This window comes from Salvia miltiorrhiza, chromosome 8 (genome assembly GCF_028751815.1).
Source record: "Salvia miltiorrhiza cultivar Shanhuang (shh) chromosome 8, IMPLAD_Smil_shh, whole genome shotgun sequence".
Lineage (NCBI taxonomy): Eukaryota > Viridiplantae > Streptophyta > Magnoliopsida > Lamiales > Lamiaceae > Salvia > Salvia miltiorrhiza.
Genome location: NC_080394.1, coordinates 34,921,875 through 34,992,756, shown reverse-complemented (window position 1 = coordinate 34,992,756; position 70,882 = coordinate 34,921,875). Strand labels below are relative to the sequence as shown.

The 70,882-nt window shown below is 39.9% G+C and overlaps 4 protein-coding genes, 3 long non-coding RNA genes and 1 other non-coding gene across 14 annotated transcripts; 6 read left to right on the top strand and 2 right to left on the bottom strand.

The window, feature by feature from the left end:
• Positions 1–15,612: 15,612 nt before the first annotated feature.
• LOC130997918 (uncharacterized) lies at positions 15,613–18,518 on the top strand. The gene is made up of 3 exons (XR_009093254.1): positions 15,613–15,658; positions 17,653–17,717; positions 18,304–18,518. It is a non-coding gene; the product is annotated as an uncharacterized LOC130997918 (long non-coding RNA).
• Positions 18,519–25,072: 6,554 nt separating this feature from the next.
• Positions 25,073–28,304, top strand: LOC130997917 (uncharacterized). Its single transcript, XR_009093253.1, has 3 exons — positions 25,073–25,446; positions 27,440–27,504; positions 28,091–28,304. It is a non-coding gene; the product is annotated as an uncharacterized LOC130997917 (long non-coding RNA).
• Positions 28,305–35,143: 6,839 nt separating this feature from the next.
• On the top strand, positions 35,144–39,493 carry LOC130997911 (probable 3-deoxy-D-manno-octulosonic acid transferase, mitochondrial). 6 transcript variants are annotated; one of them, XM_057923339.1, is made up of 12 exons: positions 35,144–35,832; positions 35,923–36,016; positions 36,170–36,212; positions 36,359–36,484; positions 36,760–36,879; positions 36,956–37,034; positions 37,222–37,338; positions 37,490–37,587; positions 38,209–38,338; positions 38,643–38,762; positions 38,837–38,918; positions 39,097–39,311. In XM_057923339.1, exons 1-11 carry the CDS (start codon positions 35,634–35,636, stop codon positions 38,878–38,880), a joined length of 1,170 nt encoding a protein of 389 aa, XP_057779322.1. In that variant the 5' UTR covers positions 35,144–35,633; the 3' UTR covers positions 38,881–38,918; positions 39,097–39,311. The 6 variants fall into 6 exon arrangements, with proteins under 6 accessions (XP_057779322.1, XP_057779323.1, XP_057779318.1 ...); XM_057923340.1 differs by having other exon boundaries at positions 35,151–35,832; positions 38,209–38,299; XM_057923335.1 differs by having other exon boundaries at positions 35,155–35,832; positions 38,848–38,918; positions 39,097–39,493.
• A 3,392-nt stretch (positions 39,494–42,885) lies between these two features.
• LOC130997910 (leucine-rich repeat receptor-like protein kinase PXC1) lies at positions 42,886–45,607 on the top strand. The gene is made up of 2 exons (XM_057923334.1): positions 42,886–44,719; positions 44,800–45,607. Exons 1-2 carry the CDS (start codon positions 43,360–43,362, stop codon positions 45,435–45,437), a joined length of 1,998 nt encoding a protein of 665 aa, XP_057779317.1. The 5' UTR covers positions 42,886–43,359; the 3' UTR covers positions 45,438–45,607.
• Positions 45,608–54,522: 8,915 nt separating this feature from the next.
• LOC130997909 (pyruvate kinase 1, cytosolic-like) lies at positions 54,523–60,859 on the top strand. Of its 2 annotated transcripts, XM_057923333.1 has the most exons (16): positions 54,523–54,777; positions 54,864–54,960; positions 55,043–55,140; positions 55,411–55,566; positions 56,361–56,438; positions 56,583–56,714; positions 57,218–57,298; positions 57,387–57,458; positions 57,587–57,676; positions 58,718–58,862; positions 59,067–59,155; positions 59,621–59,716; positions 59,839–59,906; positions 59,989–60,088; positions 60,195–60,254; positions 60,394–60,859. In XM_057923333.1, exons 1-16 carry the CDS (start codon positions 54,709–54,711, stop codon positions 60,544–60,546), a joined length of 1,584 nt encoding a protein of 527 aa, XP_057779316.1. In that variant the 5' UTR covers positions 54,523–54,708; the 3' UTR covers positions 60,547–60,859. The 2 variants fall into 2 exon arrangements, 1 of the variants encoding a protein (XP_057779316.1); XR_009093251.1 differs by lacking the exons at positions 60,195–60,254; positions 60,394–60,859 and having other exon boundaries at positions 54,572–54,777; positions 59,827–59,906; positions 59,989–60,020.
• Positions 60,860–61,397: 538 nt separating this feature from the next.
• On the top strand, positions 61,398–61,470 carry TRNAR-UCU (transfer RNA arginine (anticodon UCU)). The gene has a single exon. It is a non-coding gene; the product is annotated as a tRNA-Arg (tRNA).
• A 247-nt stretch (positions 61,471–61,717) lies between these two features.
• On the bottom strand, positions 61,718–63,667 carry LOC130997908 (trihelix transcription factor ENAP1). Its single transcript, XM_057923331.1, has one exon. The coding sequence runs from the start codon at positions 62,965–62,967 to the stop codon at positions 61,861–61,863; it is 1,107 nt and encodes a 368-aa protein (XP_057779314.1). The 5' UTR covers positions 62,968–63,667; the 3' UTR covers positions 61,718–61,860.
• Positions 63,668–66,007: 2,340 nt separating this feature from the next.
• Positions 66,008–68,818, bottom strand: LOC130997907 (uncharacterized). The gene is made up of 2 exons (XR_009093250.1): positions 68,595–68,818; positions 66,008–66,964 (listed from the first exon to the last, which is right to left on the bottom strand). It is a non-coding gene; the product is annotated as an uncharacterized LOC130997907 (long non-coding RNA).
• Between the last annotated feature and the right edge of the window lie 2,064 nt (positions 68,819–70,882).

The following is a 70,882-nucleotide window of genomic DNA, read 5'->3' as shown; positions in this document are numbered from 1 at the left end:
TCTGGCAGATGCGCGATCTCTCTGCTCTGGCAGAGGCGCGATCCCTCTGCTCTGGCAGAGGCATTATCTCTCTGCTCTGGCAGCGGCATGATCTCTCTGCTCTGGCAGAGGCGCGATCCCTCTGCTCTGGCAGGGGCATGATTTCTCTGCTCTGGCAGAGGCGCGATCCCTCTGCTCTGGCAGCGGCATGATTTCTCTGCCCTGGCAGAGGCGTGATCCCTCTGCTCTGGCAGCAGCGCCATAGTAAACATTTCAACACGAAAGTATACAAACTGGATTATAAACTTACGAAAACCTAGTCAACATGGGTGACTAGGTCAAACGAAGGTTACAGTAGGTGGATTCCAAAGAAGTCAGAACTGATGAGGACTAGAATACTCATCAGCGCTGTGCTTGGCAACACAAGAACATTTTACTTGATTACTATTATTGTTATTATTATCAAAGGAACTAACGAGCGCAGGTCTAATTAAAAAGACTTGCTAACAAATGAATACGAAGAGTCAATCAGCCTTGACCAAAGTGCAGAGCTGCGCAGCTAGAGCGGCGCAGACTAGAGCAGAGCAGCGCAGCATAGCTGCGCAGCCAGACCAGAGCAGCGCAGCGTAGCTACGCAGCCAGACCAGAGCAGCGCAGCAGAGCTGCGCAGCCAGACCAGAGCAGCGTAGCGTAGCTGCACCGCCAGAGCAGAGCAGCGCAGCAGAGCTGCGCAGCCAGACCAGAGCAGCATAGACCAGAGTAGCGCAGCAGCGCTGCGCAGCCGGAGCAGCGTAGAACAGCAGCGCAGCCGCCTCTTTTCCTCACTAACGCAGCGCCGCCTTGCTAGAGCCAGAGTTATCCGCTTCACCAACGAAGGACAACGCAGATGGGTCAAATCAAGACTAAAGTGTATTAAGGCTTTAAAGGGCCTAAATTCAATTATTAGTGTTCATGGGCCTAAGGCCTTTAGGGCTCACTCTCACACCTATAAATAGAAGGTTAGCAAGCATTAAAGGCATCATAGTTTATTTCTGAGCAACACTTGTAAAATGTAATTATCTTGAAGTATAGTGAAAAAACCAACGAAGAACTCCCGTGGACGTAGATCATTTATGATCGAACCACGTACATCTTGTCTCGTTTATCGTTTTATAATTAGGGTAAAAGTTTCTTGTTTCACCAACTGGCGCCGTCTGTGGGAAATTGAGCTAAGGCGTGAGTTTTGAGGAACATTCTTCTTGATTTTCAGAATTTCCAGATTCGAATTTACTGTTCATCGGGGTTACTGTTCATCAAAAGAAAAAAAAACACAAGTTCTGGGGAAAATCTACTGATTCCGATCCTCAAAATTTCCTTCGGGAACAAATCTTTGGCTGATGTTCGTCAGCCCAGCTCGATCTCTCGCTCATCTTCAAAGATCCCAGTCCAGATTTACGGCCCCTGTTTCTCATAGCCCCCATTCCAATTCTGGAGTCTCGAATCACTGAAGATGTCTCCAGCAATCGAAGCCCCCAACATAGATCGTCGATCTCTCGCTCATAGATCCAGATTGGATCCCCTTTCCGAGGTCAACCACCGCGATTCACGGCCCAAGGGCGCTTGCTGCTTTTTTCTCTCTGAGAGGTAGCTCCGTTGAGCCGACTCGCCTAATCGGCACACGTCGCCGATCCACCGCCTTTTTCTCGCTGAAATCGGAAAGTGACTCATCGACCATGGGCAGGGGAAGATCCCCAATTTCTTAACCAATATATATTTCTTAGCAATTTCGTGTAAATTCGAGTGAATCTTGATGATTCTTGTATTTCTTTGTGTTTCGCAGAAAATTACTGACAATTTTTATGTCTGGATCCGGCAAATACTAGATTCAAATCCAACCTATTGAGCTCTGATTTGGGGTCGTCACCATCTCCAAGCTGCTTTAGTTCTGATATGGGTCGATTTCCATCTGATTCAAATACTAGATTCAAATGCGGCGCAACTCCGTCGATTTTCCCTCTGATTTTCTAAAAAACGGTTCAGCGGCGCAGCCAACGCTGCTTCTTGCCCTCGTCGCGGTTCAGCGGCGCAGCCAACGCTACCGCCTGCCCTCGCCGCGGTTCAGCGGCGCAGCCAACGCTGCCTCTTGACCTCGCCGCGGTTCAGGGGCGCAGCCAACGCTGCCTCTTGCACTCGCCGCGGTTCAGCGGCGCAGCCAACGCTGCCTCTTACCCTCGCCGCGGTTCAGCGGCGCAGCCAATGCTGCCTCTTGCCCTCGCCGCGGTTCAGCGGCGCAGCCAGCGCTGCCTCTTTCCCTCGCCGCTGTTCAGCAGAGCAGCACAGCTGCCTCTCTCTCTCGTCGCGGTTCAACAGCGCAGCACCTCAGCTACGCAGCCAACTTTGGCTCATCCATGAAAATCACCCGAAATATCCACCGCCTTTCTCTCGTGGAAATCAGAAAATGACTCGTCGACCATGGGCAGGGGAAGATCCCCAATTCTCTTACTCAATATATATTTGTTAGCAATTTCATACAAATCTTGATAAAGCTTAATATTTCTTTGTACTTCTCTGTGTTTCAAAGCAGATCACCAGTATTTTTCTACGATCGAAGTCCGGCGAGCATCGTCGCCGCTCTTGAGTTTCCATTGCGAGAAATTTCAAATTCCTCCAATTGGAATCCTGCATCGAAGCTTGGGTTCGTCCTTCTCCTCTGGTAGCTGCGCAGCCAGCCTTGGCTACCTCTCTCATTTGTTCTTGCTCAGCTGCGCAGCCAGCTCGGGCACGCTCTTATCCTCTATGGTTACTCAGCTGCGCAACCAGCTCGGGCACGCTCTCATCCTCTACGGTTACTCAGCTGCGCAGCCAGCTCTGGCACGCTCATTTTATTTCTAATTATGTTCTGATCTTGCTCTGCTTCTTATGATTTGCTTGAGACTGCCGCTGTTGGGACTAATCGACATATGAGCATTTGTATTTCTTGTTCTTTGCCTTCTTGATCATGTTTCGAAAGCAGTCTACTATGATTGATTGTTTCTAGGGAAAATCCAGATGCTATATGTATATGACAATTTTTCTTGATGTCTTTTGAATTCACATGTTGAATAAACTACCATTTCTAATCTTGGATTCGCATGTTGGTGCTCGGCAGCCAGCCTCTCTCCTCTGTTGCTGCTCGGCAGCCAGCCAGCGCCACCTCTCAACGGCGCCGCCTCTCTCCTCTGTTGCTGCTCGGCAGCCAGCCAGCGCCGCCTCTCAACGGCGCCGCTTGTCTCCCTTGTCGCTACTCGGCAGCATAGCCAGCGCCGCCTCTCTCCTCTGTTGCTGCTCGGCAGCCAGCCAGCGCCGCCTCCGAACAGCGCCGCCTCATAGCCAGTGTCGCCTCGCGGCCTTGTCGAAGCTCGGCAGCGTAGTCGGCGCCGCCCTCGCCCTTGTCGCTACTCGGCAGCATAGCCAGCGCCGCCTATCGCTCTTGTCGTTGCTCGGTAGCGCAGCCAGCCCCCAACCGAGGGGACATGCCAATACCAGTTCGAGTATTTCGGAGAATCGACAGGAAGACCTCCATTTATCAGAGCTTTCTCAATTACTTTCGTGAAGGACTTAGTCCTCTATTTCAGTCTCCTAACTTTGCTTGTGATCTCGTTTGAATTCTTGTGCAAGGACATGATAATACCAGCTCAAGCACTCCAGAGCATTGATAGAGAAGCCAGAGCTTTGCAATGCATCGATCTCTGCCAGAATCGCAGTGTCGAGGGAAGGGCCCTAAAGCTCAGCTTTGTCATTACCGGGAAGGGAATGCGTCCTTAAAAATTGCTATGTTCACTCGGATATTTGCTGTGTTCCAGCTCGGCGTGCTGTCTGTCGCTGCATTGGGGAATTTTCAACATTGTTCGGGTTTGCCCGCACAACGGATCTTCCAGCCTTGCTCGGGATTACCAGCTTTGCTCGGGATTTCTCAACACAATAGAGGTATCCCGCTTTGTATTCTATCCGAGGGATAGTTCACCAGCTGCACCGCTGCGCTGATGTAGCGCAGGGAGGACGAGGGATAGTTCATCAGCTGCGCCGCTGTGCTAATGCAGCACTTCTGCTCAGCCCCATAAGTTTTATTAAATTCTTGATACGAAGAAACTTTCTGGTATGACAAGAAGATTAAGCACTACTGCTCAGCCCGAGAAGAAGTTTCTTTCGATTATGATTTTCCGAGGGATTGAGCTTGATTACATTACTTGACATCTATGCTTTAATATTTGAATTTGTAGTTCAAATATCAAATTTGTTGTTCCTTTTATGGTACCTGCATTGGGAATATATACACGTATATGTACAGAATTTTGAACTCAATATTGCTATGATCTTCTGCTGATTTTGGGACCAATATTGCTAGACTTTACTACGATTTGGCAGTAATCTCGGGAGTCGGGACGGATGCTATAACTTTGCTATGATCTTAGGATTGATTCGGTTCTAATTCTTGCAAACTCAGTCCTTTCTAGTTCTATTGTCACGATCAATCTGTTTGGGAGTCATTTGGAGATTAATTAAATTAGTTATGTCCGGAGTATCTGCCTTCTTCGTTAACGAGTTTACAGCCCTGGGAAGGGCTCTCATATGTTACTAATACTTTTGCTTAAGAATTCCTACGGCGCAGGTTAAACATATTTTGGGGAAAACATTTGAACAAATGTGATTACACGCTATATTACAACACGGGAAACCCACTAAATAGTGATGATTCAGGTACTTCGCAGAACTAAAGTTTCTCATACATGATCTTAGTTATCGAAGCACGTGAGCATGATTGGGATTTGAAAAATATTCTACTTGAACACTTGGGCATACTAGTGATTTATATAATCTTTGAGGGGACTTGGGAATTTGATACTAAGTACACGAAGCTGCACACCTTCTGCATATGTGCCTAGGGCTAGAATATACATTGACTAAGTACATGAAGCTGCATACTTTCTGCATATATATGCCAAGGCTTGAAACATAATTTGAATAACTTACTTCGGGACTATAGTCACGTCAGCGCTGCCACTAGCATCACAAGTAAAGACACCAAGCACAAATATACACATAACATGTTTAGTTGAATCATGCACATGTTACTAAAGGGGGGAGTGGAGTATATGCCACCATGTGTGTTTTCTCGAAAAACTTAGCAAGATATTTGAGCCTTAACGGCAACTCAGCCGCGTAGCGGATATTAAAACCTTAAATGGTAACTTAACCACGATCCAGAACTGTAAGCCTCAGAATATATCTGAGCTTTCTCAGCACAATTAGGACAGGCTATCTTAGCCTGCGCAGCTATCAACCTCAGAACGTATCTGAGCTTTCTCAGCGCAGCCAGGACAGGCTATCTCAGCCTGCGCAGCTATCAACCTCAGAATGTATCTGAGCTTTCTCAGCACAATTAGGACAGGCTATCTCAGCCTGCGCAGCTATCAACCTCAGAACGTATCTGAGCTTTCTCAGCGCAGCCAGGACAGGCTATCTCAGCCTGCGCAGCTATCAACCTCAGAATGTATCTGAGCTTTCTCAGCACAATTAGGATAGGCTATCTCAGCCTGCGCAGCTATCAACCTCAGAATGTATCTGAGCTTTCTCAGCGCAGCCAGTGCGGCTATCCCAGTGCAGCCAGTGTGGCTATCTTAGTACAGTCAGAGTGATCATATCAGCACAGCCAGTGCGGCTATCTCAGTGCAGCCAGTGTGGCTATCTCAGTACAACCAGTGTGGTTATCTCAGCGCAGTCAGTGCGATTGTATCAGCGCAACCAGTACGACTATCTCAGCACAGTCAGAGCAGCTATTTCAAGTACAGGGAAAATAGTTATCTCAGTTATCTCGGTCGGCGCAGAATGTCCGAGTCATTATCAGTTCACAATGTCTATGCTCCGCGCAAAAATATTGTAAGCCGCGAAAGTTAGATAGGGTTCGTTGATTGTCTATGCTCCGCGCAAAAATATCGTAAGCCGCGAAAGTTAGACAGGGGCATTAATTGCACAATTCGAGGCATTAATTGCAAATTCAAGGCATTAATTGCACAAATTCAAGGCATTAATTGCACAAACTCGGGGCATTAATTGCAAATTCGGGGCATTAATTGCAAAACTTCGGGGCATTAATTGCAAAACTTCGGGGCATTAATTGCACAATTCAAGGCATTAATTGCACGACGAAGGCCTCAATGTCTATGCTCCGCGAAGAAACAACGTAAGCCGCGAAAGTTAGACTGGGGATAAAGCCTTAAGTGACAACTCAGTCGCTCTGCGGACATTTGAGCCTTAAATTAGTCATCGTTGATGACGTCCAAATAATCCAAAGGAAAAATTACTCTCTTTTATCTTGGTTCATTTGCAGCGCTGAAATACTTTGTCTTTACTATTTTTACAAAGATTGTCAAGTTCTTATCTAACGAGTGCAGGAAATCATGTATGCCTAATCGACAGGGAACGAGCCTTAAATGGCAACTTAACCGCTCTCTTGGGTTACTCCTCGGCATCGGCCTTTCAGCTCTACTCGGGTTCATTCTCAGCTCTTCCAGGTCTTCGACAATCGTGCTTGACTTCTAAAGTACGCGCACGACACTAGGGGGGAGCAGGGGGTGTATACCCCCGTCACCTCTTATATCCTATTTTTAGGAATAAAAAAATTCAAAACCTAAGGAACATGGGCATTAATTGCAAAAACTTCAAATCTTAGAGCCGCCTAAGTCGCGAGCTCCCAGAGCTGCCTTAGTTGCGAGCTGTAACAATCAAAAAAGGGCTCAACGAGCACGTTCGAAAGGGAATTGCTTCACTCTTATTATTCTTGTTGTTATCCTAAATATTTTGACAGAGTTGGGATATTTTTGTGTTGACAAATTGGCAGGGATATAATATTCTATCATTGATTATTTTGCAAGCTTACAAGTATTCGATTCGGGATAAGTTACAGGGCTGAAGGGCTAAAAAACACTTGGACCCTACTCTGGTGAGCAGCACAGCGCCGACTCTATATCACGCACCACTGGTTGAACAGAGAAGACGCAGTTTAACCAGACTAGGGGGGAGTAGCCGATGAGGACTAGAATACTCATCAGCGCTGTGCTTGGCAACACAAGAACATTTTACTTGATTACTATTATTGTTATTATTATCAAAGGAACTAACGAGCGCATGTCTAATTAAAAAGACTTGCTAACAAATGAATACGAAGAGTCAATCAGCCTTGACCAAAGTGCAGAGCTGCGCAGACTAGAGCAGAGCAGCGCAGCATAGCTGCGCAGCCAGACCAGAGCAGCGCAGCAGAGCTGCGCAGCCAGACCAGAGCAGCATAAATCAGAGCAGCGCAGCGTAGCTGCACCGCCAGAGCAGAGCAGCGCAGCAGAGCTGCGCAGCCAGACCAGAGCAGCGCAGCAGCGCTGCGCAGCCGGAGCAGCGTAGAACAGCAGCGCAGCCGCCTCTTTTCCTCACTAACGCAGCGCCGCCTTGCTAGAGCCAGAGTTATCCGCTTCACCAACGAAGGACAACGCAGATGGGTCAAATCAAGACTAAAGTGTATTAAGGCTTTAAAGGGCCTAAATCCAATTATTAGTGTTCATGGGCCTAAGGCCTTTAGGGCTCACTCTCACACCTATAAATAGAAGGTTAGCAAGCATTAAAGGCATCATAGTTTATTTCTGAGCAACACTTGTAAAATGTAATTATCTTGAAGTATAGTGAAAAAACCAACGAAGAACTCCTGTGGACGTAGATCATTTATGATCGAACCACGTACATCATGTCTCGTTTATAGTTTTATAATTAGGGTAAAAGTTTCTTGTTTCACCAGGAACCGTTAGGGTTTCAAGGAATATCCCAACAAACCCTAACCCTAGTCACCCCTCCGCAGCTTCATGACCTATATATACTACTTCACTAACACAATCAAGGCACGCCGTCATGAACATTCATACTGATACTTACGATCACGCACTCTCGCTATCTCCGGCCCCCCCTGCTCTACCGTTCCGTCTCCACGCTCTCAACTTTCAAAGGAGTCGAGTGTTTGACTAGCCCCGCTAGTTCAGACGTTGGTCGCCCCTTATTCAACATCGTTCGTCAGCTTTGATTCAACTCCCGGGACACCCCGATCTCCTGGATATTCCATTTATTATTGTTTTCCTTTATCATCTACTTATTCTCGTTACATTATTTACGTTACTATTTTATATCATATCGCTGACTTGAGCGTCGGAGGCCCTTCCATCGACACCCCCACTGGTGCTCTTCAGAGGGCTCTAACGTTATTTGTGGTCTCAGGTTGCTAGTGCCCATCGATCCGGACGTGACCGACGTCGCTTCCGTAATTGTCGAATTCATCCCCAACAATTTGGCGCCCACCGTGGGGCCCTAGCAATCAAAAGCTACACCATGAGTGCTCCGAACGACGCTCACGATCCGAACAACATCACAGATCAACTGGGTTCAACCCAATCGGAGTTGCTTGCCCAAGTGGAAGTGAATGCCCGGATTTCCGCTTTGGCCGACCAAATTGTGCAAGAACGGGAGAGTAGGCTCTTGTTGGAAAAGCAAAATGCGGAGCTACTCGCCCGGTTGAATGCTTTTAGCCAGATCCAGACGCTTCCTCAGATCCAAACGTACCGGGCGGACAACAGATTCCGAGTTCCCATCAACTCCATGATGGACATAGAGGATGTCCCTCTCACACCTCATGGAACTGAGATCAACCCAGATGACCCTTCATCATCGGTAAGGAACAATAGATCGGAGACTACCTATGCTAACCCCGATACCCTTCTTGTGAATGCAGGTGAAACACGCACCCTAGATCGGACGCCCGGAACAATAGGGACAAACGCAACAGGGGCCCTCACCCAGGCCAACCTAACGACCGGGGGAATAGGTCAGTCAACCTTGACGGGTCGGACCGGCATCGCCCCTGAAGATGACTTCCTGCGTGACGCCCCAACGGGCCAACCAGATGGGCCAAGGCGAGCAGGCCCAGTGGGCCAGAATGGCAGAAATCATGATCAACCACCTCTGGTCGAGCAGGGCCGACATGGCATGCGGGGCATCCAACAGAGTATGGACCCCGTCCTGGCCAGAAGATTGGCAGACATGGAAGCCATCATCCAACGAATCCCAGGAGTCCCGGCCCCGATCAAGAAGAGTGCAGAGAGTTGCTACGCTGACTCTCCGTTCGTGGATGAGATAGCCTTGGTGGAAATGCCCAGAAAGTTTAACTTTCCACATATGAAGATGTTCGACGGCGCATCCGATCCAAACGACCACATAGCTCAATACCGCCAGAGAATGTTCACCGTGGCTATCCCTCGTGACATGAGGGAGGCATGCATGTGTAAGGGGTTCGGTTCTAGTCTAATAGGACCGGCCCTCCACTGGTATACGAATCTCCCAAATAACTCTATAAGCTCTTTTGCCCAACTAACTGATATTTTTGTCCAACAGTATGCAAGTAGCAGGAAATTGGAGAAGATCTCGGAGGACTTGTACGCCATTGTCCAAAGGTATGGAGAACCACTTCGAGACTACATTGGACGTTTCAACAAGGAGAAGGTGTCAATCACCAACTGTAGCGAACAAACCGCTGTCACCGCTTTTCGCATGGGACTATTGCCCGGCTCGGATCTTTATAAAACTCTCACCAAGTATCCGTGCAAGACCATGGAGGACGTGTTGATTCAGGTGTGGGCACAGATTAAGTGGGAGGAAGACCAATACAATATGCAGAGGGCCTTTCCACCTAGTAGACCCGAAAGAGACCACCGGGTGGACAGGAGGTCGGGTCGTGACAGACGTGCTGAAACGTATCCACCTTATCGACAAAGCAGAGGAAGGGATGAGTACGATAGGGCACCCGACACACGCCCCCGCGAGAAAGCAAAGATTCCAGAATATGCCCTATCCATCTCCCCCGCCGAAGCAGTTGAAGCACTAAGGAATCTGGGCAACAAGGTCAAATGGCCAGAGAGGATGAGGGCCCTAGCCGACCAGAGGAACAGGTCCAATTGGTGTGAGTTCCATGCAGACCATGGGCATCGGACAGAGGATTACATCGCCCTCAGATTGGAAGTGGCCCACCTACTAAATCAAGGCCACCTCACCGATTACCTAACCGAAAATGGCAAGCTTACCCTACAACAAGGATGGGATAGACAAGAGAAATCACACTCGCCAGAGGAATGGCTCCACACCCAGGGGGAAAAACTTTAAATGTAAAAGGCGCAAGCCCATATCACCCCGCATATATTGCATTTAGCCTTAAGTTTAAACAACTAAGTCTAAATGGGGGGAAAAAACTTTAAATGTAAAAGGCGCAAGCCCATATCACCCCGCATACATTGCATTTAGCCTTAAGTTTAAACAACTAAGTCTAAATGGGGTGAAAAACTTTAAATGTAAAAGGCGCAAGCCCATATCACCCCGCATATATTGCATTTAGCCTTAAGTTTAAACAACTAAGTCTAAATGGGGGGAAGAAAACTTCATGTAAAAGATGCAAGCTCGTCCCGCCCCGAACGTCCTGAATTTAGACTTAAGTTTCAACAACTAAGTCTAAATGGGGGGAAGAACTTACATATACAAGGCACAAGCCCGTTTCACGCAAAACCTGAGATAAAGACCCGTCGTGTCCATCAGCACAAAGCGCGCCTCTCCCAAACTGAAATTTTTTTCGCATCGCCAGAGAAAGGGCTCTCGCCAGAGAAATGGCCCTCGCCAGATAAATGGCCTTCGCCAGAGAAATGGCCCTCGCCAGAGAAATGGCCCTCGCTAGAGAAATGGCCTTCGCCAGAGAAACGACTCTCGCCAGATAAATGGCCTTCGCCAGAGAAACGGCTCTTAAGAATGGCTCTCGCCAGAGAAATGGCTTTCGCCAGAGAAATGGCCCTCGCCAGAGAAATAGCCTTCACCAGAGAAGCGGCTCTCGCCAGAGAAATGGCCTTCGCCAGAGGAATGGCTCTTGTCAGAGAAATGGCCTTCGCCGGAAAGATCACCAAAAGAGCGGGGAAATCTCCCGTCTAGAGGCAAATATACTCTTATGCCCTCGACCACACGAGGCGCATGTTTTAGCAACGAATTTACTATTTTACCCCCCCAGCATGGGTTTATAAATAGCCATGTACGCGTAATCTGAAACCTACGCTATCTTTGCCTGCAACACTACAGTAATTTACTCTCGTGCTCTCAACAATCCAATTACCCTCTCTCACCTTTCCAATCAAACACTAGGTATAATTCGCGGTTCAACAACAATTCACCGATTGATTCTATATCTATTCATTTATGACTCATCACCACCGTAACGTCCAACACCATTAGATACATTTTGGGCCTCTGAAAGTGTTGCAGGTCTAGGACGCCCAATGTTATGTCACCCCGACCGTTTAATTCCACATTTTTCCGGCTCACCCGTTTCACGCGAACTGCCGGGAATCAAAGAAAAGGGCAACGCCCTGCTCACTATGCGCACCCTATACAAGTTAAATTGCACTCCCTAGTTGAAAAAATTCCAACTATGGAGTGGGGGACAAACTGTAGTGGATAAAATCCGACTGACCAGCCAAGCCCTGCCCGGCAGTGCTCGACTGCCCAGCTCGTATCTGCCTTGGCAACTCTGACTCTGCCCAGAGTGATCCCTCTGCTCTGGCAGCGGCATGATCTCTATGCTCTGGCAGAGGCGCGATCCCTCTGCTCTGGCAGCGGCATGATTTCTCTGCTCTGGCAGAGGCGCGATCCCTCTGCTCTGGCAGAGGCGCGATCCCTCTGCTCTGGCAGCGGCATGATCTCTCTGCTCTGGCAGAGGCGCGATCCCTCTGCTCTGGCAGCGGCATGATCTCTCTGCTCTGGCAGAGGCGCGATCCCTCTGCTCTGGCAGCGGCATGATCTCTCTGCTCTGGCAGAGGCGCAATCCCTCTGCTCTGGCAGCGGCATGATTTCTCTGCACTGGCAGAGGCGCGATCCCTCTGCTCTGGCAGCGGCATGATTTCTCTGCCCTGGCAGAGGCGCGATCCCTCTGCTCTGGCAGCAGCGCCATAGTAAACATTTCAACACGAAAGTATACAAACTGGATTATAAACTTACGAAAACCTAGTCAACATGGGTGACTAGGTCAAACGAAGGTTACAGCAGGTGGATTCCGAAGAAGTCGAAACCGTTAGGGTTTCAAGGAATATCCCAACAAACCCTAACCCTAGTCACCCCTCCGCAGCTTCATGACCTATATATACTACTTCACTAACACAATCAAGGCACGCCGCCATTAACATTCATACTGATACTTACGATCACGCACTCTCGCTATCTCCGGCCCCCCTGCTCTACCGTTCCGTCTCCACGCTCTCAACTTTCAAAGGTGTCGAGTGTTTGACTAGCCCCGCTAGTTCAGACGTTGGTCGCCCCTTATTCAACATCGTTCGTCAGCTTTGATTCAACTCCTGGGACACCCCGATCTCCCGGATATTCCATTTATTATTATTTTCCTTTATCATCTACTTATTCTCGTTACATTATTTACGTTACTATTTTATATCATATCGCTGACTTGAGCGTCGGAGGCCCTTCCATCGACGCCCCCACCGGTGCTCTTCGGAGGGCTCTAACGTTATTTGTGGTCTCAGGTTACTAGTGCCCATCGATCCAGACGTGACCGACGTCGCTTCCGTAATTGTCGGATTTATCCCCAACAAGTACCAATTCTCAGAAATATTAGCATTCAAAGAGGTGTAGACAACAGTATTACAGGTTTCATTTTGTTCTCTCTTGTCCAACAATCTGCTAAAATCAAATCTGCCAATGTTACTAACATTTTTCTGATAACAATCAAACATCTGTGTCGCAGATTTTACAGCACAATCACTTATGTATTTGACACAATGAGGTTTGATATGTCCAGGAGCAGAGCAATAATGACAAACATAGGTTTTTTTCTTTTTGCTTTTCTTATGAGGATCCTTTATGTTGTCAACATTCACACTGACATTTCTTTCTTTAACAAAAACAGTAGTATTACGATGTTCCTTGCTTTGCTCCTCAGCACAGAAACCAATACCAAAGTTACTATGCTGACCTTGAGACAAAACTTCATTTAAACATGAGGTGCCTTTGTTAAAACGTTTAAACACTCTTTCAGAATCACAAACTTTACCTCGGAGTATATCAAGTTCAACATCACGTTGAGAGAGCAGCCTTTCAAGCCTCGTAACTTGCCCTTTGAGATTTTGGTTTTCATCAACCAACATACATATGTCATTTCTCATCTCCCGACATTGAGAATCAACAATCTCATAGAGATCCTTAAAATTCTCCATCTCTTTCAGTGGATCACTTTCCTGTTCTTCCAAAGCTGCAACACAACAAAAATCCGGTATACTAGAATTGAAATCATCAAGAATAGTCATTTCATATCAGTTAGTTGTGTTAGTGGGGATCTTCATCCCATCAATCTCCTGAACATCACTATCCATGTCAAAAACATCATTATCAATAATCACATCAAACTGATCATTTTTAGAGGAGATGTTCACATCAGTGTTGGCAACATCAACATCAACATTCATATTGTCAGACTCATCAATTAGATCAACATCACAGTCAGATCTAGAAATATTGTCATCAACACTCAGAGTTTCAGATTCAGACAAACTATCTGAATAGATTATTTCATCATCAAGATCTTCAAGGGCTCCAATCATGTCTTCTTCCTGCAAATCCTCTTCATCAATTGTAGCAACAAGCAAAACCTTTTCTTCTTCAGAATCCGAGTCATCACTAAGAGTTGCAGTAAGACCAGAATGTCTTTTTCTTGCAATTGTGGGACACTCATTTGCATAGTGACCCATCCCTTGACAGCCCCTGCATTGAATGTGATCAAAACTTCTTACCTCAGATGTTGTTCCAAGACAGGGTGTGAGAAATACTGTGTGATTGTAGAAATTTATCATATAGTAATTTTTCAGTGGGTCGTGGTTTTTTCTCCGGATTTGGAGTTTCCACGTTAAATTCTTGTGTTGTTAAATTGTGTCTAGTTTTTATTCTTATTTCTTGCTTCTACCAAGTTTGGATGGGGAACTGATTTCCCAACAATTGGTATCAGAGCCTGGCTGAGGTCTCTTGATATTCCAAGTATGCTCTGTGGTTGCAGCATTGTCTGATCTTCCACATCAGAAAGGATTTCTTGAGAAAGATCCGGGTGGGGTGTCTCTTGCGAGACGGCTGTTCATTTTGGTGGAGAAGCGGTACGTCAAGTCAACTTCAAGTCCAAATGAAGTTCGACGTGGAGAAATTCGATGGAATAATAAATTTTGGCTTGTGGCAAGTGCAAGTCAAGGATGTGCTGATACAATCTGGGTTACACAAGGCCCTGAAAGGAAGTCCGGGTGCAGTCAAAAAGCCCGGTGCAGATGATGACGCAAACAACAAGTCCGGTATGAGTGATGAAGATTGGGAGGATCTGGATCTGAAGGCGGCAAGCACAATTCGTCTCTGCTTGGCCAAGAATGTACTTGCAAATGTACATGGGATTTCGAGTGCGAAGGAGCTTTGGGAAAAGCTGGAAGCTCTGTACCAAGCAAAAGGCATCTCGAATCGGTTGTATTTGAAGGAACAATTTCATACCTTACGGATGGATGAAGGTGTGAAGATTTCAGATCACTTGAGTATTCTCAATGGCATTATCTCTGAACTGGAGAGTATTGGAGCGAAAATTGAAGATGAGGATAAGGCGTTGAGACTCATCTTGTCTCTTCCACGTTCCTATGAACACATGATGTCATATCCCAGTTTTTAATCACTGATTAAAGACTTAATAATTAGGGTTCGGCATCCATTAATAATAAAACTGATTTGATTTATCTGATGTGATTTAATTGTTATTTATATGAGCCACATGGATTTTTTTTTTAGTGGGCATAAAGTCATGAAATTCCCTTTAAATGGAATATTAAGTTTTATAAAGTGTTTTACCTCAATGATTTTAATTGTGATTTTTTTTTTAAATGAAATCATGAGTTTATTTAAAATTGACTTCATATCTTAACCACTTGTTTTCTTAATTTGTTCATTCCACGTCCACCCACTTGATTCATTTTATTTAATTATTTCCATCATTTCCAAGCTTTACAACCTTTTACTCACAACCAAATCTCATTCATATCTTCCTAATTAGACCAACAACTAGTACAAAGAAAAGAAAATGTGGAACCCTACCACTACACTTCTTTCTTCTGCTCCACCTAATTTTATACCTTCCTGACTAAGCACTACACTTCTTTCTTCTGCTCCACCTAACTTTATACCTTTCTGACTAAGCACTGCCCCTACTTTAGTTAATAAATTCCAAAGTATTCTGCCATCCTTTAACTTTATACCTTTCTGACTAAGCACTGCCCCTACTTTAGTTAATAAATTCCAAAGTATTCTGGCATCCTTCATCTTCAAAGTCTTAGCTTTCTCATTAAGCTAATCCCTACTTTCTCTCCCTAACATCACTTTCCCTATCCCCATTCACAGTTGTTCCAAAAACAAGGAAAGAGATTCCAAGTCCAGTTCCAAAATTTCAAATCAAGAAGGTAGGTAATTAAATGTCTTACTCTTCATTAATCTTCCAGTTCCAATTCCAAAATTTCATTCTTACTTTTTGATCAACAAATTGCAGAATCGAACTATTGCCAACACCACCCCTCATATCGAGGTTACTCCAATTTCTCCCCACTTCATCTTGTTAATTTCGATTCAAGCATCAAAGAACAGAAGAATACGCACGCACACATGTTAATATATTTTCTAAGCTATTACATTTACAAGGTTTGATTTTTGCTAAGAAAATGATAAATGAATGATGAAAGAACAGATTTCTAAACAAAACCCTAGCTTTGCTATACTTGTGAATCTGGACTGAATTTGGGGGTTCTTGTACTCTTCTTGTGTGTTGTCCGAAAATGGGGAGAGAGGTGAGAGCAGCCGGCGGCTGCTCACGGCCGAAGGCGACACGGCGGCGGTAACCGCCTAGCCCTTGTCCTGCCAAAACGAGAGAGAAGAGGGTAGAGAGAGAGATGGTTAGGGCTTCTGTGAAAAAAAAGAGAAGAGAAGGGAGAACAGGGGAGGGAAAGAGAGATAAAGGAGAGAGAACTTATCCTTCCGGAGGCGGCATCGGCAGCGGCGACACGGCGGCGGGAGCACCGAGCTGTTCCTGGTCGGCCGGAAAAGAGGAAAAGAGGGGGAGCTCAGATCTGGAGCCTACCTTCCCAGCGAGGCAAGGCTCGGCCTCCACTGCGATTCCAGCCAGACGAACGACGGAGGAGGCGACGGACGGCGGCCGAGCTCCTTCACGGCGAGGCGGCGGCTGTGGTCATCAAGGCGGCGCATGCATCGATTACCGGCGAGGGAGAAAGAACAGAGAGATAGGGGCGGACGAAAGAGAACAGAGAGAATGAGAGAGGGAAGGGAGACGCTCGGCGAGGCGGCGCGCCGGAGGCGGCGCCGCACTCTACTGAGCAGAGGGGCGAGAGAGCCGAGAGAGAAAAGGGGGAGGGTTGATGTTGTGTGTTATGTGTGTGTTTGTGTGTTATGTGTGTATATGTATGTTAGGGATAGGGTTTTAAATTGGGCTTAAGCCCTCTAATATGAATGGGCCGGTTTTTATTTAATAAAATGTACTGGGCCCATTTTATTTTAAAAGCTGATGGGTATTTTTTTTTTATTTAATTGATTGGGCCCAATTTTAATTAATTTTGGACTGTTAATTGAATAATAAAGCCTACGAAATTTTGGCTTTATTTCTTTTAAAAATGTTTGAATTTTCACTAAATTATTTTAGTGAATTTAAATCTCTTGATTTAATTTTTAATATTGAAAGATGGGACTATTTATTCTAAATGAAGTCCATTCTATTATTTAAATTATTAATGGACTTTAAAGCAAATATTTTGGGATTAAGCCCCATTTATTATATGATAAAATTATTTTCAAAGCTTACGAGTATGGATTTTTTTTAAATGGTTAAAATGTTTTATTTCATCTCAATGGATTTTAAAATGTTTTATTATTTATAAATGAATAATGGAATTTCTTATTTATTTACATAAAAAAAAATGAAATGTATAGAATATTATAAATATGGTTTCTTTTAAAAGAAAAAGGATTAAATTATTTTATGAGTAATTCCATTATAATGGAATTAAAATGTCCTATTAGAATGGCTTCATGTTTTAAAAAAAAATATTGAGACTATTTATGTGGAATTGTGTTATAGAATGATTAAGTATATGATTTACTTTATCAAATGAGCTTGGGATTTAATTGAGATATTAAATTGCTAAGCATATGTTTATAAATGATTTATTTATTTAAGTGATGAAAATGTGCGAAGTATGAGAAAGCATGATTTATAATGATTAAATTTTTAGGGTAATAATATATAGCTTGTTCTTAATTGATGGAGTACTTGACTAAATGACGGGTGTAGAAGGAAGTTATGGATTATGTACATGTTGATGTTCGACAATTTGGGTTCGAACCTATATGATAGTTACATGATAAGTGATTACATTTTATTGATTGAATGAAACGATATTAATATGGATGCTGCTAGAACCCTAAAACTTTAAAAGATACCCTAGGCACGTAGAATTAGACTTTGTCTTATGATAATTTCTTCACGAACTTATCGACTCTTCATCAATGAAGGTCCGGGCGACAGAAAGTGAAGCAGAAGAAGAAACGACTCCACGCCAGCTTTAAGAACAATTGAGGTGGGCATTATTTTATTATTACGTATATAGAGATCCCCTGCGTGACGTAGGCCTCATATGCGAATATATATGCATGATATGTTTTGACTATTTATTCAGTTCTTATAAAATGCTTATATGTTCAATGCCCTTTATGAAAATGAAAATGTTATGAAAATGAAATGTTTATGAAATGATTGACTGCCAAAATGTTTATGTTTTTATATGTATCCTATCTGTGTTGGTTCGCCAACTTTAAAGGAAATCCAATTGGGATCCTATGCTAGACAAAGGTCGCTAGCTAGGGTTAACGTGTACACTCATGGAGACCACGAGTCGCTTGCGACCGGTCTTGGCGTCCGTGGTAAGGAGGCCTCCTTCCCGGCGCGTGATAGAAAGGGCAGATATGGATCATATAGACTGAAAATGGGATGCATCCACCTTTATGAAAATGAACGAAATGTTTTAGTAAGCGCAGGTCATTTATGAAAACCCCTGTGTGTTACTGTTATGGCAGTTCAATTTATATATGTATGCATGTTGTATTTTCGGCTTATGTCACTGAGTATTTTTATACTCAGCCCTGCATGTATTTCTAAATGTGCAGGTTGAGCAGGCGATGGAATGGATCGGTGTTGAGCGGATTTCCCTTTTGATGTTTATGTAATGAAACCTTGAGTATGCATCTCCATATGCATAACTCACACGTTTTTCCGCTGCAAACACTCTGAATTTGTTATCGTATTGTGGAACTTATTACTCCTTCATTTTGTTTAACTTTCATTTGGGGTTTAGTCGTTATGGCTGGCTCGTTTGTTAATTACCCAAGTGGTTATATATATATATATATATATATATATATATATATATACCACTAGTTTGTTGTTATTAATGTTGGTTATTTAGTAAATCCCTTTTAATTTCCATTTCTTATTGTTCACCCAAGTCATAACCCCGGTTAACCCGTCATTGGGATAGTGGGTTGTGACAGAGTGGTATCAGAGCAGTTCGTTTGCTCTGGCCCTAGAAACCATTTTCTAAAAGGCCAAGTCTAGTTGATTCACTTGACATATGTGGGATCATACGACACCGCTCAACACTCCATTGCATCGTGCTCAATCAAGGAAAAAGGTAACTGCAGTTACAATGTTTTAAAGATGTTATTATTCTAAACTGTTTCATGAAAATGTTTATGTAAAGAGCATGCTATGATGAAATGTTAAATGTTTTGCCTTTCATGGCATATCATTGCTGTTATGATGTTATGATAAGAGAAGAATGATAGAGAATTGACACATGCTTTCCCCAGAAAACATAGATTGTTATAAGTTGCATGATCACTATTCTAAAAGAACATAGACTGCTGGATTAGTAGGATATCTCTACAATCTAGATTCTTAAAGTGATGATGTAGAAGAATGAAAGAGAACTTAGAGCATTTCAGCTTCCACAATGAAACAATGGTTCTTTTGAACTACAAAGAGGAATGAAAAGACATGTACGCGTTGAAGGAAAAGCACGGGATGATGATACAAGACGAATTCAAGGCAAACGCTGCATCAAGGGTTTGAGCATAGTCTCTACGTTCAAATGTTCACACGCGATGGAACACCGAATCGACTTTTAGTACACGATAGATTTTACGAACAGTATGCTTTGCCTATATATATGTATATATTTGTGTACATGTTATACGTGGGGGTTTGGGTTCAATAGGACATAGAACTTTAAATTAAGCTTTTGGTTTGCCAGTACGAACTTGAGTTTTATTATTATGAATAGTTGTCCACGGCTTTCTAAGTTCGGGATGATGTCTCCCGTGTGACTGGAAGGTGATGATGTTGGACCTAGCCAGTCCACATGATCCAAATATCAGTAGACGTATTTTGGGTTGAAAACCCATGTGTTTCAACTTTCGGTTGAAAAGCCAGATGAGTTTTTACTCTAGATCATTTTGTTCGACCTAGTAATTACTCCTTTCTACCATCTGGTTATTCGTTTGAGTTTCTCAACAAATTTTTCTGCACCACTTTGTTTTGATATCGTTCAAGAATTGAGCCTTACAATTGTTGAGTTGTCCTAGTACCCTCTTGTGATCAATAAGGATTTAGATGTTTTGTTATGATGCTTTCATGATTAAATCAAGAGGAATATGTTATGAATTGAGGTAATGAATATACTGAGGATCTTTTATCTTTGAAGCACAGAATGCCTCCCAGAAGAGCCCCAAGAAACAATGTGGGAACCGCAAACGAACCCCCACGAAGGGTTGAGGAACTTTTTCTTAAACAGAGCCCGCCAACATTCAACGGGACCGGCAACCCGACTGATGCCGAAATCTGGATTAGAGCAATGGAAAGGATTTTCGACTTTCTTTACTGTTCTGACCAAGAGAGACTCTCTTGTGTTGCATTCCAACTAACTGGGTCGGCAGATTTTTGGTGGGAAACCAAGAAGAGGGCAATGACCCTCGAACAATTGGAAAACCTGACTTGGGAAGACTTCAAGACGGAGATCTACGATAAATACATTCCCAAGAGCTACAGAAAGAAGAAAGAGACGGAGTTTTTCAATCTGAAACAAAACAAGATGTCCGTGATGGAATACGATCGCGCTTTCTGCGACATGTCTCGCTATGCCCCTCATCTGATCGACACTGATGAAAAGAAGGCCGAGAAGTTTCGTTCAGGCCTTAGGCATGAGATCAAGATGGCGCTTGCTGGTCATGGTAATCTCACCCACTCTGAGGCACTTAGCAGAGCCCTGGATGTTGAAGCAGCCATGCCTGAAGACCGCCCAACCCAGACTCAAGCTTCGGGAAACAACGATCGTGGGAAGAGAAAATGGGATGGCAACAACAACAATAATAGGGGTTACTACAACAACCAAGATAACAAGAGGCCATGGCAAGGAAACATGATGCCACAAGGGCAATGGCAAGGACGACCAGTCAATCCAGGATCAGCTGGAAACAATCAGGGCCAGCTCAGGGCACCTTTGTGTCCCAAATGCTCCAAGTCACATCACGGCATATGCTTGACTGGCAGCAATACCTGCTTTAAGTGTGGCCAGAAGGGCCATTTTGCCAGAGACTGCCAAGGAAAACCTCAAGGAGGAATGAGAGGGTCAAATCAGCCGAGCCAAGTACAACCACTCAGGGCTATTCAAGGCCAACAACTACTCTACCCACCACCACAGCAACAACATCGACCTGCGATACGTCCACCGCAAATTCCACAGGCAAGAGCCTATGCATTGCACAAGAATAAGCAAGGAAACAACCAAGGGAATTTGGCAGGTATGGGCACATTACTTGACACACCTGTTATACTTCTGTTCGACACGGGTGCCTCGCATTCTTTTATTGCAAGTGTATGTGTAAAAACTTTAAAGCTCCAACCTGAAAAGACTAATCAGGACTTGAGAATTTCTTCACCAATAGGAGGAATAGCAGTAGTAACACATGCTTGCTCGAACCTAGAACTGACCATAGGATCGTTTAAGGTTATAGCAAACAACTTGCATGTTATATCGATGGAGGACGTTGATATAATCCTGGGAATGGACTGGCTAGCGGAGAACTATGCCACGATATTGTGCCAAGAGCGAAAAATCGGTTTCAACTTTCCAGGAAGGGACGCTTTGAGTTTCCACGGAATATGCAGGAGGAACAGAGTGCCGACTATTTCAGCTTTACAGGCAAGGAAGATGATGAACAAGAAAGACTGCCAAGCCTTCCTCGTATACCTGAACGGGGGAATTGAGACCGAAAAGACAATGGAAGATGTAGAGATCGTGCGGGATTTTCAAGATGTTTTCCCAGAAAATTTGCCAGGATTACCACCTGACAGACAAGTAGAATTCACCATCGATCTAGAGCCAGGAGCGGAGCCGGTATCAAAAGCACCGTACAGAATGGGCCCGAAGGAATTGGAAGAGTTGAAAATCCAGTTACAAGAGTTGCTGGACCTAGGCTTCATCAGGCCTAGTGTGTCCCCATGGGGAGCGCCGGTGCTGTTTGTCAAGAAGAAAGATGGAACCTTGAGATTGTGCATCGATTATCGAGAGCTGAACAAGCTAACGCTTAAGAACAAGTATCCATTGCCCAGAATTGATGATTTATTCGACCAAGTCAAGGGCGCGAGTGTTTTCTCCAAAATCGATTTGAAGTCTCGGTATCATCAGTTAAAGGTTAGACATGAAGATATACCCAAAACGGCTTTCCGAACAAGATATGGTCACTACGAGTTCGTAGTTGTACCGTTCGGACTAACAAATGCACCAGCTGTGTTCATGGACCTCATGAACAGAGTATTTCATCCTTATTTGGATAAATTCGTCTTGGTGTTTATTGATGATATCCTCATTTACTCCAAGAATGAAGAAGAACACAGGGAACATCTGAGAACTGTTTTGCAAACTCTTAGGGATGAACGCCTTTATGCCAAATTCAACAAATGTGAGTTTTGGCTCAAAGAAGTTACATTTCTGGGACATATTGTATCTTCAGAAGGTATTAAGGTGGACCCCGCCAAAGTGGAAGCAGTACAAGGATGGAAGTCGCCAACTACCCCAAACGAGATCAGAAGTTTCTTGGGATTGGCTGGCTACTATCGAAGATTCATTGAGGGATTTTCCAAGATAGCAAGGCCGATGACGCAATTACTCCGAAAGGGAATTAAATACACATGGACTAACGAGTGTGAAGAAAGTTTTCAGCTGCTCAAGGAAAAGCTAACTACAGCGCCAGTGCTAACAATTCCGGAACCAGACAAGGAGTATGTGGTCTACACGGATGCATCAAAGAACGGACTAGGATGCGTTTTGATGCAGGAAGGCAAAGTGATTGCATATGCATCGCGGCAACTTAGGCCACACGAATTGAATTATCCGACCCATGATCTTGAACTAGCGGCGGTAGTGCACGCACTAAAAATTTGGAGACATCATCTATATGGTGTCAGGTGTGAGATTTACACCGATCACAAAAGTCTGAAGTACTTCTTCGAGCAAAAAGATCTCAACATGAGACAGCGAAGGTGGCTCGAATTAGTAAAAGATTATGACTGTGGTATAAATTATCACCCGGGGAAGGCCAATGTAGTAGCCGACGCATTGAGCCGCAAGGTCCCATTGAAACTGGGATACATCCTTACGAAGGAAGAAGAGCTCATACGAGATTTTGATAGGATGAAATTAGAGGTGATAAACCCACCTGCTGCAATAGCGGGGGTGGTCGCGATTATACCGAATTTGAGGAAATTGGTGGTAGAAGCTCAAAGGAATGATGATAAATTGGAGAAATTACGAGCTAAGATAATAGAAGGAAATCTTAAAAACTACCACGAAGAAGCCGATAATGCTATTTTCTTTGAGAGGAGAATATGCATCCCTCATGACGAGGAACTCAAGAACAAGATCATGAGCGAAGCCCATGACACTCCTTATGTCGCCCACCCGGGAAGCACTAAGATGTATCAAGATCTAAAAGAGAATTTCTGGTGGGAAGGAATGAAACGAGACGTGGCTTTATTCGTCGAAAAGTGTCTAGTTTGCCAGCAAGTAAAGGCTTTACACCAACGACCTTACGGCGAGCTACAGCCTTTGGAGATTCCAGAATGGAAATGGGACGATATTGCAATGGACTTTGTTACAGGATTGCCAAAAACAAGACGAGGTAACACGGTAATATGGGTCATTGTAGACAGACTCACAAAGAGTGCACACTTTCTGCCTATCCCTATCACGTATAGATCAGATAAGTTAGCCCAACTCTACATCAAGGAGATCGTGCGTTTACATGGGGTGCCGAAGACAATCACGTCCGACAGAGATTCTAAGTTTACCTCCAGATTCTGGATAAGCTTGCAGAAGGAATTGGGAACAAGGTTGAATTTCAGCACAGCTTTCCACCCGCAGACCGACGGTCAGTCCGAAAGGACAATTCAAACGCTAGAAGATATGTTAAGGACTGTTGTGCTAGATAGAGGAGAAGATTGGGAGCGTGTGTTGCCACTAATCGAATTTGCTTACAACAACAGCTATCAAGCAACTATCGCCATGGCACCTTATGAGGCGTTATACGGGAAGAAATGTAGATCGCCGCTTTACTGGGATGAAGTCGGCGAAAGAAGAATCTTGGGGCCAGATACAATAGGCGAGATGATTGAGATCGTCCGTCAGATTCGACAGCGTATTAAAGAGGCCCAAGATAGACAGAAGTCTTATGCCGACAAACGTCGAACCGACTTGCAGTTTGAGTGTGGGGATAAAGTCTTTCTGAAGGTTTCTCCCTCTAAAGGGATTACAAGATTTGGCGTAAAGGGTAAGCTTAGACCCCGTTTTATAGGACCCTATGAGATCCTAGAAAGGGTGGGCCCGGTAGCTTACAGGCTGGCGTTGCCGCCAAGCCTTGGGAATGTGCATAATGTGTTTCATGTGTCGCAGTTGAGAAAATATGTTTATGATCCAAAACACGTGATCCAAAGGGACGACGTTATCCTCAGCCCAGATATGAGCCATGAAGAGAGGCCCGAATCTATTATAGATCGGAAAGTCCAAGTACTAAGGAATAAGTCGATACCCTTAGTAAAAGTCCTTTGGAAGCACCATGATCAAGAAGAGGCGACATGGGAACTCGAGTCTAGCATGAAGGAGAAATACCCAGAATTATTTCCTGAGGTACAAATTTCGGGACGAAATTTATTTTAAGGGGGATAGTATGTCATATCCCAGTTTTTAATCACTGATTAAAGACTTAATAATTAGGGTTCGGCATCCATTAATAATAAAACTGATTTGATTTATCTAATGTGATTTAATTGTTATATATGTGTTTTGATGTGCTTAATTCTTATTGTTATTTAAATCCATTTGAGATTTAAAGGATCTTTATAAATATGGTGCACAAGTTTAATTAGTGGTTTGAGCATATTTATATGAGCCACATGGATTTTTTTTTTAGTGGGCATAAAGTCATGAAATTCCCTTTAAATGGAATATTAAGTTTTATAAAGTGTTTTACCTCAATGATTTTAATTGTGATTTTTTTTTAAATGAAATCATGAGTTTATTTAAAATTGACTTCATATCTTAACCACTTGTTTTCTTAATTTGTTCATTCCACGTCCACCCACTTGATTCATTTTATTTAATTATTTCCATCATTTCCAAGCTTTACAACCTTTTACTCACAACCAAATCTCATTCATATCTTCCTAATTAGACCAACAACTAGTACAAAGAAAAGAAAATGTGGAACCCTACCACTACACTTCTTTCTTCTGCTCCACCTAATTTTATACCTTCCTGACTAAGCACTACACTTCTTTCTTCTGCTCCACCTAACTTTATACCTTTCTGACTAAGCACTGCCCCTACTTTAGTTAATAAATTCCAAAGTATTCTGCCATCCTTTAACTTTATACCTTTCTGACTAAGCACTGCCCCTACTTTAGTTAATAAATTCCAAAGTATTCTGCCATCCTTCATCTTCAAAGTCTTAGCTTTCTCATTAAGCTAATCCCTACTTTCTCTCCCTAACATCACTTTCCCTATCCCCATTCACAGTTGTTCCAAAAACAAGGAAAGAGATTCCAAGTCCAGTTCCAAAATTTCAAATCAAGAAGGTAGGTAATTAAATGTCTTACTCTTCATTAATCTTCCAGTTCCAATTCCAAAATTTCATTCTTACTTTTTGATCAACAAATTGCAGAATCGAACTATTGCCAACACCACCCCTCATATCGAGGTTACTCCAATTTCTCCCCACTTCATCTTGTTAATTTCGATTCAAGCATCAAAGAACAGAAGAATACGCACGCACACATGTTAATATATTTTCTAAGCTATTACATTTACAAGGTTTGATTTTTGCTAAGAAAATGATAAATGAATGATGAAAGAACAGATTTCTAAACAAAACCCTAGCTTTGCTATACTTGTGAATCTGGACTGAATTTGGGGGTTCTTGTACTCTTCTTGTGTGTTGTCCGAAAATGGGGAGAGAGGTGAGAGCAGCCGGCGGCTGCTCACGGCCGAAGGCGACACGGCGGCGGTAACCGCCTAGCCCTTGTCCTGCCAAAACGAGAGAGAAGAGGGTAGAGAGAGAGATGGTTAGGGCTTCTGTGAAAAAAAAGAGAAGAGAAGGGAGAACAGGGGAGGGAAAGAGAGATAAAGGAGAGAGAACTTATCCTTCCGGAGGCGGCATCGGCAGCGGCGACACGGCGGCGGGAGCACCGAGCTGTTCCTGGTCGGCCGGAAAAGAGGAAAAGAGGGGGAGCTCAGATCTGGAGCCTACCTTCCCAGCGAGGCAAGGCTCAGCCTCCACCGCGATTCCAGCCAGACGAACGACGGAGGAGGCGACGGACGGCGGCCGAGCTCCTTCACGGCGAGGCGGCGGCTGTGGTCATCAAGGCGGCGCATGCATCGATTACCGGCGAGGGAGAAAGAACAGAGAGATAGGGGCGGACGAAAGAGAACAGAGAGAATGAGAGAGGGAAGGGAGACGCTCGGCGAGGCGGCGCGCTGGAGGCGGCGCCGCACTCTACTGAGCAGAGGGGCGAGAGAGCCGAGAGAGAAAAGGGGGAGGGTTGATGTTGTGTGTTATGTGTGTGTTTGTGTGTTATGTGTGTATATGTATGTTAGGGATAGGGTTTTAAATTGGGCTTAAGCCCTCTAATATGAATGGGCCGATTTTTATTTAATAAAATGTACTGGGCCCATTTTATTTTAAAAGCTGATGGGTATTTTTTTTTATTTAATTGATTGGGCCCAATTTTAATTAATTTTGGACTGTTAATTGAATAATAAAGCCTACGAAATTTTGGCTTTATTTCTTTTAAAAATGTTTGAATTTTCACTAAATTATTTTAGTGAATTTAAATCTCTTGATTTAATTTTTAATATTGAAAGATGGGACTATTTATTCTAAATGAAGTCCATTCTATTATTTAAATTATTAATGGACTTTAAAGCAAATATTTTGGGATTAAGCCCCATTTATTATATGATAAAATTATTTTCAAAGCTTACGAGTATGGATTTTTTTTAAATGGTTAAAATGTTTTATTTCATCTCAATGGATTTTAAAATGTTTTATTATTTATAAATGAATAATGGAATTTCTTATTTATTTACATAAAAAAAAATGAAATGTATAGAATATTATAAATATGGTTTCTTTTAAAAGAAAAAGGATTAAATTATTTTATGAGTAATTCCATTATAATGGAATTAAAATGTCCTATTAGAATGGCTTCATGTTTTAAAAAAAAATATTGAGACTATTTATGTGGAATTGTGTTATAGAATGATTAAGTATATGATTTACTTTATCAAATGAGCTTGGGATTTAATTGAGATATTAAATTGCTAAGCATATGTTTATAAATGATTTATTTATTTAAGTGATGAAAATGTGCGAAGTATGAGAAAGCATGATTTATAATGATTAAATTTTTAGGGTAATAATATATAGCTTGTTCTTAATTGATGGAGTACTTGACTAAATGACGGGTGTAGAAGGAAGTTATGGATTATGTACATGTTGATGTTCGACAATTTGGGTTCGAACCTATATGATAGTTACATGATAAGTGATTACATTTTATTGATTGAATGAAACGATATTAATATGGATGCTGCTAGAACCCTAAAACTTTAAAAGATACCCTAGGCACGTAGAATTAGACTTTGTCTTATGATAATTTCTTCACGAACTTATCGACTCTTCATCAATGAAGGTCCGGGCGACAGAAAGTGAAGCAGAAGAAGAAACGACTCCACGCCAGCTTTAAGAACAATTGAGGTGGACATTATTTTATTATTACGTATATAGAGATCCCCTGCGTGACGTAGGCCTCATATGCGAATATATATGCATGATATGTTTTGACTATTTATTCAGTTCTTATAAAATGCTTATATGTTCAATGCCCTTTATGAAAATGAAAATGTTATGAAAATGAAATGTTTATGAAATGATTGACTGCCAAAATGTTTATGTTTTTATATGTATCCTATCTGTGTTGGTTCGCCAACTTTAAAGGAAATCCAATTGGGATCCTATGCTAGACAAAGGTCGCTAGCTAGGGTTAACGTGTACACTCATGGAGACCACGAGTCGCTTGCGACCGGTCTTGGCGTCCGTGGTAAGGAGGCCTCCTTCCCGGCGCGTGATAGAAAGGGCAGATATGGATCATATAGACTGAAAATGGGATGCATCCACCTTTATGAAAATGAACGAAATGTTTTAGTAAGCGCAGGTCATTTATGAAAACCCCTGTGTGTTACTGTTATGGCAGTTCAATTTATATATGTATGCATGTTGTATTTTCGGCTTATGTCACTGAGTATTTTTATACTCAGCCCTGCATGTATTTCTAAATGTGCAGGTTGAGCAGGCGATGGAATGGATCGGTGTTGAGCGGATTTCCCTTTTGATGTTTATGTAATGAAACCTTGAGTATGCATCTCCATATGCATAACTCACACGTTTTTCCGCTGCAAACACTCTGAATTTGTTATCGTATTGTGGAACTTATTACTCCTTCATTTTGTTTAACTTTCATTTGGGGTTTAGTCGTTATGGCTGGCTCGTTTGTTAATTACCCAAGTGGTTATATATATATATATATATATATATATATATATATATATATATATATATATACCACTAGTTTGTTGTTATTAATGTTGGTTATTTAGTAAATCCCTTTTAATTTCCATTTCTTATTGTTCACCCAAGTCATAACCCCGGTTAACCCGTCATTGGGATAGTGGGTTGTGACACATGAAGCCAATATTAGTTTATGGGAAGGAAACTCTGGTCTTTGCTGAAGTCACGGGCAAACTTCTTTTGGAAGAAAGAAGGCTGATGAGTGAAGGACGTCCTTCATCGGAAAATTCAGCAATGGTGGCCTTTAGCAGAGGGAGGAAGAAAGACTCCAAGGGTGTTGTTTGTTGGAGGTGCGGAAAACCCGGCCATACGAAGCGAAACTGTCCAGGTGGAGCTCGTCAAGGTGGAGCGGATTCGGCAGAAAGCTCCGAACAAGCAGCTAACATCGTGTTTGATGATGTCCTTTGAGGACATGAATATCCTTATGGCATGTCCAATGGCCATGATAGAGGATGTGACGATGTTAGTTGGACCACATGTGCATGGTTTTTTTGGCATGGATGCAGGTGTGTGGTGAAAAGTATGTCGATGGCTGATGACTTCTAGGAGGGCCAAAAGCTAGAAGGTTGCACCAAAAATTTCAGCAAGGTTTTTTCGACATGTGCCGAAGTAAAATTCTTAGAATGGCTTATTCTAAGTGTTCTACTCATTTGGTGGAGTATGTTTATTCTCTTTTGAGGATGATGGTTCTTTGTGATAAGAATCATAATTGTCTGTGAAGACAATGGCGTTTTTTCTTTCATTTTTAACAAGGTGGAGATTGTTGGAATTGTGTTAAAAATGAAAGTGGGGATTTTTGTCCCACATTGGTTGAGCTATCAAAGTAGGTGGAGACCCTTAGGCTATTTAAGGAGTTCCAAGGTCTTTGATACAATTACACCAATCACTACCTTTAGTCTTGTGATTACTTCTAGTTTGAAATTCCTTGCTCTTTGTTTTAGAGGGGTGAGAGGTTTTCAAAGGCTTGTAAGAGTGTAGTGGTTGTGAGTCGACAGGGTGTGAGAAATACTGTGTGATTGTAGAAATTTATCATATAGTAATTTTTCAGTGGGTCATGGTTTTTTCTCCGGATTTGGAGTTTCCACGTTAAATTCTTGTGTTGTTAAATTGTGTCTAGTTTTTATTCTTATTTCTTGCTTCTACCAAGTTTGGATGGGGAACTGATTTCCCAACAGTTCCAACATTCTTCTTAACATTGGTGATGTTGGATGAAGATCCAGCAGACATCCCAGAAGGTTTCCTATAACCACTTTTGGATTTTCCTTTCTTAAAAGATTTCAGCATGTTGTTAAAAAATTTAACCAACATGGCAAGGTTAACATCATCTTCCTCCTCGAGATCAACATCTGTACATTCAGACATGTTAGTAATTTCAGAGTTTTCAGGGATCTTTTCAACACGAAAGGCCACACTTTTGGACACATGATCAGCTTTCTGCTGTTCAAGATTCATCTCAAAAGTTAACAACTTACTGACCAGATCACCAACACGCATAGTAGCAACATCAGCAGTTTCTTCAATTGAAGAAATTTTCATGTTATACCTTTCAGGAAGAGATCTCAGTATCTTACTGACCAGTCTTTCATTGCTAATAGGTTCCCCAAGTCCAACAGCTTCATTTGAGATTTCACAAAGCTTTTCATAGTATGCAGAAATAGTCTCATCATCGCATTCTCAAAATCTCAAATTTGGTGGTCAACATTCGCATTTTTGTTGCTCTAACACTGGTTGAACCTTCACATTGTTCCTGCAAAATAAGCCAAGCATCTCGAGCTTCTGTGCAATTAGAAATCATACGAAATGCAGGAACATCAACAGAGATAAAGATAGCATTCAAGGCTCTGGAGTTATGGTTAGAAATGAGTCTTTCATCAGCAGACCATTTACTCTCGAGTGTGAGAGAAGTAACTCCATTATCATCAGTGGTACGCGGTGGAGTCCACCCATCCAACACAGCAACCCAGGCACGTTCATCAATAGATTTGATATAGATTTTCATCCTAGTTTTCCACAAGTTGTAGTTCTTGCCACTACTATCAAGAGTAGGAGGCCGAGCCGACACACTTGACAAATCCATTGGTGGTAATTTTGCACACAGGAATCGATTCTTAGTACGTCAAGAACCTGCTCTTGATGCCAATTGAAAAAGTTTAGTGCCCCAAATTACCAACAAAGTAAAACTGTGTAAAGAAAATAGTAATGTTGGATGCAATGTTATCAACAGAATGTTAATAACATTATAACCAACATGCAGCGGAAAGTAATAACACACAAGAATACTTTTTTCACGGATTATAAATAACACATGAGTGCCTCAAGGCTAAATTCACTATGTTGAATCAACAATACAAAGTACAGATTTGAATCTTCTTGGAGATCTATCTTTACAGAATATCTGCCTAAGATAAACCAGCCTATCTACTTTCAGTACTACAATGTTGATACAACACAGAACCCAAACACAGCCGAATAACAAAAATTAATCGGACAAAGCAAACAACCTGCTACGCTCCAATGGCCTTGCACTTCAAATCTTGCCCTCGACGTCCCGTCGATACAAAGATAGACTTTACAGATTGGCTGCCTAAGTCTACTTCGTCAAAGCAATCCTTGAAGAACCGGTGACACGTTTGCAGCAGGAAAATGACGAGATGGTTGTGAGTGAATGTTAAGTCTCTGATTTTGCACTTCCAAAATGTAAGGATGATTGAAGCTTCTTGCTGCATTTATAGGCCTTCATGTCGTGGTTGGTTTCATCCACTTCCCACTTCCAGAACCTTCCTATAACTGCTGTAATCCGTCTTCAATAACCCGTCTTCAATAACTGCTAGTCGACCAACCTTGGGACGTTGGCTACGAGATCATGGTTCCTGAAAAATAGCAACAACCTGCCCACTACTTTGAACCATGCATAACCGCTTATCCACTTATTAGAAACGTGATCAACAAGCATAAAACTGTTATTTCACAACCAAAGAATAATAAAACATGAAAGGAAGGTAAAGATTAAATATATACATTTACCAATGGAGAGTCAAAGTATGGAGTCAAGGCAGACTTCGGAATGTTGGTTGAAACCCAGAAATATTGACACTATGAATATTATCAACATTCCACCCAACATTGAAAACACGAATGTTATCAACATTGATCCCAACATTGTCGGAGTCAACATTGACTCTAACACATAACTTATGATAATTTAGAACAAAAAAAATTTATAGATACTTAAAATATTAATGTATTATTTAAATTAAAATATTAAAATATAAATTAATTAATTTAATATAAAATGAACCGGTTAATCGGTTTAACCGGTTAAACCGATTAATCGATTAGTGATGAACACACTAACCGATAACCGAACCGAACCGGAAAAATTGGTTTTCGATTAACCAAAAATCGATTTTTTCGGTTCGGTTACGGTTAAAACCGATTAACCGGAACCGTTTTACCACCCCTAGGCATATGAGACATCTTTCGATGTTGTCGATGAGTATCTACGAATGAGTTCATCTTCGACAAGAGATGTTTTAGTCCATTTTGTGGAAGGTGTTATTTGTTGCTTCGGTAGTACGTATCTCACAAGATTTGGCAAGGATGCTCTATGTTGGAAAACAACGTGATTTCCCAGGCATGATTGGCAGTATTGATTGCATGCATGGAAAAATTGTCATAATGCATGGATATGGCATGCATTCTTTGGAACATCAGGTTCGTGCAATGATATTAATGTACTCCATCGATCTCCTATTTTTAATGATGTCTTAGAAGGTTGAGCAACAAAGGTTAATTACGTAGTGAATGGTTGTCATTATGATAGGGCATATTATTTAACTGATGGTATATACCCTCCATGGGCTGTATTTGTCAAATTAATTACTTTCCCACAGATCCGCAAACACAAGTTGTTCGCTCAACACCAAGAGTCTGTCCGAAAAGATGTTGAGCGATCATTTGGAGTTCTACAAGCTCGATTTGCATTTCTACGACGCCCATGTCTTGTTTGAGACAGTTTTGATGGGAAAAATTATAATTGCTTGTATCATCATGCATAATATGATTAGTCGATGATGAACGAGATACCTACCAAAATTATTATGATCCAACATATTTTTTTATGGATACACCTACAAGAGTACAAACAGAAGATGGCGAGCATTTCCTCTATTCTACTGAACTAATTGCGAGCTTGTCTACTTATACGACTAATAGAGATCAACTTCGCAATAGAGAAGCTCATAGGACTCTTCAAGATGATTTGATTGAGCATATATGGGAAAAATTTGCCACTGATAATTAAATATATAATTTTAAATATGTAATTTGCATTTTTTTTAGTTGTATTTTTAAGTTTCACTTATTGTACTTTGATATATTTAATTTAACTTATGTGTTTAATTCTTGTAATCTTCATTTGTGATTGAGTTAAATATCAATTACAATATATGATAATGTTTAATTATAATATGAATATAATTTTTTTAAAAAATATTTATTTTATTAAATATAATAAATAATTATTTAATATTAATTTATATTTTATTTTAGATATTAGATAATTTAAAAATAAAATAAAAAGAAAAAATATGTAGATTAAGTTGGTGTTATCATTGAGATTTGAGATTAAAAATTATACTATTAGGTTGTGAGTTGTTTTATTAGACGAGAAAGAAATAAATCTATATAATATATAAAAGAGCAGTTTAACGGACACTTTTTCCCGGCAAATCTTTTACAATTTTTTTCTTCCAAAATTTTAGGCTATTCAAATAAACGTGTCACTTCTAGCATTCTCTCCTAAAACCAAATAACTCATCCAGAAATCATTCAACACAATCCAGAACTCTGAAAATAACTCATCCAGAAATCATTCGACACAGTCCAGAACTCCAGACTAACGTTCTCTCGCACAATAATTTCTTAAAAAATCACCGGATACAATTCACTCACAATAATTTTTTCAAAAATCACCCGATAACATTCACAATACATCCCTCTTATCTACATAAGAGACCAACACAAAAAATATACACAAAAATGAAAACTCAACCGAATTAAGAAGGTTGAGATTATACGAATGGTATATTTGAGAAAATATTTGAATATTGAATATTAATTTTTTTTTTCAAATCATAAAAATAATTCAAAATGATATACGAATTAATCAAATTTTCATTTCGAATTTTTCGTAAATGATTTGTGTGAATCAAGTAGAAAGAGAATCGAAATTAAAAAGAGGGATAAATAGCTTTAAAATGAATAGGGATAAAGAAGCAGGTGTTGGCCGGACGAATTTGTATTTCGACCGAGAAATGGAAGGACGACGGCGGCGGTGGTCCAATTAGTTACTGTTGTTCGACCTGTCGATGGCAGAGAGAAATGGCGGCGGCGGAACGGCGATGGTACATGCTGCTAGATTTTTTTGGGGAGAAAGCTTATGAATTTTTAGGGAAGGGTGGAGGGCAACAAACGACGAGTGATCGCCGGATTTGAAAGAGAATATGATAGTGCAAAAGTGATCTGAATTTTATGGCGTGATTCAAAAAAAAGAGAGATGAGGAAGATGATAACGTTTTGAGAACAACTTTGATAACTGAGCTTCAAATAAATATAATGGGGTGTTAGAAAAAAATCGTGGCCTTTACTTCAATATAGAATTTGAATATATCCACATTTAAATATTTCATCAATATCTCATTGAATATCAAATCCGATTAATTATTGATTCATTTTTTATGCACTCATTTACAATTTTAATGTTAATTGATATAGTACAATAATTATTTAAATGTTAGTTGCATAAAAAAATTATGTATCAATAATTGATTTATATATAAAAAAATGTCAGATTGTATTATTGCTATAATAATTCTAATTTTTTCTTTATAATTTATTTTTTGTAATATGATATTTATTAAATTTAATATTATTTTCATTGGGTTGACAATATTCATTATTTTACACTACTTCAAATAAAGTAATATTTGAATAATAAAATATATGTTTTTCTTATTAATTAATTTAAGTCATAAATAATGATTTTTTGGCACTACATAATTTAAAATTTTAAATAATTACTCTCTCCGTTCATAAATTTTTGCCACATCCTGAACGGCACGAGATCTAATAAAATGTGAGTGGATTTGTGATGGAATAATATACACCCTATTATTATAAATAAAAGTGATAAATTTTTCATGGATGGATAAAAAAAATTATCATCGCAATATTTTCGTATAAAAAATGCTTTGACCCGTGCATCGTATTAGTAACTCCTCACCCCTCCTCCAGGATTTACGGTTTCGTATTCAGATTTTTATTGAGTAACTGATGTCGATTATTTTATTTCATTTTTAAAATATACTTGCATTTTTATATTTTAATTCTGTTTAGTATTTATACTTAGGGTGTGTTTGATATAAAAATGAGATAAAGGGTGATAAATAAAACTTAGATAAATAATACCTAGATAAATAATACCAGGGGGAGGAGATATTAAATTTCTTAGTGAAACAGTAGATTTGTTGTTATTTATTGCGGGCCTTCTCACAATTGCGGGCTTCTCTTGTAATTGAAATATTGCATCAAACATAATATTAGGTGAGTTAAATAAGTAATATAGGGCTTATGGCCCCTATCAAACACGGCATTATTCATTTAATTATGTCGCTTAATTTGATAATCGCCGTGCATTGCACGGGAGGGCGTACTAGTATTTTATTAAAAAGTGGAGTAAGGTTGGGCCATATGAGTGTCACGATGGGTAGTCTCAGGCGCCATCGGAGACGCCGGAGGTGAGGAAGACGGTGGTTGTTGAGTGAGTTAGGGAGAAATTTTGGGGGGGCTGAGTTACTGTTGGCGACGGCAACTGAATTGCGGCTGAGGAAGAAATTAGTTGTAAAGGCTAGAAAACATTTTTATAACGGCAGATTCAATAGCTTAATAACTCTGCCCTATCTTCTGATAGCTATTATAGATCCATACCATTACCATATATACGTATTTTCTTGGTGTGATTCAACTTCTCCTCCTCCCACAGCCGCTGGAGGTGTTTTAGTTCAATTTCCTCAACCGCATGAGATACTGCAGTGAGTTTCTAGAATTTGGGGATACAATTTTTTTATTGGAATTTGGGTTTTAAATTGTTGAATTTGGTTGTGGTCAAGAAAGGTATATGATGGAAAATAAGATTTGGGTTGGGAAGGGGGAATTTGGGTTTTATTAAAGGTAAGTTAGAAGGTAGACAAGGTAAGTCAATGGCGATAACAACCGGTAAAATAGTGTACAAAATTTACCGAGCACTAACCTACGGCATATCACCGTTAATGCGCCTTCACCTACGGTGGCGCAGAATCCGGGGCCGGGAACACCCCCTTCGCTGGTCGGAACGCCTCGGCCGCCCCTCCGAGCCTCGCCCCGCCGGTCGCCTCATCTGGTTCCACGCCGTCTCCTTGGGTGATTATTCTCTTCACATTTGATCCGTAGTCGAAATTGGTTACTGTAACAATTTACCGCCACTCATTCCTAAGTTGGTCGATGAAAAAGGTGAAGGATTGGCCGCGATTCCTGTGATAAAGTGCTGTTTAGAGAGGAGGCCGGATGTGACGGTGCTGATGACGACGTCGACGGTCTCGGCATTGTAAGCACAATTTTTTGATGAAAAGTTTCGAGATTAATGTTCCATATGAGTTTGGGTCATTATTAACATTTGGCTGTTTAAATTCTTCTTCTTTATTGGGTTGGTGTGGAAATTGACGTATCAAAGTGTTGGTTTTTTTCGTTTGTGTTGCAGTGAAGTGATAAAGGAGAGACTTCCAAGTAATGTCATATATCAGGTGCTTGAAGACAATAATTTCTGTAATTTCTTATTTGCTATAAACTGGTCAGGTAGCTTTGTTTGTCAGTCTATGTGAATGATGTTTTACGATTATGTGTTTGTTGTGCTAATGGAAAGTTTCCCTTACGCTTATTTGGCATGAAGCAGTTTGCTCCTCTTGATATACCATATAGTATGGATGCCTTTCTTCAATATTGGAGGCCAAATGCAGTTATGCTAATGGAAAGTGAATTGTGGCCAAATCTCATTATGGGCGCTGCAAGAAATGGTGTAAGTGTTTCTTCTCTCGTAATAAATTATAATTATAAACTAATCCTTGCTTGTCTCGAATTGATCTTCTGAGGTCATAATGTAGACTAATATCTTCAGATCCGAGTTATGTTCTGGAGAACTATGTTAGATCGTTATAACTAATCTCTCAAGAGACTTTCGAGCTATTCTTTTTTCTAATATTTTTTTATCTATGCAAGTGTTTAAGGCATATGAATCATGATTCCAACATTTTCTCATCTGGTGGGGCTTCTTTCTTCTATATCTCTGTTTAGATTGCATTGGCGCTGCTAAATGGCAGAATTTCCACAAAATCATTCCGAAATTGGTCTTATCCAGTAATTTTACCGTTGATCAAGTTGATGCTATCAAAGTTTTCATTGATTCTCCCATTGGTACGTTATCATGCTTTTGAAAATTCTGAACTTTCGTTGGTATTTCTAATTGCATCGATCCTTTCCAAAATGCCAGAGCACAATCCAAGGGATTCAGTTTCAGCTATTGCAAGCTCCACCACATATCATAAGCTATACTGGAGACCTCAAATTTGGTATCTTAAAGAAACTCTTAATCTTTTAATACGTTGAGAAGGCTGTTTTTAATATATGCATACTCATGGAAAATGGCAGGTTTTTTGTAATATACAGTACTGTTTTTCAGAATCGTTAAGATAGATCAACTAAAAGGTGGTGCACTTCTTCTTGGTTTCCTTTCTTACTTTCTTTTTAATTCTGTAGCTATAACAGATTTTGACAATTCTGTTGGAGTAAAGAGAAGTCTTACAGAGTTCCAGGCACAGCTTTCCCATAGAAAAGTGTGGATGGCATCTTCAATTCATAAGGGTGAAGATGAAGGTAATTGGTGATGAATTTAACTGCTTTTGAGATATCCTTGTCTTACTGTGGTAATTCTCACTAATCAACATGAATCAAGTGCTATTAGCTACAGTTTTTCAGATTATTTTAGATTACTCTGTTAACTGAATCTTCACAAAATTTTCTACAGTATTTATCAGAGCTCACAAGTTACTAAAACAAAAGCATCCAGATCTAGTAACTATTATTGTCCCCCGTAAGCCTCACCTTGGACAAGATATTACATTGGTATAACTGCTTCTTTTTGTTATGAATTGACATTTCTGTCTACATCTGTTATTCTTGGTTTAATGAAAGCAAATTTAGCTAGATCTGATAATGTTGTTAATTTAACTCAAGATATTTCTGATTGGGCTTAGAATTTTTGGATTTCTTATTCCACCTTTGAATTGTTTCTATGTAAGATTCTTCTACGGAGTTTATCATCAAAGAGCTCAGTGTAATCAACACTTATGAAATTCCCCTTCTCCATTAGTGTTCACGCCTCTGTTTGCTTGGGTCAATCTGAAGTATAACAAATCTTTCCCATAGTGGCTTTTGCCACTATAATTTCCTTCAAAATGCTTGACAAATCCTTCAGATCTAATCCTTTGGGTTATTTTGACAGGTGGCTTTTGCCACTATAATTTCCTTCAAAATGCTTGACAAAAGCAATAATTCTCATCCGAATACATTAGTAATTACTTGTTGCACTTGTTGGGTAACATTCTCTGGAAATGTAAATAAGTTATAGTTCATATAGCCATCACATTGTTACCTGAACTTTTTTGATGCGATAGTTTTTAGTATTTATTAGTCTTGTATATTCGTGAACATGATTGACGGTGTTCTTTTATTCTAATAATACAGAGGTTACAAGAGGAAGGAATTCCTGTGGCATTGCGGTCTCGTGGTGATAATCTGACTGAAGAAATGAGTATATATGTGGTTGACACATTAGGTATTATACGTGAGAAATGTCAATGTGTGCATGACCTAGGTATTATCAATTGTAATGAATATTTTTTAGTGGCCAAGTATTAAATGATTCTTCTCTCAGGCAGGTTTAAGCTTGTAGGCGGTCATTCAAATTCCTCTCCAATATAGTACCTAATCAACTGTCTGTTTTTATTTCAAAATTTTAGGATTCAGCCAAATAAGTATTATGAAGTTTGCAATGTAACAATCATTAATGCATGAGATCAGTGTACATTAGCTCCTTACCATGTCATAGTGTACTTTAGCTCCTCACAATGTTAGTGTAATTTATCTTCAAGAAACTGATATTATATTATGTGTTATAGGTGAACTTAGAGACTTCTACAGATTAATGCCAATAGCAGTAGTAGGAGCTTCATTCCTTCTTGGATCAACAGGTCACAATATATCAGAAGCCGCTGCAGCTGGCTGTGCTGTTTTAACAGGTCATTTTCTCCACTATCTAAGTTGAGATTGTGTAAAAAGGGGGGAACGAATTCTATATCTTGATATCTGGTAGTTTATTTTCAGGCCATCATGTTGGCCACTTTTCGCACATGGTAGCAGAAATGCAAAATGTGAATCCCCTTTCGGTTCTGCAGGTATGCAACATCTCTTTAGATGTATGATATTTGCTTTCAGTTATTTAGCTACATTCTTCAGTAGAAATCATCTAAAGGTACATGTTAAGTATTCCCTCTTTCGGAGTGTTACTGTTAATAGACAAACTAAAATATTTTCCTGTCCTTTTAATTAAATGTATTATTTCAATATTTTCAGGTTTCACATGAAGAGCTAGTAGATGCTGTTAATGAGCTCTTTGTCAATGCCGAGATTCTTGAAGTACGCCGTCTGGCAGCCAGACAAGCATATCATGCTCTGTCGTGTGGAATTGTTGAAAAGTTATGGAAAAAGTTGCATTATCACATTTTTATGAAATCAGTAGGCACTGAAGATGAACATGGTGCAAGAAGCTAAAATGCAAAGGAGAAGTATTGAAATTCTTTTGCAAGGTGAGAAACTTTCCTATTTTGTTAAATAAAAGTTATTTATCTTTTTGCGTATTTCCACCCTTTGATCAGACATGAATGAAGCAGGAGCGAAATATAAACATGGGGAAATAAATTATTCCCTAATTGAGCTAATATAAATTTTTCTCTTTTGCCTGGTTCCACCACTCAATATTCTTGTATCTTGACAGAGCTGTCTTCTTCATCCACAATATTCATCGTCAATTCTTGTTTTCCGAAAGCAAATAGTTCCATTTTAGAGCTGTCTTCTTGCCTTTTTCTTCAGGAGCTCTAATTTTCTAAAATTATGCCTTTAATATGGAGTGCTTTGTGGACAGGAGCTGAGATTAAGAACATGATAAAATCCTTATGACAGCATATTGTATGATGTGGCCTCATGGATCCCAACTTTGTGATTGTCAACTCATTCTTAAATTTCTCATGCCTTTGTCTCCTCTCCTATGACGCTTGGACAAGGCAAAATCACTTAATGTAGGTTCTGAAAGATCTCATCTGTTATCATCTTAGGGTGCATTTCATTTAACAATGAGATAGATAAGATAGACACGATTTGAGGATGATTAAATAATCAACTCAACTTTAGGGTGATCAATAATCATTCAATTGAATGATTATATTGCGGGTCGAGTTATCCATCACAGACTGAATCATGCAAGTGAAACATTTTAAGATGGATTGTTTTATTAATCATACCTTGTCACTCAAACTAGATGCCTTGGGGTGTTTGTTAATCCTTAAATAATATTAGGGTGTCATTTATTGTATGAAAGGAAATTAAATGAAATTTAACCATGCATTTGTGATCTTTATGCCATTGATTCCGTAGCTCTTTGAAATAGGATAAGTAGCTGATAAAGACTGCCAATTGTTTCATAGAGAGTATTTGGTTATGGAGATGATGATATTAGGGCTGTAAACAAATCAAGCCGCTCGCGAACTATTCGGAGATTGGCTCGAAAAAAGCTCGTTCAAGTTCGTTTAGAGAAACTCGATAAATAAACAAACCAAACTTGAGCTTAGTAGTATTCGGCTCGTTAGCTCGTGAACATGTTCGTCATATAAATTATTAGTAGATACAACTTATATTTATCCACTAAAATTAATAATAATGGTATTAAATCTCTAATTAATTTTGTTTGTTATAAAAAAAATAATTAATATACTCCCTCCGTCCATGAAAGAACTTCCTAGGAGGGAGTGGCACAGATTTTAAGAAAAAATATTGTTGAGTGTATTGAGAGTAGATAAAAGGTAGTTGAGTGTGTTGGGAGTGGTGAAAAGGTGTTATAATTAATATTGAGAGTTGTGAAAAGTGAAAAGTGAGAGGATTATAAGTGGTGAGGTATAGTCCAAAAATAGGTAGGAAGTTCTTTTGTGGACGTCCCAAAAAAGAAAGATAGGAAGTTCTTTCGTGGACGGAGGGAGTATTTATTATTTTGAATAAAAAATTTATTTTTGAAATAAAATAATCAATATTTTGAATATAAATATAAATTTAAAAAGTTAGTATAGAATCGATTAGGCTCGTGAGCCTCAAAGTATTCGGTAAGTAAAGTTCGGGATTCGATTTGACACTAAACAAATTAAATTTGAGCACACCACTATTCAGTTCGGCTTGGTTCGATTACACCCCTAGATGATATGCTACTAAGTGAGGAGAACACAAGCTTCTACTGTTTGTTGCCCAAGATGCTTTCCTCCATTTAGGTTAAATACTTAAAATTCTGTTTAAAAGATTAGTAGGTGATTATTTCGGCAAAAATGGAGCGCAAGAGAAAAAGTGAGCAAGGATCAGATGAAGTGACAACTAACCTTTCTTTTCCTCCTTTGGTAATTGCATAAATTATTAATAGCATCTGGTAACCGACTCATTAACAAAATCTCTATTTTATCAAATTGCATGTCTGACAGTAAATAACAGTTGCGTTGATTTCGGTCAAAAGAAGCGTCAATTTGCTGTGTGTTGAAATTCGATAAATTGGTTTTAGTGCAATTTTATTCTCGACTATTCCTTCCATTTGGAACCCATGTATTTATGAATTATGTGGTCACTCAATGAAGAATACAGCCATTTGGAAGATGTCTAATCTCACTTCTCTTTGTTACGAACCAACACAAAGCTGCAACACCTTTCCTCACTTTCGCCGACAAATGTGACATTGCCTTGCCTTCTCTCCACTTTTTATTAACCCAAACCACCTCTTCATCTGGCTTAGCTATATGTATTTATTAATTTCTTTCACAAGGAATAACATTGTTCTTTAAATTGGATTTGATGTGCCAAAAGATGTTATATAGGTATGTTGCAAGATTTGATGTGATGAATTGATGAAGAGAATAAAATGTTATTATCGAGGGGGCGTGCGCAGTGACAGTGGATTGAAGGAATTGCATGTAATTTATATACGTGAAACCAAGTATAATTTGATGATTTGGCAACGCAACTTTGCTTCTGTGACACTTAAAGTAAGTAGCTTTTCTTTTTGAAACAGGAAACAAAAGGAAAGGTTAAAAAAGAAGAAATACCGTGTGGATTGCCGAAATGGGGAATATTAAAAGAAGTGAAACTAATTTATTCTGGAAATGACTAAAACAGCCGCGAATATCTACCACGATATTCAATTTAAATGCCCTACTCTATTAATGAATTTTTTTTAGGTTTACCGCTTTTTCTAATATTAAGCTAATATAAGGGGGGCAGGGAAAATTGCACTTTTAGTTCTGTAACAAATTTATTAGAAAAAATGACCAAATTTGTGATCACAAAGTAGCTAAGAGGGTAATTAAGAATTTGAATTTGGATCTATCGCTGATTAATATTTGAGATTAAAAATTTCAAATTTAAATTCATCGTGGTACAAACTTTAAATTTAGCTGTTAATGAAAAAAAAAAAAGAATTTGAATATGGATTGGACCAGTAGTGCTAACTGTTCTATAGTTACAGTTCTAAAACTGCAGCACATCCCAAACAATATTTATGTACAATTTGAACATACTTGATCAAAAGGTTAACTAGGTTTAATTTGTAGCGCTAGTGACTTTATGAGTATGACTGAAGTGTCGTATATTCCAATCCATTTTATGTCAACTAATCTGGTTTTAAACTGTTTAATTGAATAAAAATCTTTTGATTAACGTCTGAATGTGAGACAATTTGTCCCTCTCAAGTCTTGAAGAATGTGTTCCCTTTTATATGAAGTTCAGCAATCAGGCTCAGTAAAAAGCCAACAAAAGCTCTACCATCCTATTATGATTCCATTTTCCTTTTCCTTCCAACCACACTTTTTTTAAATTTTTATTTTTTTACTTGATTTCATTTGATTGGGATGGAGTGGAGAACAGCAATCATTAACACAACCAACACCCTCCTCACTCTTGCACACCTTTAATCATTTCACTATTTTATCCTAATTTTCAAAGTTGTAAATGTAAAGGAAAAAGATGGACATTATCAATATCAAGCACCATTCCCTTCTCTCTCTCTCTCTCTCCACTTTCTTTACAATCATTGTTCATTCCTATTTGTGCTGCGTAGTCAACATTTATTTTGAGAGAGAGAGAAGCCTTCTTTCTTCTTTTTCCCCTTTTCTTAGATTAATTAACTTCAGTAATCTTTTACTACATACTAATCTAGCCTTAATATAATACTTTTTGATGCTTTATTGGAAAAAATATACTCCATAAAAATAACTCTCTCTTTCATTTTGCTTTTCCTTGTACTTAATTTTGTCCTAAATAATCAATATAAATTAGGCTACTATGTTCTTTTTTCTGAATGTGTTGCTGTCCATTAAAAGGAGGTTCAATATGCATCTATATATTTTGTTGAAAATACATTATTAATTCTAAAGTATTACTAGAAAATAGTTGACTATATTATACATTCTCTGCAAATTTATCATTATACATTTATACTTGCGAGTGTTTACGTTCTTTCAAAATAATCTCATAAATTAGAATAGCCACCAATAAAATTTCTGTCTCCACAGTTTTTAATAAAACTCGTATCCCATGCACTTCCGCTCCATGCTAACAAAAATGGAGCTCAACTTCTCCTCCTTCCTCCTCACTGCAACCTCACTCTTCATCCTCGCTTCCGCCGCCAACGACACCGCCGTCCTCTCCCTCTTCCGCTCTCAGACGGATCTCCACGGTGCGCTCCTCTCCAACTGGACCTCCACCTCCAGCGCCTGCTCCGCCAAGTGGCTCGGCATCAACTGCACCAACAACCGCGTCACCGCCGTCTCCCTGCCGTCCCTCAACCTCCGCGGCCCCATCGACGCCCTCTCCTCCCTCGACCAGCTCCGCCTCCTCGACCTCCGCGGCAACCGCCTCAACGGCACGCTCGCAGCCCTCGCGCAATGCACCAACCTCAAGCTCATTTACCTCTCGGGAAACGACTTCTCCGGCGAGATACCGCCGGAGCTTTCCTCCCTCCACCGCCTCCGCCGCCTCGACCTCTCCAACAACAACCTCCGCGGCCCCATCCCCGCGCAATTCGCCAACCTCTCGCGATTGCTCACTCTCCACCTCCAAAACAACGAGCTCTCCGGCACAATCCCTAAATTCCTCGACTCATTCCCTCATATCAAAGAAGTCAATTTATCAAACAACGAGCTCTACGGCGCCGTGCCGAAGAGCATAATTTCACGATACGGCGAGGGCAGCTTCTCCGGCAACGAAGGTCTCTGCGGGAGCAGCCCTTTCCCCAAATGCTCATACACAGGCGGCGATCAACAATCGTCAACCAATCAAACCGTGCCGTCTAACCCTAGCTCGCTACCGTCTTCGTCAACTGCCACAATTGAAGAGCCAACAAGCAGCAAGCATCACAAAAAGCTGAGCAACGGAGCGATCGTAGCTATAGTGGTGGCGAACTCTGTTTTAGTATTGGTGATGGCGTCGTTCGCGGTGGCCTACTGGTGCGGCGGGAAGCAGTCGAGGGAGACGACGAGCACGAGCGAGGGCGGGAAGAGGAGCAGCTACTCGAGTGAGAAGAGAGTGTACGCCAACAACGGCGGCGGCGACAGCGACGGCACGAACGCCACCGATAAGAGCAAGCTGGTGTTCTTCGAGAGGAAGAAGCAGTTCGAGCTGGAGGATCTGCTGCGAGCGTCGGCGGAGATGCTGGGAAAAGGGAGCCTGGGTACTGTTTACAAGGCGGTGCTGGACGATGGATGCACAGTGGCTGTGAAAAGGCTTAAAGATGCAAACCCCTGCGCTAGGAAGGAATTCGAGCAGTATATGGATGTGATCGGGAAACTGAGGCATGCTAATGTAGTCAGATTCAGAGCTTATTATTATGCCAGAGAAGAGAAGCTGCTCGTTTATGATTACATGCCTAATGGCTGCCTCCACTCACTTCTACACGGTATCTGTGAATTCCTCTTCTCTTTTCATCTGTCTTTGATCTGTGTTGTTATAGAAAGAGTGTTTTGTTGATGGTGGCAGCGAACAGAGGAGCAGGGAGGGTTCCGTTGGACTGGACGACGCGAATCGGGCTGATACTCGGCGCTGCTCGAGGGCTAGAGAGGATTCACCAAGAGTATGCAGCTTCCAGAATCCCTCACGGCAATGTCAGATCATGCAACGTGCTGCTAGACAAGAACGGCAACGCCTGCATCTCCGATTTCGGGCTGTCGCTGCTCTTGAACCCTGCTCACGCTATAGCCAGATTGGGGGGCTACAAAGCGCCGGAGCAGAACGAGGTGAAGAGGCTCTCTCAAAAAGCTGATGTTTACAGCTTCGGAGTGGTGGTGCTGGAGGTTCTGACCGGCAGGGAGCCCTCGCCGGAGGCGGTGGGCATGGACCTGCCCGCGTGGGTGCAGTCGGTGGTGAGGGATGAGTGGACGGCGGAGGTGTTTGATCAGGAGCTGCTGAGGTACAAGAACATAGAGGAGGAGATGGTGTCGACGCTGCACGTGGGCATGGCGTGCGTGGTGCCGCTGCCGGAGAAGAGGCCCACCATGGCGCAGGTTGTTAAGATGATAGAGGATATAAGAGTTGAGGTGTCGCCGTTGGGGGAGGACTACGATGACTCCCGCAACTCGCTCTCGCCCTCACTTCCAACAACTGAAGATGCTTTCTGATTTCACGCTACGCTTTAATTTCTTGCACATTTTTACCTTGTCATGTTTTTCACTACCTTACGTTGTCTTGTATTCTCTATTTTCATGCTCATGTCTTGTAATCTTAACAAAACCACTTCACTACTCGGAAGAAAAAGAAAAAAAAAAACCACTTCAATTTTTGGATCTAATTTATGGTCAAGAGTTTGTTCCGGGTTTCTAATTATTTTTCGGCGGATCACTCAATATATTGTTGGAAATAGTTAGACTTCTTGGGATTTTTTCTTCAAATGTGTCGGGGCTATTTTAATTATGTTTGTGTGGGCTGCTACTTAGAAGTCCTACGTAATTTTTATTCACTTGAGCCCTTCTAGCTAAACAATATGGAAATAGTGAGAGTTGGTTTAGTGCCAACGTCTTTTTTTGTTTTGGTGCTTCGATTTCTCTGAAAACTGGGAACGCCTTATTTATGTGATTATATATCTCCTTGTTCCAGGCGTTTTGTGAGCACACAGAATATATACGATTGCCTTCATTCATCTTCTTCTTCTTCTTCTTTATTGAGCACTAGTTTCTTTGTCTTCAAATTAAGTGAGGTAAAGTGTGTATACTTTGATTGTTGCGTTAACCTAGGGGAACGATCGGCAAACGGTGTTGGAATATAAACTTGATTTGTATAGATATTTTCTAAAGAGTATTCTAGAATAGTTGAGAATGAGATAGAAAAAGAAGAGCATTCTAGAATGATTGAGAATAAGTTAGAATTAATAAGATATAGCTAGATTTAGAGAAATCTAGAGTGTATAGAGAGTTCTAGAGAATGTAATAGTTGAGAGAATTCTAGATAATGTAGGAATTATCTAGCTACTACTACTTACCACTATAAATATGTAACCATGTAAGTGAAGAAAGTAATGAAGTGAATTGAAAAAATATTGTGTTAGTAAACTACAATCCTCCCACTCAAATTCCTAAGCACACACACGTCCACAACCAATTTCTCCAAATTTCCTCCTACCAATTAAATAAATTCTCCATTATATATTCTTATATTCCAACAAAGTGGTATCCGAGCCATAAAATCCTACCTGTGGAATGGCCAACCTACAATCGTTTCAAGTCCTCATACTCAACAAGAGCAACTTTGACAATTGGAGCATCAAGATGAAGGCGCTATTGGGAGCCCACGACGTGTGGGAGATCGTGGAGAACGGCTACGAAGAGCCGTAGGACGAGGCCGCACTATCCCAACAACAAAAGGATAGATTGCGAGATGCGAGAAAGAGAGACAAGAAGGCTCTCTATCTCATTTATCAAGCGCTCGGGGACGACGATTTCGAAAAAATCTCGAACGCGAGCACCGCCAAAGAAGTGTGGGAGAAGCTCCAAATCTCGTGCAAAGGAGCGGAGCAAGTTAAAAAGGTACGACTTCAAACTTTAAGAGGAGAGTTCGAGTCTTTGCATATGAAAGAATCCGAATCGATTTCGAATTATTTTTCAAGAGTTTTGGCAGTCTCAAACCAAATGAAAAGAAATGGTGAAAAATTAGAGGATGTAAGAATTATGGAGAAAATATTGCGGTCACTAACCTCAAAGTTTGAGCATATAGTAATAACAATTGAAGAAGCTAAAAATTTGGAGGAGATGACGATCGATCTCTTGTTGGGGTCGTTACAAGCGTACGAGGAGAAACAAAAAAAGAAGCAAGAAATTTCAGAGCAACTTTTGAAGATGCAAGTAAGCTCAAGAGATAAAGAAGAAGACTTGAGCAACAGCCGCGGACAATACAAAGGAGGACGTGATCAAGGTCAAGATCGAGGCAGAGGCCGTGGATGTGGACGTGGACGAGGACGAGGACGAGGAGGCTTCGTCAACAGTGGTGAAAGAAATGAGTTTACTAGTGGTCGGGGGAGGAGCAACCCGCAGTCAAGGTACGATAAATCTTCAATAAAGTGTTATAATTGCCATAAATTTGGGCACTATGCTTTCGAGTGCAGAAGTGAAAAATTAAGGATTGAAGAGAAGGCCAATTGTGCTGAGAATACAAGTCAAGAAATTGGTAGTGTGCTTCTGGCATATAAAGGAGAACCTGGAAGACAAGATGACACGTGGTACCTTGATATTGGTGCTAGCAACCACATGTGCGGAAAGAAAAACATGTTTGTGGAGCTTGATGAGTCGGTAAGTGACAACGTCTCCTTTGGTGATGAATCTAAAATTTCAGTTAAAGGAAAAGGGAAAATTTTAATTCGCTTGAAGAATGGAAATCATGAATTTATTTCCAACGTTGATTACGTGCCCAATATGAAAAATAATATCTTGAGTTTGGGACAACTCTTAGAGAAAGGTTATGATATTCACATGAGAGATTATAACCTTTCAATAAGAGATGGGAAAAATAATCTTATTGCCAAGGTGCCAATATCTAAAAATAGAATGTTCTTATTGAATATTCGAAATGACATGGCAAAATGCCTGAAAACGTGTTACCAAGATAAGTCTTGGTTGTGGCATCTTCGGTTTGGGCACCTGAATTTTGGTGGTTTGGAGTTGTTATCAAAGAAAGAGATGGTGAGAGGTTTACCATCTATCAAGCATCCCGATCAGCTCTGCGAAGGTTGTCTACTCGGGAAGCAGTTCAGAAAGCCATTCCCAAAGGAGTCAAGCTCAAGAGCTCAAAAGCCACTGGAGGTGATTCATGCTGACGTGTGTGGGCCAATAAATCCAAGTTCCCTCGGTAAAAATAATTATTTTCTACTCTTCATTGCTGATTTTTCTAGAAAAACATGGGTATATTTCTTGAAGCAGAAGTCATAAGTATTTGATGCATTCAAGAAATTCAAAGCTGTCGTCGAAAAGGAGAGCAGACGTCAAATCAAGGCCCTAAGGTCCGATCGAGGCGGAGAATTCACATCAAGGGAGTTTCTAGAATTTTGCGAAGCAAATGGAATTCGGCAGCCCCTGACAGTTCCGAGATCCCCCCAACAAAATGGAGTGGCGGAAAGAAAAAATAGGACAATCATGGAAATGACGAGGAGCATGCTAAAGACGAAGAATCTGCCTAAAGAGTTTTGGGCTGAAGCAGTGGCGTGCGCGGTGTACTTGTCCAATCGATCGCCGACAAGGAGCGTGTGGGGAATGACTCCACAAGAAGCCTGGAGCGGGAGAAAGCCAGGAATTTCCCACCTAAAGGTATTTGGGAGCAAATCCTACGTGCATGTACCAAATGAGAGAAGGAAGAAGCTCGACGATAAAAGTGAACCATTCATCTTTATCGGGTACGACTCTAATTCTAAAGGCTATAAGTTATATAGTCCAAATACCAAGAAAACAGTGATAAGTCGAAACGTGGAGTTCGACGAAGAAGGAGTATGAGATTTTAATCCCAGTGGTGACTTCACCTTCATCCCACAATTCAAAGATGAAAGGACAGTCGAACAAGTTGGAGAAGTCCAACAAGAGGTAGTGACTCCACCAGCTTCACCTATACAAGTTACTGAAGACTCGCCACCATCTTTCTTAAATGAAAGAGCCACACCACGTGCAAGGAATTTGGACGAGATATATGAGGACACTGAAAGGTTAGAAGATCTCACCTTGTTTTGCCTATCTGCTGATTATGGACCTGTTAGCTTTAAAGAAGCAGCAAATAGTGAAAATTGGCAAGTTGCAATGGACGAAGAGATCAAAGCCATAAAGAAGAATGATACGTGGGAGCTCGTGACACTACCGGAAAGGCACAAGGTGATTGAAGTCAAGTGGGTGCATAAGGTTAAGAAGAATTTCAAAAGGTGAAGTTGAAAAATATAAAGAAAGGCTCGTCGGGAAAGGATTTCACCAAGTTCGGAGTTTTGCTCAGAATGACAAATCAAGTTTAAGGGGGAGTGTTGGAATATAAACTTGATTTGTATAGATATTTTCTAAAGTGTATTCTAGAATAGTTGAGAATGAGATAGAAAAATAAGAGCATTGTAGAATGATTGAGAATAAGTTAGAATTAAGAAGATATAGCTAGATTTAGAGAAATCTAGAGTGTATAGAGAGTTCTAGAGAATGTAATAGTTGAGAGAATTCTAGATAATGTAGGAATTATCTAGCTACTACTACTTACCACTATAAATATGTAACCATGTAAGTGAATAAAGTAATGAAGTGAATTGAAGAAAGATTGTGTTAGTAAACTACAATCCTCCCACTCAAATTTCTAAGCACACACACGTCCACAACCAATTTCTCCAAATTTCCTCCTACCAATTAAATAAATTCTCCATTATATATTCTTATATTCCAACAAACGGGACTAGCACAATAAAGTAAGCCTAAATTGTTTTCAGGGCAGGGATCATCCACACCGCAACCTACGATCCTTTTTTTCTTTTTTTTGTTCTGATTTTCGTTCTGACACTTTGTCGAACAATTTATGTACGTTTGTTGTGTCTTTGTTATTGCAGATCTGTTTTTATTTTCTTTTGGGATTTTCGTCGAGCATTAGACTGAAGTATGGATGTTTAGCTTGCTGAACTAACAATCTGAAAACGCTTTATATGGCCTCTTCCACTCCAAGGTCGTTGCCCGATCTGTCCAAACTAGAGTCGCTTGATGGATCGAACCGTTGGACTCAAAAGGTTTTGATTTTCTTCAAACAACTCGAAGTCGACTATGTTCTCATCAACGACTTCTTTCCTCCAGACTCTGTCTCGGGCTCCGGCACAACTAATACGCCGGAAGAACCATCTGTAATGAAAACGAACGCTGAAGCGCAAAGAAAAATTGAGAAGGATAATGAGACTATTCGTGGCCACTTGTTGAATCACACGACGAACACCTTATTTGCTTTGTTCGTCAACATGAAATTAGCCAAGCAGATTTGGGACCAGCTTGAAAAGAAGTATGGAGCCGAAGATTACGGAGAGATAAATACATAGTGGGAAAACGGCTGCACTTTCAAATGGTGGATGACAAGCCTATCATAGATCAACTTCATGAATATGAAAATCTGAGGTTATGAACGAGGGGATGAAGATGTGCAAAATACTTTAAGCAGCTAACTTATTGCTTGAGAAATACCCGCTTGACTACATAAATCAGTTGTGAAGCACAAGAAAAGAGATCTCACTTTGCAAGAACTCATTAGCCATATGTGTACAGAGAAGGCGAATTGTCTCAAAGATAAGTCTGTTAGTCATGTCGGTTCGTTTAATGCTAACTTGGTTGAATCTAGTGCTACTTTAGGAAATAATAAGAGTCGATTTGCTTCGAATTAAGAATGGTCAGTTTGTCAAGAAGCCAAGCTGATAAAAAAATCATGAAGAAAAATATGAAAGTCACTTGCTATGTATGTGGCTTTCCAAGACACAAGGCGTATCAATGCCTACAACGTCGAGGACCACCGCTAAACAGACCCGTAACAAATAAAAATCAAGCCTATCTAGCTGAAGAAGTTGAGAGAAATTACTTGTGTCCACAACTTTGAAGAAGCTGGAGAAGGAGAATTCGTCACCATGGGTAAGTCTAGCGTGGTTGGAGTTCTCGGTAAAGGAAATATCATGCTTAAATTGATGTCGAGAAAAACTTTATGTTGGAAAAATGCATTGTATGTTCCTTCTATGCGTAGGAATATGGTCTCGGGTGCTTTCTTTAACAAAGCCGACTTGTAAATTGTCTTTGAGTCTGATAAAGTCATGTTAACTAGAAACAATAAATTTGCAGGGCAATGGTATTTTTTATCTCAATGTAGCTTTGGAAATCATGAATGAAAAGAGTATTAGGCTTGCTTATGTCACTGAATCCTACAACCTTTGGCATGGAAGGCTCGGACACTTGAATTTAGCGTTCAATTAGAGTTGTTGCCTGTAGCCAACCCCAAGCCCGTACTCCAAAAATGGAGGGTTGGGGTTAGCGGCTACTAGAGTTAGAGAAAGGGAACTATCTTTTGTTGCTTTCCTTTATTAAAAATAGATGTAACTCATCTATAAACAACTAGTGGCCAATTAAAAGACTACGGAAACTTGGATTAATTAATGCCTTGGACCTACATAATTTATCTAAGTGTGAAATATGTGTAGAAGCTAAATTTGCCAAAAAGTCATTTAAGTCTATTGAGCATAGAAAGACTGAGTTGCTTGAACTTATACATTCTGATTTAGCCGATTTTCGAAGTACTGTTAGTAGAGGTGGAAACAAATATTATGTGAGCTTCATAGATGATTATTCGTGTTACACCAAAATCTATCTCCTAAAATCTAAAGATGAAGCTGTAGAATTATTTCTTAAGTGCAAAACTGAAGTAGAAAATCAATTAAACATACAGATTAAGAGGCTTACATTAGATAGAGGAGGAGAATAATGCACTACTTTTCTCAAGGATTTTTGTGAAAAAACTAGAATAGTACATGAATTTTGTGCTCTTAATACTCCTTAACAAAATGGGAAAGTAAAAAATAGAACTTTAAATAATCTGATGAATGCAATGCTTTTAATTGTTTAGGATTGTTTGACAACATGTGGGGGGATGTTGTGTCATCTGCTTGCTATATTTTGAATAGGGTGCCTCATAGAAGACTAGACAAGACGGCGTATGAATTGTGGAAAGGATTTGCTCCTAATTTAAGGTATTTAAAAATGTGGGGTTACCTAGCTAAAGTTTGTCTTCCTCATCCAAAAAGAACGAACATTGGATCAAAAACTTTTGATGCTATATTTATTGGTTATGCTCTCAATTCTACTGCACATAGATTTTTATCTATTAATGATAAAGTTATTTCTGAATGTCATTATGCTGAGTTTTTTTAACATATTTTTTCATTAAAGAGTAATGTTCAAAGAGATTTTGACTCTTCTGTTAATGTGCATGACAAGGTGTCTAGTTCTTCTAATAATGAGCATGAAAATCTTGGTGTTATAATGTTAAACCTAGAATAAGTAAACGAGAGAGAACTAAAACTTCTTATGGGCCTGAGTTTCTTGCTTACCTGATTGAGAATCCAAATTTAATTGATGAGCATGTTGTTTCTCTATACTTTGTTATTGAGGTTCCAAGGACTTATATTGAAGCTATAACTTGTGTACAGGCTATTTTTTGAAAAGAAACAATTCGAAGTGAATTATAATCTCTTTTGAGTAACGACACATTGGAATTTGGTTGAGTTTCCTGTTAATTGTAAAACTCTAAATAATAAATGGATTTTTAGAAAGAAAAAAAAAATGGATGGTACAACTGATAAGTTCAAGGCAAGATTGGTAGTTGTTGGATTTTTCCAAAAGAAAGACATAGATTATTTCTACACATATTCTCCTATCGCAAAAATCTCCACTATTAGAGCTTTAGTAGCTTTAGCTGCAATTCATAACTTGATTATACATCAAATGGATGTAAAAAAGGCTTTGTTAAATAGAGATTTGGAAGAGGAAATATATATTGAACTACACGAAGGTTATGTGGTTTTTGGACATGAGAATAAAGTGTGCAAGTTGAAAAAAAAATTATACAACCTTAAACAATCTCCACTATAATTTCTTATGGATTTGTTGTGAATAACTCTGATTCGTGCGTATATACCAATATGCGTGGTTCTGATTATGTGATTATATGATTATATGTTGATGACATGCTTATATTTGGCACGACTGTTGAAGTGATATAAGAAACAAAACATTTTTTTATCTTCTAAATTAAAAATGAAAGATCTCGGTGAAGCTGATGTTATTCTTGGTGTCAAATTGAGGAAAATTGAAAAAGGCATTTCACTAAGTCAATCACACTATGTGGAAAAAAAATAAAAAATAAAAAATCTTAAAACGCTTTGAGTGTTATGATTTAACTCTAGCAAGAACACCTTATGATTCTAGTATGCATCTGACTAAAAATAAAGGTGAAAGTGTTATGTATATGATGAATTCCACTCGACCTGGCATTGCTTATGTCGTGAGTCGTTTAAGTCGTCAAACACACAGTCCTAGTAATTATTATTGGATTGTACTTTATCGTTTAATGAAATATTTGAGAGGCACAATAGATTGGAGTTTGTATTACAGTAAATTTCCTGCTGTTTTAGAGGGCTTTTATGTTGCTAATTGGGTGAAGCTGAATACTGATAGATCTTACGACTCTCAGACGTAGTGTGGTGCGGGTGGAAGAGTGGTTCATGATCACATTGGAGCTCTCCTTATTGCTTTCTGCACCTCTTGTACTGTTACTTTCACTTTTGAGGCTGAGTTAGCTGCTCTACTCAAGAGTCTCAGACTGGCTATCACGTTCTCTGCTCATATCTCGATTGAGTTGGAAGCTACGGCGATCATTTTGCTCATGTCTGCTGGGCATTATGGTCACACTAGCATTCATTATACTGTTGCGTGAATCAGACAACCTCACTCTTGAGTTATATTGATAAGTGTAATTTTATTTAATATAAATATTATTTTATATAAGAAGGTTACGACAATTTTTTAATCTCACACATTGACAGTTTTGTTATTAGATATTAACCAACAAATATTACTTTTGTTTAGAAAAAATTATCACTTTTCTCTAAATTTATAGCGAAGAAGAACTTATACAAGTTTTTATCAATTTTTTAAAATAAAAATATAAAAAAAAGTTTTTATCAAGTTTTTGGTTAAAAAACAATTTTTATCGTAATCATAAAATAATTTGCAATTAATTAACCAATTCTCATTTTCCTCAAAGTCCCCCTACCTATATATTTTTTTTTTTTTGAGGAACACCCCTACCGAATGTTGACAACATTTTTCTTTAGAAATTGAACCAAAAAAATTATTGATCCTTTTTTCGAACCAAAAAAATTACTAGTATGAAGCCAACATAAATTTGGACCAAAACATTATTTGGATAATTTTAAAACGTAAAGCATAAAATAAAACGAGGTGGTCTCCTGTGCACCTGGGTGCACCGTGCACCGTGATGCAAAATGACACTAACACTTACATTAAATGATCACTATCATGTTATATAAATAACATTGTCGCGAAATGACATTAATACTATATTGAAATAATACTAACATTAAATAACACTATCATATTGTCGAAATGACACTGCACACCCGGGTGCACGTGCATAGGAGAATTTGTGAAATAAAACACAGAAGTACTTGAGAGAGAAAAAAAAAATTAAATAAAACACAGAAGTATTAACTAAAACAGGAAATTGATGAAAGAATACTAGTAGTGGTATCGTACTTTTTTTTTCTCTGCATAGACCAAACCGTTCAATTTTTCTTCTTCGTCTTCCAGTGTAATCAATTATTCGCCGGGAATTTCAATTTCGAAAAAGATGCATTCGAATCACCTGCTGCTCGAGGAGCCAATCCGCATGGCCTCCATTCTGGAGCCATCCAAAGCGGTTAGTGTGTGTGTTTGGAGATTCTAAATTTTGTATAGATCTGCGCATGCATGATTTTGATATTTGCATGAACGATTTGGCCGCAGGGTTTCTTCCCCGCAATGGCGAAGATTGTGGGGACGTTGGGCTCGCGCTCACGAACCGTCGATGTTATTTCTGCTTGTCTTAAAGCTGGAATGACTGGTAATTGAATCGAGTTCCCTTTTTGATGAGGTCAGTGTTCTGATTTATATGAAGTTCTTACTCTCTCTCTCTGTTTCGGCAGTGGCGAGATTTGATTTTTCGTTGGGTGATGCCGAGTATCATCAGGGAACTCTAGAAAATTTGAAGACTGCGATTAAGAGCACTAAGAAACTCTGTGCTGTACGTATATTACTTTATTAGATTACTCTATCTAAATCATTCATTGGATTTCTTTATACAATTTCTAATGATGTTTCTCTTGTTGTCTGATTTATATAATCCTGGCTTAAGAATTAAGATTGTGATATGAAATTGGAGTTTATGTAGTAGATTTAGTGTGTGTGTTTCTTTTCGTTTGGGGAGGGAGGGTGGAGGGGGGGAGCAAATTTAGTTCAATGGACGAGAGGGAACTCAGTGTATATGGTTGATTCTTACTTTCTTTGTTTGCAGGTTATGCTAGACACAGTGGGCCCTGAGTTGCAAGTGGTTAATAAAGCGGAAAAGGCTATAACACTTAAGGCTGATGAAAATGTCATTCTGACCCCCGATCAAGGTCAAGAAGCTTCGAATGAAATTTTGCCGATCAACTTTGCTGGACTCGCCAAGGTTCAAATGCATCTATCCTCTTCATCATTAGCTGGTAGCTTTATGTGTTGGGATTTTAGTAAGTATGTCATTTGCTGGTTGTTTGTTTCCTTCCAAAAATATGGATTCCTTGCAAAAATTTATCGACTTCGTTCAACTGTCTTCAGTTTTAGTAATTGGCATCATTTCTTGTTGCTAACATCCGTCAGGATATCAATGAAAAAACCTGTCAAAGTATCCCAATTACTTTATCACATTGTGAGAAAGGAAAGTTTGCCCGTGTCTCTCCGTGTGTGTAGATATAGGAAATTAATTGGTTCAATTAGTTACTGTGAATGTGGGAAACTGGCTGCCTACAGAAACACAAATCCATACATAGAATCTAGTTCATTTGCAACTTAATGAGAAAGTTGATTCTAGAATGACCTGCTAGAGAGGTAGAAAAACACTCTTTTGACGGAGTAGTTTGGTCAGGATCAAGGAATCCTTCGAGTAAACGATCTTTTCGTTTATGTCTGTGTGTGTATACTTTGTAAATATCCAGTACCCACAGTAAACTTGAACTCTATGTTCCAATGTTAAAAGTCCTGTGCTGGATTTAAAAAAAAAAGCCTAGGATCATGAATTATGAATGTTGAGGTAAGTTCTTGCAGTCTGTAGTTGCCCTGATCATGCCCTGAATTTGAAGCTGCATTTTCCTCAAATGGATCTATCGTTTTGTGATGTGTAAATTCGTTCAGCATGGTTGGTGGCCGCATTCTTTATAAACTAGTCTCCCTAGTCTATACTAAGTCATATTTCTCGGATTCTCGCAGGCTGTGAAGAAGGGAGACACCATTTTTATTGGCCAATACCTATTTACAGGAAGTGAAAGCACTTCTGTGTGGCTTGAGGTATGTCTAGAGTGTGGATATCAATTAGTGTCATTTATTTACATTTTTCATAGCGAGGCTTTCTTCTCTCTTCTTTAGCCTGGTATTTCTCAATTATATGTTTGAGGTTTTTCATTGCTAGATATTGGTGGTTTTTCTGTGCAGGTAAATGAAGTAAAAGGCAATGATGTGGTCTGCGCAGTCAAGAACTCTGCAACATTGGCTGGATCATTATTTACATTACATGCTTCTCAAATTCGTATTGAACTCCCAACTCTGTCTGATAAGGATAAACAGGTTTGTGTAGGATAAAGGGGGATGCATGTCTTGTGCTTCCTTTGTCTAATGCTTTCGTAAAAGGTTTTTTCCAAAATACTTCGTCTTGGATGTGAGTTTCTTACTTGGTTGTATAACAAAAAATGCTTGTGCATCCAAGAGAAATTGAGAAAGTGATGCTTTATATAGTTATATCATTAAACAAGCGATGCATGGTTGTACTTGTTCATATTAATTTGGCTAAAGAGATGTCCTTTTATGGCTTCTCTCTTCACGCAATCCTTAAGCCTCATGCGTTGTTCATCCATCATCCTCCATTCTTATTGTAGTTTGTTAAAACTATCTCTTTTCTTTTTACTTTATAGAGATCAATGAGCAGTAACTTGATATTTCATGTATACTTAGAACCTTAACAGATGTTTCCCATCATCTTCATATTTTTTTCTTTCCTGTTTATAATTTACAATTTATGTATGCATGTGATTGAATGTATTGCTTCTATTAATAATTCTCTTTTACTTCAGTTTATCAGCTCTTGGGGTGTTCAAAACAAAATTGATTTTCTATCATTGTCTTATACCCGCCATGCAGAGGATGTTCGTGAGGTAACTTTGAAAATGAAAAGAAATACTTTAACAAGTTTGCATGCATTTTTATGATCGAACAATTTACTGATGCATTCTTGTGATACAGGCCCGTGATTTTCTATCCAAGCTTGGTGATCTAAGTCAGACACAAATTTTTGCTAAGATTGAGAATGTAGAGGTGAATTTCAAAAGCTATTTCTGTTTCATTTCTTATTATTGTTTCAGTTTGTTTTAGTGTCAGAAAATGACGTATGGTGTAGATAAGGGGGTTAAACAGTTTCCTTTAATGACTCCCTCACTTTGCAGGGTTTAACCCATTTCGATGAGATTCTAGAGGAAGCTGATGGAATCATTCTTTCGCGTGGAAATCTTGGGATAGATCTTCCACCTGAGAAGGTTAGCTGTTATGATAATTGTTCTTTTTTTTTCAGTAATGCTATTTGGACAAAATTTGGTTAAATACTTTAAGAAATAAATTTATTTAAAATTTTTGGTTCAAAATAAAAAAGAATTTAGTTAGTTTTATTTTTTTCTCCACATTGTAATTTTTTAATAAACTTTTTAATTTTTATTATTTTTAAAGTACAAAAACTACAAAAAATTAATTAAAATTTAAAAAATTGTCAAAAAAATACAAAAAAGTACAATGTGGAGAAAACAATAAAATTAACTAAATTTGTTTTAAGTTTGAACCAAATTTTTTAAAGTATTTAACCTTTTTTTGTCCAGACAAATTTTGTCCATATAGCACTACTCTTTTTTTTTTTTTTGGGGGGGGGGGGGGGGGTTTCCTAGAGGGATTGTTTGGGGGGGGGGGGGGTGTTTCCTCTCCATTATAACGTGAATTTGTGTGTTTATGGCATTCTATTCCTATTTGTCAGTTTTGTGATTCTTTTATATGATTTGAGTAAAAATAACCCCTGAATGTGTCTAGTACAGAGTACATCTTAGGGTGAATTTACAACAGCACATACATGTCATGTATAAAATCTACTTAGAGCCATTTCTCCAGAACTCTGTCCCCATTCTCGCCAAAGACAAGATACCAGAAGTGAGCAGTCACCAACAGCTATAACTTACCACGGATAAACATGCATTCTCTTGCCTCATTGTTTAATGCGTGTGATACATTAATGCAATACCCAATAGGCTCAATTTTTAACTATAAATCTGCCATGATGTGTAAATACCTTGCTTGTTTACCTAACACTTGGTTTTATCCAATTTCCCAAATTTCAAATATTTCCTTGGGTTATTCTTGGGAATGAGAACTTCTCGTCTCCTTAGCTGTCTAGGCTTTACTTATTTAACCCAGAAAACACAGAATGATGCATCTTTACTGTTGAAGTATTGGTGCGACATGCCATTTATCTTAATCTGATGATATTTCACTTCCCTGCTTGCTTTTTCATAGTGAGCTTTCTTCTGTATTTGCAGGTGTTCTTGTTCCAAAAATCTGCTGTTTATAAGTGTAACATGGCTGGAAAGCCAGCAGTTGTAACTCGTGTTGTTGATAGTATGACTGACAATCTTAGGCCTACTCGTGCTGAGGCAACTGATGTTGCCAATGCTGTTTTGGATGGTACTGCATTCTCCTGAAATCTTAGAAGAATTCTTCTCATTTTCTCTTTAGATTTGCTTCCTAAATCTTGGAAGAAGCCTTCTTATCTACTTTTTTTTTGTTTTTCTTAAAGCAATTGTTAAATTTTCCTTGTTGTTAATACTGGCAAGGACTACATTGTCTTAATTTCCTCTCATGAGATTGATTTTCAATAACTATTTACAGGGTGTGATGCAATTCTTCTTGGAGCTGAGACCTTACGTGGACTATACCCAGTAGAAACAATTTCTACTGTGGGCAGAATTTGTGCTGAAGTAAGCGCACATGATATTCTCATCATAAGATACTTATTCACATTCGCATGTTATTGTTTCTGATACTCAAAATCTTCCTATCTTTATAAGTTTCCTTTGGCTGGCTTAGGTGCCTTTTCTTCTTACAACTTTGTAATTTTCCTGGATTATAATTGGGACAAGTTGGATCCCCCATCACCCCTCAAATAATATGAAAGTTCACCAGTGTGTACAAAAGTATTTGAAACGACTGATAATTGTTGCATGTGAAATTTCATTGGTATGCTGCATTAATTGCGTATAATGTCAACCAAGGTTACATCTTAACTTGATTGCCCCTCTTGTAGCAGACTTTTCAAAAATCAGATTACTAGCCTTAGGATACTAGGCTATGTACTTGATCATATAGCAATCTAAAGCTTTTGCTCTAGTTGGAAATCACAGTATTTAAAAAAAGTAGCCTTTGTTTTTCAAATTGCCATGCAGGCTGAGAAGGTTTTCAATCAAGACCAATACTTCAAGAGGACTGTAAAATTTGTTGGCGAGCCCATGAGTCACTTGGAATCTATTGCATCTTCAGCGGTATGTTTCTAACAAAGAAAACAAAAACAATACAAAAAGAAGATATTTTACTCAATTCCTTGTATTGTTGACGTGTTTCCAATCATGCATAGTATAGATAATTCTTTCAGAATCTTGTTTAGGTTCGAGCTGCCCTTAAAGTGAAGGCATCTGTTATCATATGTTTTACCTCATCTGGAAGGGCTGCTAGGTAACCCATCAGTTTGGTATATCTAAATATTTATAATTTTCTGATTCGTCTCTGGCGTCAATCACTGTCCTGTTAAGTGCAGGCTGATAGCAAAGTATAGGCCAACAATGCCCGTTTTATCAGTTGTCATTCCCAGGCTCAAGACGAATCAGTTGAAGTGGAGTTTTAGTGGTGCATTCGAGGTAATATCTATCCATTTATTTACAAAATGACACTCAGTTTGATCTTACAACATAAAAATACAAAGACATGTTATGTTTTCTTGTTTATTTATTTAAACATGTTCAGGCAAGGCAATCACTTCTAGTACGAGGTCTCTTCCCCCTGCTCGCTGATCCTCGCCATCCTGTAAGTTCTTTGTGTGCTGCAATATTTTAGAAAATCGTTCTTAACCTTAGGTTGCGATGTTTCTTCACCGCAAGTTTTGTTGTCAACGTGTTTAACGCTGGCTTTTTGTGCTTTGTCTCCATCGCTGCTTGGCTTATAGGCTGAGTCTACAAATGCAACCAATGAATCAGTTCTCAAGGTAGCACTTGATCATGGAAAAGCCTCAGGAGTCATCAAGTCACACGATCGAGTTGTGATCTGCCAGAAGGTTGGAGATGCATCTGTAGTAAAGATTATTGAACTCGAAGATTAAATACGTCGACAGCATCCGATTCTTCTTCGATTTCCACGAACCTGTTGGTGAATTTTTTTCAATTGCCACACCGTAAAATCGATCAAATACGTGTGTTGGGGGAGTTATGTTAGTCGTGATGGGAACGGATAAATAAGCCTTTTGATTTCCTTGTTGCCAATCAAGGATGAAAATTGCGGCATAGATTGAGATGCTATAATGTAGTTATAACAAGTGGGAGTGTCGAAAACTGGAGAGTATATTTCTCTAGAAACAACTGTGGTATCTTAACTATTTTTAGTGAATGCAATAATTGCTGCAGATTAGAACGAAACCAAAGCCTCAAAATATTGAACTAGCATTTTGTAATGCGGTGAGTTCTGTTTATGGTTGAATTCCTATTTTCTGAACAATCTTCCAGATTTCTTGCTTGTTGTATGATTTAGGTGGGGCAAAGATCTTATCTTTGAAAATATTTACCATTTTTGCAGCAAAAATATTTGATTCAATTGGATGCTCAGATGTTGAGTTTCAGAATTCAGACAATCGTGGGTGGCATTTATGGGTTCTCATAGTATAAAGCTTGATAACCTAATTCATTCAGCGAGAATTTGAAAATCCAATTAACGCAAAGTTTGCGAATTACTGCTCATTTAGAGTTGAGAAACCAAAACATATAACTTTGGTGATCGTTTGTGTTATAGAGCAGATAACTAACGTGTGGCTGTTCTTCAAAACAAAAAAAAAAGCAAACAAACAAACTTACTTGTGGCTTTTATTGACGTGTCATTGTGCCCTATATGGAGACTATATCTCTAATTTTTGTTTTTTATCTTATTGTTAAATTAAAGTAGTAGATGAGGAGAGATGAAGCGCCCATGGCCTAATGGATAAGGCGTCTGACTTCTAATCAGGCGATTGTGGGTTCGAGTCCCACTGGGCGTGCTCTCACAATTTTTAATTTTTGGGTTGGCAATGGCGTGTTGGTTTTGGTTTGCAGTAGGACAAAACATGGACAATTTCTTTTTCAGACAGAAAAGCTGAAGATGGGATGATTATACACAGCTGCAGACGCAGACGTGTTGGTTCACTGTCTTATTGCTATCCTCGTCACCACACGCATACAATTCTTTCCCCTTTGCAACACAAAAATTCTCAATCTTCATTTCAATTAAGATGTAACAGCATCAGAAACTCATAAAAATTCGTGTTCAAATCTCATTTATCGCCGAATACGAAAAGAGAAGCAGCTAATTTGCTACTCTACTGATATGGAAATTTGTAAATTTAAGTAAGTAGAAGAAGTTGATGATCTGTACAAATGATTGATCTTGGTCATCCAGTAATAGAAGACGGATCCATGAAATGGAGCTCCTTCTGCTTGATGAGAAGCAGCATCCTCTCATTCTCCAGCTTGCTCCTCTCATTCATCAGCTTCTCCCTCTCCATCTCCCTCTCCTTCTTGCTGCTGAACTTGAGCCATTTCAGGCGCTGCTTCTCCAGCTCGAACGACTGCGAATGGATCCCCAGGCGCTGCTCCTCCAGCGCCATCAGCTTCGCCCTCAGCCACTGCCTCTTCTCCCCCGCCGTCTTCCCGGCATCCCTCAACACGCCGCCCATCTCCGCATCCAGCTGCTCAATCACCCCCTTGCTCCTCGCCCTCTTCCTCTGATCATCCGTGTACTCCTCCTCCTCCTCGTCTTCCTCCTCCTCCTCCTCCTCCTCCTCATCCTCTTCATCAACATCACCCTCGTCATCATCGGCTAATTTAGTAGCACCCTCGTCGCCCCCTTTGTTCAAGTTGGGGGTGACGGGGGCCTTGTGCAGGCACGCCCCCTCCGGCTGCGCGGCGGCGCAGCTGTTGTGATAAGCGCACATCTCCCTGAAAAACAAGTGCTTGGAATTGAGCAGCTTCTTGACCTCGTCCTTGACTTTGGGAGGCAAATCCATGGAATCAAGCAAGGCCTGATTCTCAACGACGCGGCAAGAAGTCCCCTTCCCCAAGATGTCATTCACCCTCTTATACCGCTTGTTCAAATCATTGAACTTATCCTCGCATTGCTGCGGGGACACGTAGAAGCCCCTCTCCATCATCGCCCTCGACACCGACTTCCACTTGCCCTTCTTCTGCAGCAGGCCGGCGCCCTTCTTCTTCTCGGCCGCCTCCGAGGCCCCCACCTCGTCGCCGATGTAGAAGACCACCATGATGAGCAGCCTCACCATGTTGTCGGTCCACTTCATCCTCTGCCACGGCGACATTTTCCTCTTGCCGTCGTCGGCGCTGGTGTCGTCGTCGCTCAGCGTCAGGCTCTGGTTCTTGGATTTGGGGAATGCCGGCATTGGGTGCTGAGGTGGCAATTTGTGGTGGAGTGACATTTCTAGTCCTAGCATACTAGGTTGCAAGTTTGAGTAAATACCACCGGACATTCCACTCGATTCCATCCGAATTCAATAATTGGGCGAGATTGACCAGAAACTCGAGTTTGGAAGATTCTAGATTCACCACGTTTCTAATAATCCCTGCGTGGGAATTAATTAGGAAGGAAATCAAGAAAAGGGAAAGATAAGAGGTGATTTTGGTACGAAATCAGGAAAATGCAATATGTATAGAAGGGGAGACTCAAAAATCATCATAATGTGGGCGTTTGTACAGAAATCAGCTGGTTTTGGTTGTGGAAGAGTAGTTTTATCTCTTTCTCGAGAGAAACAGCTATTTGCCCATGGTTTTGGTGGTTTTCTTCTGGAGTTTGAGGGCTATTGCTATGTGTGGGGATGAGAGAGAGTCCACAGGTTTTGTCAAAACAATCATCTGTGTTCAATGAACTTCCGAACCCACTTTTTCAAATTTGGTGCGCAATCAAAACATCTGGGCCGTTCATTTTGGATTCCGTGAGAATCAGATGAAGCCAGAGGGTAATATAGTCATTTCAATGCTACCGAAGCCCATGGAAAGACTATAGCTGGAATTTTTAATCCTAATTTGAAAGGAATATAATACTCATTATAATGTGTATAATCTCGACAAATGTAACTTAGATGGCCTTTTGCATTTATCAACACTCTCAAAACTATTCCACCTCTATTTTGTGTAATGCCTCTATATGCATTTCTCATTTTATTTACTTTGAAACCATTTTTTTTTCTATTGTCATACCCTCTGATCCAAATCCCATCGACGTCTTTTTAAGTAGATCTCATCTCAATATACGTACACTTAATTTTTTCAATGTAGATTTATTTTTCGCAAATTTAAGTAGATCTAAGATGAATATACGTGCACTTAATTTTTTTAATATAGATTTATTTTTGGCAAATTTAATTGTGTTAATATATTAAAGTACCCACTTTCTTATAACAAAAATAAATTTTACCCACTCAAATTAAAACTTAAAATTTTACCCACTTTTTTGTTGAATGGACTAAATTACCCTTCTATATAAATGGGCAAACCCTAATTTTATTTCATTCTCTCATTTCTCTCTCTCTCTTCTCTCTCTCTACCCGCTGATCTCTCCTCTCTCTCTCTCATTCATCAACGCCTCTCTCTTTCTCTCATTCATGTATATCGCCTCCCACCTCCTCACATTCTCCTCCATCTCCGCCACGGGAGGCAGCACGGCGGTGGCCGCCGAGGGCGGCCATTGAGGCGGCGGATCGACTGGAGCACACAGCGGTGGCGGTCGACGACGGCCATGGCGACATCGGCGTTGCCGCCGCGCGTTCCTCATGGCAGATCGTCCCTCCGCCGTCGCCTTGGACTGGATCTCTCGATCTGTTCTGCCGCCGCCGCCTTGGACCGGCGAAGGTTCGATGCCGCCGTCACATCTCTCTCTCTCTCTCCTCTCGCTCTCTCTCTCATCGCAGTTCTTCTCTCCCTCTCGATCTGTTCTGCCGCCGCTGCCTTGGACCGGCGCCGCCCCGTCCTTCACCTATGACGCCGCCTCAGTGCCGCCCTGCCCCGAGTCTGCATCATCGCCTCGCTCCGGCTCCGATCTGAAACTCTAGAAGTTCTTAAAAAATGGTTAATTTGGTGATGGATTGAAAATGGAAAATGGTTAATTTGGTTAATTTCCTGATTTCCGATTTGGGGGAGTGGCAGGAGCAAAAAAAAATAGTTAATTTGGTGATGGATTGAAAATTGATCAATGTTCTTGTATTCAAAACTAGATCTATAAATTCACAACTTAAATGTTCTTAAATTCACAAGTAACTTGAGGAATTCACAACTGAATTATGAATTCACAATTGAATTATCAGTGTTGGTTGTGAATTCAAGTTTTATTGGTTGTGAATTCACAACTTGAAATAGTGTTGGTTGTGAATTCACGCGAATTCACAACTAACACTATTTATAGTTGTGAATTCAAACTTTAAAACTTGAATTCACAACCAATACTTGTTATTCAGTTGTGAATTCGAGTTTTAAAGCTTGAATTCACAACCAAAATTTATTTTGGTTGTGAATTCACTGGTTGTGAATTCGTGGGTATTTGTAAAAAATTTATATGCAAGGGTAAAATGGTCAATGTGGGTATTTTTTTAAGTTTTTATATTAGTGGGTAAAATTTATTTTTACTATATAAAAGTGGCTATTTCCAAAATCCACTCAATTTAATTAGATCTAAAATAAATATATTAGGTACACTTAATTTTTTTTTAATATAGATTTATTTTTGGCAAATTTAAGTAGATCTAAGATGAATATACGTACACTTAAATTTTTTAATATAGATTTATTTTTGGCAAATTCTGTCGTCAGGGAGAACTCATCATACGATCGGATCAAATGTGCATCCCCCCTTCCCCCCTTTTTCGCCCTCTTTTTTCCTTCCCGCCATCCACCTCCGACAAAGTATTATTTTTTATTATTATGTCATTTACATGTATTAAAGTGTTATTTGTAACGTATAATTTATTTTTATAAAAAATATTATTTTTATTTGCATTTAATAAAAATATCAGTTGTTGTTAAGAAAAATATCATTGTATTTCACATTTTATGTGCATGAATTAATTTGTTATTGATAAAAGTGTTATTTGTTATTAATAAAAATGTCATTTGTTGTTAGTAAAAATTGTTAGAGATACAATGCTTGCTGGCGTATTACAATGAGACAGAAAAGTAGAAAATCAGAATTACAATGAACTAAACTATATTGAGATTACAAGAATGAAAAACCCGTAGAAAGATGTAGCCGAGTCGAGGAGGATCTTCTATCCGCAAGACGAGATACGCCCAGGTAGTCGTCTCGTGGGTAGCAGCACCGCAGACCAACGAGCTCCGGTGAACTGAAACGAGGCGAGAACAGAACTCCGACTATAAATGCAGAGAGAGTGCGTGGATGCAGAGTGTTTGTATGCTATATGTTATGTGTGTTGGATGCATGGTGTCACACCCCAATTCTTGAAGGAATAAATATAATCGAGGTGTGAATAATTTATAGAAATAAACAAGGGAAATACCTTGTTAAAACCCGAAATAGGATAGAAACTCGGGCTATGCCCCTTTGGATCATAAGTTTTGTTTCATGCTTCTGACAACCGACTTTCATTGGCATAAATTTAGTAGTGAAGAATCTAAGCTCGGTCAAATATATCATTTGAAATTTAACATGAAGATCTTAAGTTGGAAAAACAAAAGACGTATATGAGTAGTTGCTACAGCGGAAGTCTAAAATAGGAATTTAACCCTAGCCTCAGCTCCGTCCCGTCAGCACCGGCCAGCCAACCTGAAAACATTTGAAAGTATTTTTGGGCTAAGTACTAATGTACTTAGTGGGCATGCATTTTCTGAAACATTTTATATTTTAATAAAGACAGTTTATCCAATCATACTTGACATGACTTAGAAGGTTTTAAATTGAAATAACTTCTAAGCATGTTAAAACATTTTCTTTCATTTGTGCGCACATGTCACACTCCCTTTCTGTTACTCGCTGTGATCCCGGACCTTTTAGCCACCGACGGATCCATTTCTCCCATTGCACTTGCCCTGAGGACGTAACTCAGACAAGTTGAATTGACCTCGGGACGCTACCCAGGCAGGCTTTACATGATACATGCTCCGGAACACATCCAGCCAAGCACCCTTATAACGCCTCTTACATGAATTAGTGCCCGATGGAGATCAACCCACCGAAACAACTAACAAGTGTACACAATTCTCAAATAACGTGTTAGGCCATAAGAGAACCTCGATCGATCCATGAATTGCGAGCCTTAAACAGAGCAGAGTGCACATAAACATTTTATTGGATAAACAGTTTTCATTACATTAAATAAACAATTTGCATTTCATTGAAACATTTAGAGCTTAATAACTCAATCATACTTTGTACATTTGGAAAGTAAGCCCACCTGGATAGGCAAAGCCTGAAGATCATACACATATAAACCTGTCTTGGAAAAGTAGCGCTAATCCTCCTGGTCATCACAAAGCCTACAAGAAATCTATTCTCAATAGGTCTTCTTGAATTCTAATCTTAAGTCATGGTGTAGTGCTTAATATTCTATGATTCACTTAGCCGGGTTTTCAAAATTTAATGAATAAAAAATTGAAAACATTTCTCTTGAGTTAAGAACACCAACAATATTCTTACTCATTTTTCTTTAATAATTGGAATTATAATTAAAACCAATTAAATACTTTTATTGCAAAATAAATGCAATTTCATGTCATGCTTAGCATTTATTAAGTAATTTACTTAAAATATGCACATAATAATAATATAATATTATTATGCAAATTAAAAATAATTAATCAAACTTAATAAGTCTAATTAATTAAAATAGTGTATCTCCTTTAAATAAAAATCTGCATAAATCCAATTAAATTAAATAATTGGGCAGCCCATGATTTAAAATAATTAGAGGCCCACTGATAAAAATAACTCTACTCATTTAAAACACATGGCCCAAACTGAATAAAATAAATCGAGCCCAGCTAAATAAAAGAATATCGGCCCAACTGACTCGGCCCAAAAACTCATAAAAATCGGCCCATTGAAAATTTAAAACAAAGGCCCAACATTCAAAGCCCAAAAATCAAACCCAATTCCCAAAACCCAAACCTAAAGCCCACACTCCCTCCCCCCTTCTTCTTTTTCCCAGCCGCATAACACACACACGCATACAACTAAATCTGTCATCTCTCTCTCGACCTCTCTCTCTCAGCCATATCCCACGGCCGCGGCTCCTTCCGGCGAGACAACCGGCGACCGGCCTCCATCTCCCTCAACCTATATCTCCTTCAACCTATATCTCCTTCAACCTCCACCCTAGTCTCGATCTCCGGCGACTCAGGGAAGCGACGACGAGTGCCGTCGACTTCCTCTCTCTTCCTCCGTCCGTGGCCGAGCAACAGCAGCCATGGCCGCCGAGCTCTGCCTCCCTCCGCCGAAGTGCCGAGGTCGGCCATCTCCCTCACCCTTCCCCCTATCTACAGACCCTAGCGGCCATAGCAGCTGAATTCAACCACCGTCGGTCTGCCCTCTCTCTCACCGTGGCCGGGCGACAGCAGCGCCGCTGCCGTGCCGTGCCTCCATCCTCTCTGACTTCCGCCAACGAGCAGCGGAAGCCGCTCTCTTCCCCGACTCCGGCGAGTAGCAGCGATAAGCTGCCGCTCCACTGTTCTCCGCTCAGACCCTCACAGCACACGCCCACACACAGACGCCCCCCCTTGCGCCGTCTCCTCCCATGGCAGCGGTGGAGTTGCCGCCGCCTCCCTCGACTCAAAAACAACAGCAACACAGACACGACAAGCACCAACAAAACTCAAGACTCTTCTTTCTTCTCTTCTTTTAAAAACAAACATGCTCTGATGTAAAAGTATGAATACATGAATGTCATTTGTCCACTCTCTTATGTGCATAATCTGAAAATGCTATATGGAATTTCCTTGCTTGTCTTTAATAATACTCGAAGAAAATTTATGCAAATGAATTAAAGGTATAATCTTTAACAGAATCTCATGGGTTTTTATGTTGCTGAAAATCTGAAATGATTTGGTGCTGTGAAGGGTAAGAACATACTTTGATGGTATTAACAATACAAGGGATTTAAAATAAAACCTTGAGGAGTTGATCGGCTGTTTTGCTGGTTCTACCTGCCTTGGCTGATTACTTCTGGTGTTTAAAGGATCAGAATCGTTCCCTCAAGGATGAGGAGGAGTTTGTTTTTGCTTAGGAGGAGTTTTTACTAAGGATATTTCTTTAAGTTATAGTGCAGTGTTGGGAGACAAGACAGCCTAAAAGTTGAGTTGCAAAAGAAGGGAGTATGTGAGTGTGAATGAATTAAAGTTGTAGGGAAAGTGTCGTGGGTGGAAAATAAAGAGTGTGAGTGGAAATAGGTGGGTGGGTGGAAGACAAAAGTAACGTGTGAGTGGAAATAGGTGGGAGTAGTGGGAGGAATAAAATAATAAAATAAAAAGTCTTCCGGGTTGTACTATGAAAACTGTAATAATTCTTCAGTGTTTGCTTAAATAAAAGCTCGTGAAAATGCTTTGAATGCTAAATTAAATAAATATGCAATGCATATAAATTTAATAACTAAATTTACAAATGTTTTTGTAAATCATTTTTGTTGGAATTAAAATAAATTCATTTTCTTTATATCCGGCGTGAATCATCCTGACTTCTAAGTTCAAAATAATTCTAAATTTAGCTAAGAAATAACGGGGTGTTACACATGGAGACTGTTCTATTTATAGGCATAGACCACATCAATAGGGGGAGCCTGCAGCCTTAATTCCAATTGATGGAGTTCAAGTGCTGCAGGAGAGTTACCCTTGTAACATCCGTAACAGCAGGGCTGTTTGAAATCTGCTAGGTAACTCTCTCTCGTCCCATTATGACGAGAGTTACAGAGGTGTGAAAGCTTCAAGTTGGACCCGTCGGGTCGAGCCCCATAAGCACGTGTAGGCCCAAACGGATTGGGGCCTCGTTCTTTGGATCGAGAAATCGGTGGTCCAAAAAGATAAGGCCAGTTGGGAGCTAAGGGTAGGCCCAAAGGCCAGCCCAAAGACCAATTGCCAAGATCCAAGTCCACAACCACGTGTCGGGTGTCGGGCGACGGAGCTGGGGCGCGCGGTGGCGGCGGCAGCAGCGGCGCGCGCGTGTGGACTTTGCAACCCGTCACGTGTGCACACAATTTTATTACATGCTCTGATGTAATAACTTTTATACTGCAATAAATGTTATCCACAAATCAATGTGGGATAAGCATTAATCTCTCTTTAATGCTGATCATTTTTCACAACTCCACATTTCAAGTACCTAACTTTAATTAATTATTTCTCACTCACCGGAAGTCGATTTTGAGTAAATAAATATATTGCGATCATCTACACGAAACGTAGATCGATCCTGTGCCATTTAATTTTGCTAAATCAAATTTTTTTGGTACTTAAAAATTAATCAAATATTAGTTACTCAATAACCAATCTCCAACAAAAATGTCATATGCATGCAATATAACAACAGGATGGAGCAGGACGAGAAGAAAAGAAAAATGAAAAAAAAAACGGGGTAGACGAGCATCTGCATGAGTTTGACCTGGACTGTATGGTGAGGTCTCCTTTATGGGAGACCAACTCTTTATTTTTATGTACAATTTACAGACACACATTGAATAGTTTTAATATTGTTTTTATGTGCGATTTACGGCAGAAATAATTTACCTACGAAAGAGAAGCTTATTTCTCGAGGGATTGCGGTTGGTGGCGAGTGTGTGCTATGTCAAAGTGGCTACGAAAATCTGTGGCATATCTTCTTCAATTGCTCTTTTGCTGCAGAGTGTTGGCAGTTAAGTAATCTACAACTGCCTATTGAAAATATTGTTGCGAGTTGTGATTCTTTTAAGGATTTGTTCAACAAAAGAAACTGTGCATCTATTATATTTTACTGTGCACTTAAAAAATATGCAATTTATGCAATTGAAACCAACAATGCAAAATACTCAAGCAAATCGAAACTGTGCATCTATGCAATCGAAATTGTGCATCTATGCAATCGAAATTGTGCATCTATAGTTTAATCTCAGCCCTCTATTTTATTTAAATCAATGGCTTTAAATTGGTTCCTAGTTTTCATCTTAAGAGGGGTTTCTATGTTAACCCTACCATATATATATATATATATATATATATATATATATATATATACTTGGTGGATAGAGAGCAATGAAGTTTGAACCCTAGATCTTACTGCTTACAAACTGAAACCAACATCACTTTGATGTCTCCTTAGAAGTATTATAAATAGGGTAGTTCAAATAAGTTTAGGTCCCGATGAAACAATATGAATTTATATAAAACATTATGAATTTTCTAAAAAATAATTAAGAATTAAAAAAAAATTGC

Excerpts from the sequence above, each read along its gene's own strand:
- LOC130997910 (XM_057923334.1), top strand. The coding sequence starts at position 43,360 with ATGCACTTCCGCTCCATGCTAACAAAAATGGAGCTCAACTTCTCCTCC. Across the intron at positions 44,720-44,799 it reads CCTCCACTCACTTCTACACG|CGAACAGAGGAGCAGGGAGG; the intron begins GTATCTGTGAAT and ends TGATGGTGGCAG.
- LOC130997911 (XM_057923335.1), top strand. The coding sequence starts at position 35,634 with ATGGCGATAACAACCGGTAAAATAGTGTACAAAATTTACCGAGCACTA. Across the intron at positions 37,035-37,221 it reads TACTGGAGACCTCAAATTTG|CTATAACAGATTTTGACAAT; the intron begins GTATCTTAAAGA and ends TTAATTCTGTAG. Across the intron at positions 38,919-39,096 it reads ATCCCCTTTCGGTTCTGCAG|GTTTCACATGAAGAGCTAGT; the intron begins GTATGCAACATC and ends CAATATTTTCAG.
- LOC130997908 (XM_057923331.1), bottom strand. The coding sequence starts at position 62,967 with ATGGAATCGAGTGGAATGTCCGGTGGTATTTACTCAAACTTGCAACCT.
- LOC130997909 (XM_057923333.1), top strand. The coding sequence starts at position 54,709 with ATGCATTCGAATCACCTGCTGCTCGAGGAGCCAATCCGCATGGCCTCC. Across the intron at positions 54,961-55,042 it reads TCTTAAAGCTGGAATGACTG|TGGCGAGATTTGATTTTTCG; the intron begins GTAATTGAATCG and ends CTGTTTCGGCAG. Across the intron at positions 60,089-60,194 it reads GTTTTAGTGGTGCATTCGAG|GCAAGGCAATCACTTCTAGT; the intron begins GTAATATCTATC and ends AAACATGTTCAG.